At 41.3% G+C, this 72,089-nt stretch overlaps 1 pseudogene; it reads left to right on the top strand.

Moving 5' to 3' along the window:
- The first annotated feature begins 37,346 nt into the window (after nucleotides 1–37,346).
- Nucleotides 37,347–65,232, top strand: LOC141585635 (calponin-2 pseudogene; annotated as a pseudogene).
- The last annotated feature ends 6,857 nt before the right edge of the window (nucleotides 65,233–72,089 follow it).

Raw genomic sequence — 72,089 nt, 5'->3', positions numbered from 1 at the left:
AGAGAGGCTGACTGTAAGGCCTAATCATGCATGTATGATTGCTGCCATCCACACCACGCCTGAACCCTGGCAGATAAGTACAGAGAGGCAGAGTGAGGTGAAACAAACCTCCAGGGACAGCAGACGTAAGAAGGCACGTATTTCTCTACAAACCTAAAACTCCCAAAATCTCTTAGGAATGGGGTTTTAGTGCTCAACAGGCAAGGAGTTAAACTGGGAGTTTCAACCAGAAGTGGCCAATTTACCAAAAAAAAAAAAAAAAAAAAAAAAAAAAAAAAAAAAAAAACCAGTTCCCAAGGTTGTGCTTGATGGCCATCCCGGGCTAGTGATGCACATTCAGTCTGGACGTCTTTTCATCCCCGTGTATGACATTTAAGGTGGCAAAAACTTTCCCTACTGGCTACATTCTTCATCTTATTACACCCATCATTGATTTCATTGACTGGCATTTAAAAGCGGAAGCTTGTTAAACTAAGCTGTTATGCTTGTGGTTTTAGAGGTTGGCACAGCAAACAATTGTAAAAAGGGAAGAAGCCTGCATGGGTGGACAGAAGTATGTCTCTCCTAACAGCATACAGACATACTTCTAGAAAAAAAATTCCCGCTGGCACAAAGCATCTCTTGAGTGCATTTTGCAACTGCAAACTCCTAATCTCACTATCCTTCTGGACTGTAATAAGTGATGTAAAATTATTTCATTGGATGGAGAAGACTGGTGCAAGTTGCTGGGCCCAGCCCCATGATACGCATGGAAGTTAAGAATGTGGTCCAATTTCATTCCTCACAACTTCTGAGTAAATCAGGTCAATTACAGTTCCATCTTCTGCTCCAACATCATGCTCAGCTTGGACAACTCAATAGAGGGAAACCAAGTGCAGGGTAGAAGTTAATTAATACTAGTAATAATGAAGAGAAAATATTAACTGTTCTGCTCCAGGAATGAAACACAGAGCCGTGACTTAAGTCATCTCCAGCTCTTAGAGAACATTTGAAAGGCAAGTGTCATCCTCACTTTTTAAGTGAGATGTCCATTCGCCTGTTTGTTCTACTATCAATTTCCTGCCTGCTCCTTCTCTTGCTGTGTTCTGTAGTTCAGGGAACTACATTTTCTAGGCCTCCTTTGCCAAAAACCCTCCAGGTAGCTTCAGCTGATAGGAAGTACGGCTATGAAATTGGGGGTGAGGACCCAGGCTTTTCTTTCCTAAGCCCTGCCTTTCCTGGGTGGCACCTCTAGTGCAGCAGCATCTCGTTCAGCTCTGTTGGCCGCCTGCAGCTTCCTGGTCCTGATTAGTTACATCACTTCCCCTCATATTCCTCCACCTGCAGCGTGGCAGCTTCCTGCAGCTGTTAATCTCCGTGCTGCCTCACTGTGTTCTGTTTGTCTCCTCAGCTCTTGTAACTCTTGGGTAAACAATTCTCTCGTAAATTTGCCCCCACCTGAGTGGTGCAGACTGTTCTCAGTTTCCTGGCTGGATCCGACTGATACACCGTAGGGAACCAGCCCTACATCACCCATGGGTACCCCGAGTTTGGTGGCAACAAAGGAATAAGAAAAAGACAGATAAAGAAAGACAGTGGGACCAGGGGGCCATGACTCGTTACTGGAAGAGACAATGAAGGCCCTGAGCTCTGAACATCCACACTATTTATTGATTACAATCACTTTGATCTAGGGTTGGGGCGGAGTGAACCAGTGAGCCAGAAGTGGATCAGTGAGCCAGAACTGGTATGTCATTCTAAGGACTGATAACAGTGGTGGTTTGGGAGTTTCACAAAACAAGAACGTGTGGTTATCTTTAGCCTATTATCTATGTGCAGCTGATGGAACATGGACCTTACAAGAAGCCTCCAAGTCTGGCTACATCATAGTGTTATGAAGGGGTTTTACGTCCTTGAGCACAATGTTTACGGTAACAGAGCTTAGGTCACCTTGCACCAGAACATGGGGCATGGAGAGGCCTTCCTCCTCAGAGGCCTCCTGTGGCCTTCCACAGTTTGTTGTTCCTTGTTTATGTTACTCATAACCAAATTTCTGTAGGCACTTTGTACGTCCTTTCTCCTTTGCCACTTTTTCCCATCAATACACCATGGCAGAGGTTAGTGAACTGTTTCTATAAAGGGCCAGATAGTAAATATTTTAGGCTTTTTTTGGGCCAGGAGGCAAAATTGTGGTACTTATTATGAAGGTATTTATATAACAAGAAGGAAAACAAATTTCCGCAAGTTATTTTAGCTCTCAGACCATACAGAGGCAGGTGAGGGCTAGAATCGGCCAGCAGGAAAGGACAAGATGAAGCAGTTAAGAAGCTACTCCAACAACCCAGGCAAGAGTGGGTGGTGACTTGGGCAAGGATGGTGGCCTGAGATGGAGCACGGTGGTTGCACTGGAGTCATGTTCTCAATCTTAGAGCCAGAGGGATTGTCCTGAAATACAAACCTGATCATGTCACTGAGTAAAACCATCCCGAAGTCCTAGATTGTTCACAACGCAGTTGGTAAGCTCCATGGACTCCGTAGCCATCTATTCCACACCCGCGTGGGAGGACAATGACGGGATGAGGAAGAACAAAGGAAAAGAGTGGGAAGTGGTGCAATCTGTGTTTCTGTGTGGCAGCAGGGCAGGGGGATGAGCAATAATTAATTTGATAGATTTGGAGCTGAAAGGAGTTGTTGTCTCCCTATGATGCTCTCCCTTCATTCCAGATTTCAGGATTTAAAGGCCAGCAGGTGGAGGGATTTGCTGCTAGCCCAGTTAGAGTTAAAAGGTGAGTGCATGCTTTCACGTAGAGCTCACTCTGATGGGAGAGGGTCATTGTCATTTTAAATTACCACTTACATCCAGTGCAATGTTGTATCTTTCCAATGAATATGTCACCCTCCAAGTGGTCTGGGCCCCACGAATGGCCGGGGACACCCTTCTCACTCTTGACTCTGCGCAAGGCCCAGGCTCCTGGCACTGCTTTTCCTTAGCATGCTAAGACTTTCCATCCCATGTACCTTTAAAGCTTAACCTAAGGCACATGGAGAAAATTCAGGGATTTTTAAACTTGGATTAAAAAATTATTTATTTTCACTACCATCTAATCAGGATTAAAGAGTTATTTATTTTCACTAACATCTAAATGAAACTTAGCACTCCTTTCTGTGATAAATGTAGGTCAGAAATCCACCACAGCACAGTTCCAGGCCAGGCACAGTGGCTCACGCCTGTAATCCCAGCACTTTGGGAGGCTGAGGTGGTCGGATCACCTAAGGTTCAGGAGTTTGAGACCAGCCTGGCCAACATGATGAAACCCCATCTCTACTAAAAATACAAACAATCAGCCAAGTGTGGGGGCATGTGTGCCTGTAATTCCAGCTACTTGGAAGGCTGAGGCAGGAGAATCACGTAAGCCTGGGAGGTGGAAGTTGCAGTAAGCAGAGATCGCACCACTGCCCTTCCAGCCTAGGCAACAGAGCAAGACTCTATCTTAAAAAAAAAAAAAAAAAGAATTAACAGTTCCAGCAGATATTATGCAGATATTTTCATGTCACACAGCTATTGTAGATATTTTGAAATATTAATTACTTCCGTAATTCTAAGTTATTGCATCCACCACTAGATCTTACTATGTAATCTTTAATAAAGACACACGACTATCAGTACGTCACCATTTTTCTTTTTTTTATCTTGGTAGCTGGATTCTTTTGTTATCCTGAGTATTGACTTTATGCTCTTAAAAACATTGTTCAGGGAAGGTGTTTCTAAGTTTCCCCAGCCTCCCAAATCCTAAAGAAGAGCCCAGTCCCATCCCTCTGTGTTTCCACTCATAAGAAGTATCAGTGGATGGAGTTGATCCCAGCTGGGGACAGGTATACAGCAGAGTTCTTCCTTAATCCCCTTGTGTTTAAGAGGAAGCCAACTGCGCTCCCAGCCTTCTCCAGCACAGAAGCACTTAGCTAATTGTGCTGAACTCAGGGCCAGACCTCAGGGAGGGAGAAGCAGCTTGTCTGGGCCCCTTTGGCAATCAATTATTCCCCCAAGCAGAAGGATTGATAGCTTCTGCATATCTTGGCCTGGCTAATAATATCGCAGATGCTGTTTTAATTCCAAAACACAGAACCATCCCCAGCCTTTCTTTTTAACCTCTCTGCCTAAAATGGGACGTAGTGAAGTGGCTTTCAGAGACAAAGCGACGATGCCACTTTTGGGCCATTTTAATACTGATGCATCATGATTGCATTCATTTCCACAGCTCACCTCCCTTCTGGCTACCAGTTTGGATTTTCTCCCATCCTTTGGTTACAGTTCTCAATTTTAGGCCAAACAATCTTCTTCCCTGCATGTTCCGAAATTGCCCTTTCTCCTACCAGAAACCCCTGGATATTTTCTTGTCCTTCTCTGGACATCTCTGGTCCTCGATCAGGCTTGAGAAAATAGAGGTCTCTGGGTCTGAGCGATGGGCTGGGAGTGGGAAAAGAGGAACTGCTTATTGTGTTCCCCTGCTAGTTGTTCAGAGAAGACCTTTGAACAGGTTTCTCCATGGCATTGCTGAGAACGTATCCCTGAGCATACAGCCATTTCCAAGTTCAGCCTGAAAGCTCAGAAGTTTAAATAACAGTTTCTGGCAGGAACTCTGGGATTCAAAGTGTTGAACTTTCCCACTGTAGTTGCCTAGAACTTAGCTGCCTTCCTCTCACTATTTGCTAATTTACTCTCTCATTCTGTCCTTCTAGTATCTCCAGGGGACTCCTGCCCCTACCTCAGCCCCAGCCAAGAGTCAAATAGAGCAGCGGGCCCCAACCCCTAGGTCATGAACTGTTAGGAACTGGGCTACATAGCAAGAAGTGAGCAGCAGGCCAGCCAGTGAAGCTTCATCTGTATTTACAGCCACACCCCACTGCACACATTACCGCCTGAGCTCCACCTCCCATCAGATCAGAGGCAGCATTAGATTCTCATCGGTGCTCAAACCCTGGTGTGCACTGTGCATGCGAGGGATCCAGGTTTCATGGTCTTTATGAGAATCTAATGCCTGATGATCTGTCACTGTCTCCCATCACCCCCAGATGGGACTGTATAATTGCAGGAAAACAAGCGCAGGGCTCTCACTGATTCTACATTACAGTGAGTTGTACAATTATTTCATTAAACATTACAATGTTATCGTAATAGAAATAAAACACAATAAATGCAATGCACTTGAATCGTCCTGAAACCACCCCCCCTCCACCACCCAATCTGTGGAAAAATTATCTTCTGCGAAACCAGTCCCTGCTGCCAAAATGTTGGGAGCGCTGAGATAAAGCATTACCCCCATGTGGCTCCTACCAGGAGCTTCTCTGAAAGGTCTTATAAGACTTGGGGGACAATTGGCTAGCTCCCATTCTTCTTAATTGAATTCTTTCCTTTTGGTCCCCCACAAACTATAAGGTTTCAGGGTCCTGGAAGGAAGTTGAATTCCACTGAAACAGAAGATGATTTTAAAGTGACACTGTAAGAGGTGTGCATGGGGTTCAGAGGATCCACGGGGATGCCGAGAACCCGGAGACTAGCATCGGAGGAGTCTAGACTGCCCCTAGACCTGAAGGGACAAGGGCAGCAGGCAGTGTTTTGGGAGCCCCAGGAGAAACGGAGCCATAGAAGAGAGGCTGCCCATATCTCACAGGAAGATGTTGCCACCTTCAGAAATGTGGTGCCGAAGGAGGGACGGTTGGTTTGGAAAACGTCCTGGCCTCATTCCCTTCTCCTGTCCTCGCATTTCCTTTTAGTAGTCCCCCTTAGTTGGTCCCTGTCAGAAGCCAGAGAGCAAGGAGCCTTCTGTGGCCATCTGGGGTGCAGAGTGGAGAAAGGCAGAGGGCAGGCCTGGGTGGGGGTAGGCTCTGGAGACTATGGCGGCGGATGGGATGAGCAGCAGTGCTGTTTCCTGGGCTGGGCCGGGCGTCTGCCTGAGCCCCAAGCCCTCCAGTGTGTGGTGCTGTTCTTCACTTTTCACAGAAAGGTCCTGACACACTGAAAGATGAGTAAGCAGGCACATTTTATTAAAGACAATCTAGGAGCGGCAGAGGTGGGCTTCTTCCCACATCCCATGACAGCCGGTGCAGTGTTCCTTGTTTCCAATGAGTATGTCATCCCCCAAGTGTCCTGGGCCCCACAGATGGCCTGAGACACCCTTCTCACTCCCAAATCCACATGAGGCCCAGGCTCCGGGCACCTCTCTTCCTTAGTATGCAAAAACGTCCCATCCCTGTCACCTTTAAAGCTCTCCTCTCTTAATCAGAGCAATCTATGTATCGGCTTGTCTAGATTTCTATTCACATCTGAACTTTCTGTAAGTGAGAACCATCTTCCTTAGAAAGCAGTTGGGAAGATAGTTTTTATTTTGGTTTTCCCGTTTTTTTGTTTTGTTTTGTTATTGAAGAACAGAAAACCGAGAAACCCTGAGTTCTTTGCTCTTTGGGCTGCAGAAAAAATAGACAGGACAAGGGAACCTGTTGAAGTGTTGGACAATATCAGATTTTTAAAATAAAGAGATGTTCTTTCAGTGTTTAACTGTGGTAATAAACATGTAACATAAATTTATCCTTGTAACCATTTTTAATTGTATAGGTTAGCAGTGTTAATTGCATATTGTGCAAGGGATCCTGAGACTTTTTCATCTTGCAAAATCGAAACTCCATTCTCGTTGAACAACCATTCTCCCATCGCCGCTTTCCCTAGCCTCTAGTAACCACCTTTCTGCTTTCCGTGTCTATGAGTTTTGCTAATTTAGATACCTTATATGAGTGGAATCACACAGTATTTGTCTTTTTGTGACTGGCTTATTTCATCAATATAATATCCTTAAGCTTCATCCATGCTGTGCTGTGAGGCAGGATTTTCTTCTTTTTAAAGGCTGAATACTATTGCATTGCACATAGATACCACATTTTCTTATCTACTCATTTATCAGCGGACACTGGTTTGCTTCCACTTCTTGGCTATTGTGAATTAGGCTGTGATGAAGATAGGTGCGAATATCTCTCCAAGATCCTGCTTTGAATTCTTTTGGATATATACCCAGTAGAACTGTCGAGTTTCATGGTAATTCCATGTTTAATATTTTGAGGAGCCTCCATACTGTTTTCCACGGTGTCCACAACATTTTGCATTCCTACCAATGGTGTCCAAGTGTTCTGATTTCTCCACCTCCTCACCAACACTTGTCATTTCCCGTTATTTTTTTTACTTTTTCTTTTGGACAGGAGCTGTTGGAATAGATGTGAGGCAGTATCTCCTATCTTTGTGATTTCAGTTTGATTTCTTTAATGATTAATAATGTTAAGCATCTTTTCATATATTTGTTGCCCATTTGTATAATTTCTTTGGAGAAATGTCTATTCAAGTCCTTTGTCCTTTTTTTGTTGTTATGGTTGAATCGTAATTCTTTATATATTTCAGATATTAACCCCTTATCGGATTTATGATTTGCAAATATTTTCATGCATTCCATAGTTTGTCTTCTCACTTTATTGATTATTACTTTTGAAGATAACGTCAGGTTTTGCCTAACTTCTCCAACCATAACAATCTTCCCAACTCATTTGACTAGAAATTCGGATTCAGGAGCTATCCGTCAGGGCCCACGCACATACGTTTTCAACCAGGGCTTTCAAGAGATTCCATCAAATACATTTGCAATACTTTGGATTCCACTGTAATTGTGTTTCTCAACTCTGGGGTTGCACAATGGAACCACATAAAAAATATTAATGTTTGGTCCTACTCCCAGAGTTTCTGAATTATTTTAGAAGAATCAATTGTTAATAAATTGAAACCTACGCGTTGGGATTTTAATAAGCCCGAGGGGACACTATTAACCAGCCAGGCTTAAGAACCACTGCTCTGTCTTCCCTTTCAGGGTAGAGACCCCACTCCTGGCATGGTGCCTGGCTCCATTTGTATGTGTTGTACTCCACGCCTTGCTTTCTTATTTTGAAAGTGATTCTTATATTTATTATATTTGAAAGTGATTCTTGTCTGGTGGTGTTGGGAGCTTTATACATGAATCTGACATCTATGGTCAAAAGTCTCCATGTTGTGGTCAGAAGTTGAAGAAAAATCCTGACTGTCACTTTGTGTCACTGATGACCCAGTGAAGGTTTGCTCCTTTGTGGTGAGATCTGAATGCTTCCTTCTGCAGGGGTAACAGGCACCGATTAAAGAAGCTGGCTGCCTCAACTACTCAAAATAATGCACCCTTTATCACTGGATTATCTACCACGGTTAAGTCCACAGCTGCTTGCAATTACCCTGGACCCTGTGAACTCATATCTTTATTCATGGCAAATTATTCTTCTCAAAGACTAATATACGATTCTTTAAAAATTATTTCTACACCACCCTGTGTAATGTGGATGTGAGGTTTTGTGGCTTTAAACACCAATATGGAGCAAAAAAAGCTAGCTGGAGAATTTATAAATTACCTTCCATTTATCCTTTAGACAAACAAGCTAACTATTTATTAGTAGGGGAGTGTGATAAGAGAAAAGAATGAGGAATTGAGATTCCAGACCTGATTCTTTTGCTATTTATGGGCTCGTGGGGCATGACATCTAACCTCTCTTGGTCTCAGCTGTTTATTTGTAAAATGGAGTTAATAATAATACTCCCTTGGGGTGCAGGAGGACCCAATGAAAAAGACATAAAAGTGATTTATTAACCTTGGTATGCAAATAAATGTTACACCCTTAATAAGTGGAAGTTGACCCTGTTGCTGCTGTTGTTATGAGCTGTTATGTCTATCGGTGAATGTGGCTTTTACAAATCTCTTCTAGATGAAAGAGGCAAACTCTTTATCTCTTCATAGTTCTTGCAAGACCTCAGAGCACACAGCCACAAGGACATGAAATGTTTTTGAGCATGTTTCCTATCTGTACATGTTTGCCAAATTATTCCAAAATATGACCAGCCTCCTATAGGACGAACACAACTGTAAGCCATAGCACTGTTTTCTTCTTTAGCGTTTTCAGATGGCCAGCCTCTTTCAGCTTACGCACCAGCCATAACCAAATCAAATGGCCGGAGAAATTGCCCGTAACTAGAACTCATTCATGCCTAAGTGTTGACATGCCTATTCCCAGATGCATTTTAAATCTGTTTATTTCTACTTGTGGACCAAAGCCATCTGTCATGTTATACACAAAAAAGTTTTGCATAAATTTTTCTTCAGCTGATAAGAGGTGATTTTTTTGAAAGCATGAATAAATTTAAGATTTCCGCATGGGACAGTGTGATTTGGCAAATGAAAGTAGTTACTTTTGGGGGAAGGATACGGATCATGAAAAAATAACTCATGGGGAGAGGATTAGGAACCTCTCATTAAGGCATGTGAAAGTAATGTTGATATGAAAGACAGGAAGAAGACCTTTACTGAGCACCTGCTACATACTAACAGTGTATTAGCTACTGCATTTCAGTTTCTTGTTTGATTCTTATAGCCACCCTGCTGGAGAGGCACTCCTTTCTATTTTACACAAGAGGTCCAGAGATGTCATGTGGTTTGATGAAGATCACACAGTGTGAGTGATTTGTTTGATTCCAAAGCCCATATGTGTTCTTCTTTACCCGTCTGACTCTGGAGAAACCAACCACAGTGACAATAAGTAGAGACCGATACTTGAAAATTATCAAAGAGATGGATATTTGAAGACACAAAAATTGTTGTTTGATATATAAAGCACAGCTAGCAAGAGTCATTTATGTCCCACTTATGCCTAATTACCACATAACACAATAATGATTATGATGAAATGTCTGACAGATGAGTTGGCTGTGATTTTACTTGATCCAAACAGAAAGTACAGCACATATGGGCTCTTCATCATTTCTTGCCCACACAGCATGGTCATTTCTTTGGTCAGAAGTTTCAGGCCACCACCTGTAGTCTAGCCATAAAACAAGGTAGAGCCACATACAGTGTTTACATTATTATTGACAAGAGAATAATCCATTGATTTGCTAACTGTCCCTTCCTTCTGTGGACAGGTCTCATTAGGAAAAACATGTATTTAGGCTTCAGTGACTACAGGTTCCTGCTTTGGTTATGGCATTTAGTGATACTTGTTTTTAAATTTTGTGATTAGATGAATGTCTAGGCCCACAGTGAGTGAGGAAATTAACTGATTCTTTCTTGGAGAGAGAAAGGAGTTGGCTTAAAATGGCAAGGATGGGGATATGGATGGCAGTGAGATGCAGCTGTAATGAAGCAGGAAGTGGTGGATTAGGATTCAGAAAACCTGGTTTTGCTATTATTTGCGATGTATCTGTAACCTATGCATATTAATTTTTAAATCCCTAAAGTGAGAATAATAATAATATCTATCTTATTTGGCATGTTTTAGTCCCTTAATGCAAACCCTGAGAAAAGAATTTTGAGTGAAGATTCTTTACTTTCGAGCTGATCCATGGAAGCAGGTAACCGATGAGCAAGGGGGAGCTATGGGCAACTGGGGGTCAATACCATGAGGATGCTGTATTGTTATCTACTGCTATTTAACCCAAAATTTAGTGGTTTAAAACAACAAATATTTACTGCATTCGTATTTTTTTACAACTCAAATTTGGAATGGCTAATCCAGGTGGTTTTGGCTCAGGATTGATCTCACGTGAAGTTACATATAGTCAAGATATTTGTCAAAGCTGCAATAATCTGAAGGCACGAGTGGGGTTGGATGATCCATTTCCAAGGTGGCTCAGCCATGTAGCTTGTGAACTGGTGATGGTCATTGGCAGGAGACCTCAGTTCCTATCTGCAGCAAGCAACTTCTCCCCAAGCTGCTAGAGTGTTCCCATGATGTGAAGGCTGGCTTTTCCCGGTAGAAGTGATGCTGAAGAGAAGTAGCCTTCTTATGACCTAGGTTTGGTCATTAGTGATGCTATGATGACATAGCATCACTGTCATTTTCCGGTCAATCACAGTGAGTCACTTAGTATAGCCCAGATTCAAGGGGAGGAAACTCAGTCTCTTGAAGAAAGAAGGTTTGAAGAATTTGTTAACGTGTTTTAGAACTACCACACACCATATGTGGTATACACTTCAGAATTTTTATTTTCCCTGAGAGTAAAAGAAACTGTGTTATTGATTGGTTGAAGATACTGAGTGGTGTACTGCAGACGGAATTGAGTGAAACTGAGAGAGAGAGAGAGATCTTCTCCTGTTCGGAAGGAGATATAGGAGGTTAAGAAATACTCTCTGAGGTTCTAGGGTTGCTGAAGAGCACTGATGATAAGCTGTACTGACACAGACTGATTCCTGTCTGCAAGAACCAATGGTGCCCACTTAACTGAAGGCCAGTAGAGATGTCTGAGCTCAATTTGCCTAGCTTTTAACAATCTCCATTTATCATGACCAGAAGAACCTGCCTTTCTTACCTTTGTATTCTTCAGCTGAACATGGGACTAAGGATTTGGTTCTATTTCCTAAGACCCCCTTGCTTGGACTAGCAGATTATTTCCAAATGTTATATAAATGGGAGGTATTTATAAACACATACACATACATTTCTATCCACAAAGACAAATTGCACCCCTCTCTGCTTTGCCATTTCTGGTGCTAACCTTCATTTATAATGCCATGTTTATGTAATTACACTACTGCAGCAGCGGATCATGATTTCAAAATACAATCATAATCACCGTCAGAAGAAAGTCAAGAGATGAAAAACAAACGCAAAGCAATTAAAAAGGATTTTTCCCACTGCCTCCTCCTATGCTTGGGCCTTGGGATGCTCTGCCTCTAGCCATGTGTATGTGTGTGGGGGTATGTGTGGGGGTCTGTGTATGTGTGTGTGACTGCATATGTGTGTATTGACTTTTTTGCCCTTATTATGAATCTGGGCCTGGGACTAGAGTGTGTATACTCACTGAAGTGGCTTATTACTTGGAGAATACCATCCTTCTGCTTGATTGGATTTTTCTGTTTAAGCCTCTGTGGTTTTAGTGGTCAGAGGGTCTTGGCCACAAAGTTTATTTTATGACCCATGTACCACCCTTCACATCTCCCCCTATGAGGACACTTTTAGTATGCGACTTCCCCGATAGTATTTTTTTTAAGGTTTTCTATGTTTGAAAAATAATTTTCCACTTCCAGAATTTACCTGCCCCTCCCATCTCTGCTTTCCCAATTCTGCTCCTTCTATTATCTTTTTGCAACACCCCTCCACCTCCATCACTACCAAGATGCCTGAAAATTCAGTAACATCCTGTTATCTCTGCTGGGCAACTTGCCAGTAGAACCTCAGAGGTCTGGGTCACTTTGTGTCTGGGACACTGCCTTTCTTGCTTGCTGCCTTCTTGCAAACCTGTGGAAACACTGAGTCCCTTTGCATTTCCTGGAAAGCCATTCTTAGTACTGATTCTTTTAATTTTTCCTTTTTCCATTTCTGGCTTGGGGGTACAATGAAGGGACAATATATTTCACCAAATCTTAAAACCTTAAAGCAATCTGTGCATCCAATTTGGGGGATGTCTTTTTCTTCCAGAAAGTTCCCTGAGGCTATCTCACATAAAATCTTACTTTGAATAAGGGATTTGGACACATTGATGAAAACATTCCTTTAGTGCATTGCTGTTTGCCAGATCAAGGAAAAAGACATCAGGAGAAAGGGACGGGATATTTTAACTTTGTTTTTGGCTGTGACTTCAAGCAGTGATAATCACCCATTACTTTGGATCAAAATCTTCCAATGACTCAAGAGCACGTGTTTTTATCATCTACTTTCTATGCTCTCATTCTCTTTATCCCATGTTACTCTGTTCCTGTGAGAGTTGGGGAGCAAGGAAAAATGTAAAGAAGGGGTAGTGGTGAGAGAATTTCAGTGGGAAGCCTGGTTCCTTTTTATTTTTTCAGAAAATGCCGCACATACAAGTCTATGAGTATCTCAACAAATCTGTCTCCCACATCCAATGCATCTTTTATAGTGACAAGAAGAGGTGGTTGGAAATGTCATCTGTAGCCGGCCTATATCCTGTCAGTGTGAAGATTTTATTCTCATGACTTTATAGTTCTCAAAATCTTTTTAAGGGTCACTGGAGGGTGTTTGTTTAAGAGATGGGTTAGCAGAGGGAGTGTGTTTGTGCCTCTTGGTCTATAATAATCATGGCTGATGTCACAGTTAGAAAATAGGCTAATTTCAGGAAATCGTTTTATTAATTAAATAAGAAATAATAATCATTAGTTTATTTTAAAATAAACTTTAAAAATTAAATATGAATTTTTAATATGGATCCCTTTTACTGATTTAGGGCAAAGAGACCTTTTTTCACTAGGAATTTTTTTCCTCTAACTCAATTCACCTCCTATTGTATCATCTCTGGCTTCTGAAATCTCACTCCTGTTTTAACGGCTGGCTCAGGATTTCCTGTCTACGGTTTCTTCCATCACTGATAGAGTTTCCCCTTAAAATCGGCAGTGACCACACATACTCTGATAAATTAACTGCTGAGGATTGCTGTGTTAGAGGTATGGGGTAGAATCTAGTGAAGTGCAGCAAATTATTTTTCTCTCCTACTCCCTGTTAAGCAGTAGTTGTTATCCCATTATCTGTGTTTTGAGTCTGTTTGATCCTCCAAGTCTAAAAGTAGCTTCTGTGCAGTTCTATGGTGCTATGGCTGTCGCTTGCGGCTATGCATTACTCTGGTTGAGCCACATCTGCTTGCCACATCCTGAAAATACACTCAACTGTATTTTCCCATGCACACCTATATATGGTGGCCTGTAGTGATATTAATTTTTTTTTTTTCTTTTTTGAGATGGAGTTTCACTCTTGTCACTCAGGCTGGAGTTCAGTGTCATGATCTCGGCTCAGTGAAACCTCAGCCTCTTGGGTTCAGGCAATTTCCTGCCTCAGCCTCCTGAGGTGCCATGATGCCTGGCTAATTTTTTGTATTTTTGGTACACAGAGTTTTACCACGTTGGCCAGGCTGGTCTTGAACTCCTGACCTCAGGTGATCTACCTGCCTCGGCCTCCCAAAGTGCTGAGATTACAGGCGTGAGCCACCACACCCGGCCAACATTACTTCTATATACAGTTATTTTTCCTTTCCTCACAAACTCGCCAGTTCTGAATTAACAGCAAGTACAACACTGCCGTTTCTCCCACACCACGCTGACCTTGTTGTTTCTTATTTAGCTAATGATGTGTTACAGTTGGCATTTCACTGGGAGGTTTACGAGAGTCAGTCTCTCTAGCGCTGCAATTAGATTCAACAAGAGAGAAGAGTGCTGTGATGGGAAGACTTTACATTCTCAGACATTATTTCTATCTGGGCATTTTGAAAAGATAAAGGGCTTGTTGTCATTATGCCTCCATCTGACAACTTGGTCAATGTATCCTTCACGAAGCTCAGCTAGAATAGGGAGAAACAAGGGAATTGCGATGGTACATTTCTTCTTCTGATGCCAACACTGTAATCGTTCTGCCTCCTTGTCTTTAGGCAAGGAAGGGAGAAGACAGGAAGAGGAAGAAGAGAGAATGTGAAAGGTAGGCAAAGGGAACGGCTGGTATGTGCCCATACCTGAGGCAGGAACAGGTTGGGGTCAATACAGTGCAATCAGGTTTCTTATGTCTCCTTCCTTCTGTTCTTGCTACTGACTTTGCTTTCTCCGAATTCTGGCTTGCTTGTGATTCCTCATGGCTTCTAAAGGTATTTCTCGGCCTTCTTTGATGTACACTGTCATCATCCTCCTTTCCTGCTTCAAGTATCCAAGGAAGAGAATCTGACTGGCATAACTTGTCTTTTTACCTGTGGCCACTCCAGAGGTCATGGAGAGGCTGTGGTTTGGCTGCTCCCGCCTTAGATTTGCACCCCTGACTGAGACCTGAATCACCAGGCTGCATGACATAAAACATATCCTCCTGGGGCTACATGTTCTGCGGAGGCTGTGGGTAGAACATTCTGGGGTAAGGTAGGTGGCAGCCAATCTTACCTTAGGTTCTCCAACACGGCAGACACACACTATTCATGCTTGTAATTAATTTTGTACCCTAGGTGAACATAAGGCAAAAGAGCCCACAGAGTGATCTAGCACATGGCAGTTGTAGGATGCCGGTTGCTGATACATTTGGTTCAAAACGAAAGCCTTCTGTGTTAAATCCACGGCAGGAAACAACGACTACAAACAAAAAATCCTCCAGAGTGATTTTACTCACGAAAACATAGATAAACAATCATTTATGCCCTCAGAGAACGAATCAAAGATCAAAGTTGGAATAACAGAACACAGAGCCTTTTGTGCCCCCTTTTTCTGCTTGAGCAAAAATCACCCAAGGACTGGAAAGTTCACTATTCTATTGCTTCTTATATGCGAATGCAAACATCCGTAGGCCAAAAGTCAGGTGAGGTTTTTCCTGCCCCTTGATATCTATGTAAATTTTCCTTTAACTCTCGAATTCTATGGTCCAAAGAGCTTTACCTCCAAGATTTCTGTTACTTTCTAGAATGGGCATGGCAGTAGATGAGTGATTGTGTCCTGTTGGCTTTCTATACCACTTGGATTCAGCTACCTCGAGTGTGCCTTTGTTCTGTACTTTGTCCACTCTTCTTACTGCCCTGGTACAGCCAGGAATCAATCATGAGAGCTGAGCTCAGCAAAGAAGACCTTTCTTTGGGCTCTGCAAATCTTAGAGTGACAGACAAACAGAGGATAATTAGAGCTTATTCGTTCCAGAGACAGCCTCCTAGGCTAGACTGTCATGTACCTGATTTTGGTTCTAACTGGTTCCGTTGTTCCCAGGCATGGTTCTTTGGCTTTCTTTTGACTTCCTAGAATGTGTTTTTGTGAAATATAACCAAAGGACCTAAATGAGAACAGATTTCTCTAGTGGCATGTCAAATTCTGGCCATGGCTCTTCATCTTGTTTGCCATTTTAAAAAATATCTGAGATTAAAATGTAGATTATATTAGGGACTCGGATTATTACAACAAATGGGAATGATAAAAATTAGGCAAAATATGACTAATAAAGATGATGGCAGATTGGCATTTTAGATGCCAAAATCTAACTGCACGTGCTGAGTTAGGTAAGTGGTAGAAGCTTACATTACAGAAATAGTAGCAATACTCCCATTTAAGGTCTACACTGGAAAGAATCCTACAAATTGGGACATTGAGGCTGAAGGTGACTCAGCTAACACCTGGTGGTAGCAGAATTCAAACACAGGTTCTGAGTTTTCCCCTGAGGTTATATGTATTAGCCAACGCTGCAATCACAGAGGATTTAGCCAGAGCCAGAACCAGCGAGGGCACTTCTAGGGGCCAAAGGCTGTGGCGAACTCAGGTATGAGCCAGGGGGCATTTTAATCCAGGGACTGAGGCAAAGCAGCCTGCAGGGGAAAGTTAAAATCAAGGTGGTGCTTTATGTATTGCTGAATACAACATAGCAAATGTGTCAGTTCTCCCTGAAACCATCTGTAGGTTTAATGCAAATCTTATCAAAGTCCCAGTATGATTTTTTTTTAATTTTTAAAATTATGGTAAGATACACATAACATAAAATTTACCATCCTGCTTTATATATACACTGAAATGGTACTAAATACATCACAATATGCAACCATTGCCACTATCCATCCCCATAGCTCCTTCGATTTTGTAGAACTGAAACTTTATATCTACTAAAAACAACTTTCTATTCTCACTGTTCCCCAGTCCCTGGCAACCATCATTCTACTCTCTGTTTCTATGAATTTGACAACTCTCAGAACCTGCTATAAATGGAAGCATATAGTATCTGCCGTTTTGTGATTGGCTTACTTAATTCACTTAGCCTATTATCTTAACAGTTCATCCATGTTGTAGCATAAGTCAGAATTTCCTTCCTCTTTAAGGTTGAATGATATTCTATTGCATGTATGTACCACATTTTGCTTATTCATTCATTGGTTGGTGAACACTGGATTGTTTCCACATTTAGCTGCATCAACATGGATGTACAAATGTATTTTGGAGACTCTGCTTTAAATTCTTTTGGGTATGTACTCAGAAGTGGAATTGCTGGGTCATATGCTAATATTTTTTTTATTTTGTTTTTTGAGGAACTGCTGTAATGTTTTCCAGGGGGGCTGTACCATTTTATAGCCCCACCACCAGTGTATAAGGATTCCCGTTTCTCCACCTCTTTGACAGCACTAATTATTTTCTGTGGTTTTTTTTTCCTTTGGGTAGTTGCCATCCTAATGGATGTGAGGTGAGATTTTATTATAGTTTTGATTTGCATTTCCCTAATGATTAGTGACATTGAGCACCTTTTATATGCTTATTGGTCATTTGCATAATCTTCTTTGGAGAAATATCCACTGATGTCCTTTTCCCATCTTAAAAATTAAGGTTTTTTGTTGTTGTGGCTGATTTGGGGAGTTCTGTATATGTTTTGAATATTAATTCCTTATCACATATATGATTTACAAGTATTTTTTTCTCCTTCTGTGAGTTGCCTTTTTTAACCTTGTTGACAGTCTTTCAATGCACAATTAAAAAATAACTTTCATGAACTCCAATTTGTTTATTTTTTCTTTTGTTGCCTGTCTCTTAGATGTCATATCCAAGAAGTTATTGCTAAATCCAATGTCATACAACTTCGTTCTATGCTTTCTTCTAAAAGTTTTATAGATTGAGGTCTTGCATAAGGTATTGATTCATTTTGAATTAATTTTTGTATATGGTGTTAGGAAAGGGTGGAACTTCCATGTGGATATCCAGCCCAGCATAGTTTAAAAACAACTAGCCAAAAGTCTTTATTTCCCACTTTCTAATTCCCCTAGAACCATTCTCGTTAACATCCCTTTTTATTTTATTATTATACTTTAAATTCTGAGATACATGTGCAGAATGTGCAGGTTTGTTACAAAGGTATACATGTGACATGATGGTTTGCTGCACCCATCAACCCATCATCTACGTTAGTATTTCTCCTAATGCTATTTCTTCCCTACCCCCCCATCCTCCACCAGGTCCTGGTGTGTGATGTTCTCCTCCCTGTGTCCGTGTGTTGTTGTTCAACTCCCACTTATGAGTGAGAACACCAGCATAGTTTTTAATAGACATAGGCAAGTTTATTTTAAAATTTATGTGGAAATGCACAGCACCTAGAATAGCTAAAATATTTTTAAAAGAATAACTAATTGGAGACGATTACCTGATGTTAATTCTTACTATCTAGGTATAGTAATTGAGACAATGTAGTGTTTGTAGAGGAACAGACATATAGATCAATGGAACAGAATAGAGAACACAGATACAGACCCATATAGACATGTCTGATTTTTGGATTATTCTCACATTGCTAATAAGACATACCCAAGACTGGGTAATTTATAAGGAAAAAGAGGGTTAATGAACTCACAGTTTCACACGACTGAGGAGGCCTCACAACCATGGCAGAAGGCAAAGGGGGAGCAAAGGCATGTCTTCCATGGGGGCAGGCAAGAGAGCATGTGCAGGGGAACTGCCCTTTATAAAACCATCAGGTCTCATGAGATTTATTCACTATCCTGAGAACAGTGTGGGGAAAACCTGTCCCCATGATTCTACTACCTCCCACTGGGTCCCTCTCGACATGTCGGGATTATAGGAGCTACAATTCAAGATCAGACTTGGATGGGGACACAATCATATCACTGATGGAGGTGCAAAAACAATTCAGTGGGGGAAAGATAGTCTTTTCAACAAATGGTGTTGGAGGAATTGGACATTCTTAGGCAAACAATAGGAGAAAGGAACATCAATCTAAACCTCATACCTTACACAAAAATTAACTCAAAGTAGACCATAGGTTTACTTATAACATGTAAAACTATAAATCTTCTAGAAAAAAAATGAAGGAGAAACTCTGGAAAACCTAAGGCTAGCAAAGCGTTCTTAGACTTGATATCCAAAACATGATGCATTAAAGTAAAAAGTGATAAATAGATCTTCATAAAAACTATAAACTTTTGATCTGCAAAGACTCTGTTAGGAGGATGAAAAAGCAAGCTACAGACTTGTTTTTCAACAAGAAAACCAGAAAATATTTACAAATTACATAGTTTACAAAAGACATACCTAGAACGTATTTTACAAAGAACTCTTAAAACTCAACTATAAAAATTGAACAAACAATCCAATTAGAAAATAGACAAAATACATGAACAGATATTTCACCAAAGAGAATATACAGATGGCAAATAAGTAAGTGAAAAAGATGTTCAGCATTGTTACCTATCCAGGAAATGCAATGCAAATTAAATTCACAATGAGATATAACTATATGTTTATTAGGGAAAGGTATAGAGAAACTCATGTATTACTATGATAATGTAAAATAGTATAGCCACTCTAGAAAATAATTTGGCAGCTTATTATAAAACTAACATAAACCTAACATACAACCCAGAAATTACACTCTTGGATGTTTATCACTGACAAATGCAAAGTTATATTCATCCAAAAATCGACATTAATGTTCATAGCAGCTTTATTTGATATAGCTCAAAACTAGAAAGAACCCAAATATGTGTAAGTGGGTAATTGGTTCAACAAATTGTGGCACATCTATACCATGGAATATTACTGGGCAGTGAAAAGGAGCAAAGTACTGATACATGCAACAACTTGCATAGATCACAAATGAATTATGCAGAGTTGAAAAAGTTAATCTCAAAGGTTACACTATGGGATTTCCTTTACATAACATTTATATAATGACAACAACAATAGAGCTGGAGAACAGGTTCATGGTTGCCATAGAACTGCTTCATATCCTGACTGTGGTGGTGAGCACACAAATCTACATATGTGATAACATTGCATAGAACTAAATACACACACATACACACACAAAGAATACATGTAAAACTGCTGAAATCTAAGTAAGTTTGGTGAATTACATCAATGTCAATGTCCTGGTTGTGATATTGTACTATAGTTATGTAAGAAGTTATCACTGGGGAAAAGTGGGTCAGGAGTGCACAGAATATTTCTTTGTAATTTCTTACCAATAGTTGTGTATCTGCAATTATTCAAAATAAAAACATTTTAAAAATCAAATGAGCAACCTTTGTGATTTGCCAGAAGCTGGTGCAAAGTCGAATGTCACCCATTCACCCATTCCCCAGGGCAGACCAAGACCAGTTCTATCTGTCTCTACGGCCCATGCTCCCCCAGGTGAAGCTGCCACCAGCTAAACTCTACCTCCTCCATCCCAAGGCCTGGACATCATAGTATCTGGCACATGATGGTCACTAAAAGCTCTGCAAATGAATGACATCTTTTTCTCATGTCCACTTTCTACAGAAGTCTCTCCAATAGCTGGGTTTATTTTGTTACAATTCTTTTTCACTGCTACTATATTTCACTGTTAACCTAACATTTTTACATGAGTAAGTGACAAAGCCAGATCACAAAGGAGGAGTGATAAGGTTTGGCCGTGTCCTCACCTAGATCTCATCTTGAATTATAGTTCCCATAATCCCCGTGTGTCATGGGAAGGACCCATGGGAGGTAATTTAATCATGGGGGTGCTTACCCTCAAGCTGTTCTTGTGATAGTGAGATCTGATGGTTTTACAAGGGACTTTCCCCCTTTTGCTTAGCACTCCTCCTTCCTGCCACCATGTGAAAAAGGATGTATTTGCTTCCCCTTCTGTCATGAGCGTAAGTATCCTGAGGCCTCCTCAGCCCTGCAGTACTGTGAGTCAATTACATCTCTTTCCTTTATAAATTACTCAGTCTCAGGCAGTTTTTTATAGCATTGTGAGAAAGAACTAATACAGGGAGAAAAAGCAATGCAACTTGCCAATGAATGAACAGCTGAATTCTTGACTTTTAGCCAATTGTCTAAGACCCCAGACTCAAAGTTGACAGATAGATACAGACAAGAACAACGGTGAAGAATGCAATTACCATATAAAATGGATTGATCTTGTCCCAGAACAGAATACTGAACATCTCTTTAGTGGAAAAGAACAATATCTTGTTTTAGTTTATTTACTTTCCAAAACAGAATGAAGACTTCTGAGGTCAGGATGATATAAATGTAATTCTATGAGTCACTATGATAAAACAAATCTTGGCAATTGTTTTGCTGAAAAGTTCAAGAATTTCTTTTTTTCATTTATTACTCAGAATAGAAGTTAATCATAAAAATAGCTATTTGAGAATAGCACAACTCTAAAACAAGAATTCTTCAGAGTCCTTCCAAGATCTGAGTAGTTCCTAGCTAGTGGGCCAGATTTTTAATTTTATTTTTAAACTAGGCATCCAAAAATTTTTTTTTAACTAGGCATCCAATAAACTAGGTGTCCAATAAATAACAATACATTTCTTTTGTCGTAGCTTTCCTTCTTTACATCTTGTAAGAGCACTGAGTTTGACTGAGTTTGGATGTGTTCCTCTTCAGCATTTAATGGGGTTCACTCATAGGCTAATCTAATTCCTATAACTACAGAGCTATCTACCCAAGACCAAAGAAGAAGAAATGAAGAAGAAAAAAGGAAGCCAAAGATGTACTCACACTGTACATTACATCTGAGGTTAGTGATGAGCACCACTTCCATAATAGCATGTATGCTGCCTCTAACCAGCATCTTCAGGAAGTTGTAGGGATGCTAAAAATCTCTGGAAAGATTATGCCAAGCCATGAGTTACTTCCTAAATGATCCACTCTATCTTATGGGGTTGGGTTAAGTATTAAATAAAGCACAGTTCTTGGTATAGAGAAGCACTTACTAAGTGTTAACTCTTGTTACTGTTATTATTATTATTACTTCGATGATGAAAATTTAAGAGTGACCAAAGCATCATTGCCTCATTGCCTCCCTATTATTCTTGTTCTAGGATGTCAGAGCTGAAATGAGACCTCACAGTGGTAGAGTTTTACCCTTTGAGCTTCTCTCTTGATATATGGAGAAACGAGCATAGATTTCATAATCCCAAACCAGGGGCCAATAAAACATTGTGACTCCTCCTTGCAGAGTCCTATATACTCAGTAGTCCTTGGATACAGTATTATAATGCCTTGTGTCCTAAGTACATTCTGCCATAGTGAAGTGGTGAATGGGATATCCTGACCCTTTGGCATCTCTGAAAATTATTTCTTTATAAAGCTAATATGATAGCTGTGTGACTTATAACAACAAGCCTTGTTTGCTTCACGTCGAACTCTGTGTCAACATTTCTGACTCTCCAATCTGCAGCCGATTGTGCTGACTTTGGCCTGGTAGCCATAGAAATTGCTCTAAACAATTTATACCCAGTCAGAGCAGATGCTATGATTTCATCATTTTGGACCACTATCAGTTCTGCACAGAACCCAGTGCAGCCGCTCTCCCTTGCCAGATTTATCTCCATCTCACAGTGTCAAATTGGAGTGGCAGACACAGCTTTATTGATATTGCCTTCTGGAAATTTCCCACTTACCAATATGTTTGATTCTTGGAAACATGATTTAGTTTATCCCAACAAAAATTCTATAACATCAAATGTGAGCAGAGGGCTTAAGATGAGGCTTTAAATTGCTCATTTCTGGTTCACTTGGCCACTGCTAAATGAATAATTCTGGATAATTAACTATGAAAATCCATCTTGTTTTTTGACAAACTCAGTTGGGTAGTCACACCTACCACATTCCCTGGTCTGTCTTTCCAACACCAGTACCTCAGTGACTACCCCTGTTTATTCCCCAAACTATATCTCAAGCTCAGATTTCAAACTGAACCCAAATCAGAATATGAACTATCATTGAAAGAAGAAGAAATTAAATTTCAGATAAATATGAAGATGCTAATTTCTCTTGGTCGGACAAATGCACAACAAAATGAGATGTGACGTAAAAAAAACGTGTTGGTCAAAAGCCTTGCGGTATGGAAACACAAATTTGCTTTTATGTCCTCTTCTCTCTTTCCATCTTTCAGCATAGACTTAACTCCCTTAAGCCCAGGCATCTGCTGGGACCTGACCCCCAGTCATTGGTTACCAGTGTCAGGCAATCTGGACTTGCCAGTGATGCCACTGAGATGGCACCTGTCAAAAGAGCAGTGATTCCATTTCTAGATTGTGGATCTTCAGATGAATTCTGCCATTTTCATTTCACTTCCTGAAAGTCAGGATCGGCTCATGAAAAGTTGTTAAACAACATGCTAAATGTGAAATGTCAACCCTCACTCTAAACTTTCCCTGTTCAGAGCATCAGATGAAGACTTCATTGGGTTTTATAGTGGCTTTCTGATTTTTGGTAGTCCATCAAAGAAGGGAGTTTGAAAGTTGTTGTATACTGTTAATGATTGTCTGCCCATGTCCTGCCTGAAATACCATGATTGTTTATGGAAAGCATCTTTAATAAAGCTGGATACAGTTTGGCTTGGGAAAAAGAAAATGTGTTGGCTTGATTAAAATTTGTAGAAGGGCCAAGATTAAACCCCCATGCTATTAACCCTTTCCCTAAACAATTTTCTGAGCTTTGCTTTTTGTCTGAAGTAAAGATTTATTCATTTATCTATTTTTTACTTTATCATTGGCAGGGTCTTGTTCTGTCACCCAGACTAGAGTACAGTGGCATGATCATAGATAGCTTGCTATAACATCAAATTTTGGGGTTCAAGTGATCCTTCCACCTTAGCTTCCTGATGCAGCTGGGACTACAGGTGTGCACCCCCACTCCCAGCTAATATTCCTTATTTCTTTTAGTTTTTGTAGAGCCAGGGGTCTTGCTTCGTTGTCCAGGCTGGTATTGAACTCCTGGGCTCAAGCAATCCTCCCACCTCAGCCTCCCAGAGGACGGGGAGTACCGGTGTGAGTCATTGTGGCTGGCCCATAGTGTGGAGTTTTAAAAATTTATCTTTAGCACATACGCTTAGGCCTCTGGAAAGCCATTAATTAAGGCAATTCAAATTCCAGCCCCCAGTAGCCTGTTGTAAATCAGAGCATTTGGATATCGGGTAGATAAGACTTGACAAGGCAAACAATGAAAACCTCCAATATCTTGTTCCTTAGTTGCTGTGGGAGGTTTTAAGCCATGAATTGTACTAGAAGCAATGGAAATACATCCATTTCCTGTTTGTGGACCATGTCCACTGGATAAGCATTGTACTAAAGGGCCAGACAGGAGAGATATGTGATATAGTCCTCTATTTTAAGAGCAGGACCAACTCTTGAAGGTGAAACTTTGCTTTAACTTCTAATACGGAAGTTTCATGAAACAGAGCTAGCATTGCATGGAACAATTAAAGAATGAGGTGCTTTAAGTGGATCTTTTTTCTTTTTCTTTTTGAGACAGTCTCAGTCTGTTGCCCAGGCTGAATTGCAGTGACATGATCACAGCTCACTACAACCTTGACCTCCCTGGAATAAAGCCATCCTCCCATTTTAGCTTCCCAAGTTGTTGGGACTACGGGGATGTGCCACTGTGCCTGGCTGAACTGGATCATGTGTATGTTTACGTAACTTTCAGGGAGCAGAGGTACGGTGTTACAGAAAGGGTGTCTACATTAGCACAAGCAGAGAGGCAGCACTTATTTAGCAAACAGCAGAAACAAAATCTTAATAAACGTGGATGCTTTTGTTGAGAAGAACTAAAAAATAAAGTTATCCAGCGGAGGCTTGATTAGAGATAGAAAGAAAGCGATCAAAAAGCCAGGAAGGTAAATCTGGAATTGAGGCCAAAGGCCAGTGGCAAACATTCGATCTCAGTGAATGTTTATTGAACACTTTCTATGTGTTCTCAGGATTCTGAGGAAACAGAGATGAACTGGAGATGGCCCTGCCCTGAAGGAGTTTGCGGGGTATAGCCGATGATAAATGTGGAAGTGGACTCTTAGGAAGATGAGTTTGACAAGGGTATGTAGAAGAGATGGAAAGTTAAGAAACCCTAAACACAGAAGTTGAGGCAAAATCCGAACTGAAGGCAAGGTGTGCCTAGCGGCTCATTTTAGGGACATTGGTTTGTGTGGCTTTTCCCCCCAGTGTTTTCAGCTTTGGAGCTTCAGTTGAACTTTTGAGACAAGAAGGTAAGTTAAGGTTTCTAGACTTGCAAGAAAAATTTCTTTTAGTGTAAGTGCGTCCTCTGCAATATTCGTTGTTGATGTGAAATTTAATTTGACTGGGCATATGGTATTTTGTGGTGCATTTGCTTAGTCTAGTCATTGTTCTTAAATGTCATTCATTTTCTGCAATTGAGGTACTCGATTGTGTTCTGCGTTTATTTACAGAGGAAAGAAAAGAAGGAAAGTGTCTTCTTCACAATTTTATTATTTTGGTGTCAAAGATTGTCACCAAAGATAGAAAGTTCATGGTCACTTTCTATCTCCCAAATCTGGCAAAACCCACTTACCTCCCCAACTGCTTCCAAAAGCATCAACAAAATAAAATAACACCATCAAAGATTCCAGAAGATTGGGAAAGATGTGGAATTTAGAGATTAAAGTATAGTTGTAAGGGCCCTTTGACATCAATTTTATTCTCTCAGTGGGCTTAAAGTGTTTCTTTTCTGCTTCCTTTACTACAAAGATATTTGACTCAAACCCTATTTTGTTATAGGCTCTTGAAAACTGGGGATATAGTTTCTAGCCTTGTAATTTGTGTAATAAAATGTCAGTCATAAAACCACTGGGAATCTGGGACATTTGTAAGGATTGGGCTGTTGTTAAAATACATGATTGCTCAAAGGTCTCGCTTAACTGAGGAAAACACGAATCATGATAAAAGATCACATGGAAGATGCAGGCATGGGCAGACATCTCTTGGTGGCAAGCAACAGAAATCCCTTAATAAAGCTCCAGTGAAAAGCAGTTTAGTTCAGGGGACTCTAACAGTATTTTAAAGAAGGTGTAACTCCTGGAACTGGAAAGCTTTGAGATACTTTCTCTCTGTCTCTCTCTCTCTCTCTCTCTCTCTCTCTCTCTCCTCTATCTCTAGAGTTTTCTAGAGATAATTTTTTTGGCCTTCTCTCAAAGTTGTGTTGTGTATTGTGTAAGAATGGGAATAGGCAAGAGCAAGTGGAGATGGCCTTTAATAGGCTCCCAGTTACGGTCTTAATTTACACTGGTTATCTATACTGGCCAACACTCCCACATCATTATCTGTGAGAGAGCGGAGAAGAAAAAAATGGCATCCTATTTTATGCACCCTCTTCTCCTTGAGATCTTCCATCTTCACTTAAAATCAATCAGGTGGGCAGGTGAAGGGACTGGGAAAAAAATGACTTTTAATAGCTTTTCAGATCAAGAGTCCATCTTCTTCCTTAAAGGCTGGCTCACACTTCTATGACGTCTGGTGATGTTTTCAGTTCCACCTTGTGTGTTTTAAGAATTACTCTGTTAAAATTAAAAATGCCTTAAGGAAAGATAGCAGGGTATCTAGAGGTGGCACAAATAGGAGATGAATGTCCTTCAAAGTCCACCTGATTTATTCTGTCAGTCAATTGCAATATAGCTGTCTTCCAATACTAGCCTTAGGTCTCAGTCTACACAAGTCTAAGAAAAAGTCGTCTCTGTAGAGAGCACCCCCAGGAAACATGCTCCCCACTTGGCAATGCAGGGTGTTTTTTTGCTTGACTCGACCATGCCCTCCTTCTCTTTCCAGGGGCCTTTGAATAGGCTGACGCTATGGAGTTGGAATCTTAAGCTAGAGGATGAGCCAATCAAAGTCATAAAGGGAAGCCATATGTCACACACTTGGAAGTCCATGTATAAATATCAGGTTGAGAGTGGCAGAGGCAAGGTCAAGACAAAGATCTCGGCACCTAGGTTAGAGTGGCAAAAATCAAGACTCGAGTGAGTGGAAAATATATGGGGAAGTGGCAGGGAATGGTTCCTGAAGAGGTGAGGTGGGAGAGGCCTCGGTATCACTACTGGGTGAACACACTCTAGGCGAGCTGTGCTCAGCTGAAGTGTCCTGGCCATGAGGGCCTCTGATTCCTGGCAGTAAACTGGATGGCAGTTGAGGCTGCTGAGCATGCCCTACAGAGTAGCCAGGACATTTATAGGATCCTCTGTGCAGGGATACAATTACTGTCCTTTACACGGTCCCGCAGCAGTTGGTTTGTAAGAAAACATTTCCCAAAATTTTAAGCCCCGGGTATGCATGGATACCTAGAGCTCTGACGTAAAACCATATGACTCTTCTACAGGAAGATGAGAAATTGGCTGATGATGCCATGGTGGTGGTCACTGGAGGCACCTGTGGTCAAAGGGCATGTGCAAACCTCTGCTTTGACCTTTATTCCTCAGCAGAGCAGAAGACACTTTTGCTCACAAAGCTGTGTGTATCCTGCTTCAACATCACAGCCACAATTTAAGGGAACAAAAATCGTCTAATTTTGTCTGAGTCTTGAGGTGGGACTCTGGGAACTATGGGTGTTTATTAAAATGTTGACTACTAATTTCATGAGTAGGGTGGGGCAGGAGTGATGGCTGACCCAGGCATAGGACAAGCAAGTGACTGGGACCAACAATTGATTTTATGAGACGAGCCCTACTCAAAACAAGGACAGCAAAGCAAGAAGGCAGGTCAAATCAGGAACACCATGGAAGTGCCAAGGGTGACAGCAGGGATATCACACACATACACCAAGTGAAGGGGGCCTGGGGAAGGACTAGGTTAGGAACCAGATCAGTGGCAAAGTCAGTAAGAGACAAGGAAGGAAGGGAGGGAGTCGTATGATGGTATGGGGAGGCAGAGAGATGTGCTATCAATTGCCAGAATAATCTGGAATGCGATTTATTAATTCAGTACATCATTCAGTTATTCAAGAAGTGTTCATTCATTCATTCATTCAAAAATATTTAAATTCCTAAAGTGTTCCCAGTTCTGAGTCCAAATCTTGGGATGCAATACCACCAGGACCCAGACACCACCATGGTGCAGTAGTTCTATGACTTGAAAGAGCATTTTGAGAACTCAGAGGGAGGGACGGAAGGAGAGAAGAGAAACCGTCATGTTGGCAGAGAAAGCTGAGCTGAGTTTCAAGGGCAAGCAGCAGTTAAGTGGAGGACGCTTGTTTGAAGCAAAGGCCAGATGGCAAGCATGCCGACGGTACTTTGGGGGAACCATATGGCGTCAGACTCGTTGGGGCATACAGTGATAGGTGGGGCGATGGCGAGGGATGAAGATTCCAGTAAAAGCAAGGGCTGCAACTTGAGGGGCCTCCTAAGTCATGGTACAGACTTTGGACTTTATTCTAAAAGCCATGGAGAGCTACTAGAAGGGCTTTTAGCAAGAGAAACTCAATTTGAGCTGTGCTGGGAAGGATCACTCAGGCTACAGGTTGCATGATTTAGGGCTGAGACTGGGAGGAGCTGGCCTAGAAGGTGGCCGTTGAAAAATGGATGGACGGGAGAGAGATTTGGTTGTCAAAATGACGGGGCTTGGTTACTGGCCAGAGACTTGGGGAAAACGGAGGAAGCAAAAACAAGTTGTGCGTTTCTGGATCGGATAACTGAGCGGGGATGGTAATTTGTTGGTTTGGGCAACTAAGAGTAGAATTGAGCTTTGGAGCGAGGACAGCGAATTCAGTTTTGGAAATGTCTGGGATTGCGGGTGTCAGGGGGAAGCCCTGCTTTTGCACTAACCCAGTGCCTGTCTGGGTGAGTGGGTGAGGCTGTTTATAGCACCAGGCACAGGCTCATCATCAGTTAACAGCCATGGTTTATTTTTCTCCCGGGCATAGAAGAGGATCTGTACTGTGGATGTAAGGAATTTGAGCTGGAATATGCCAGAGGAGTATACCTTGGTTAGAATTGAGATGTGTGGTAACAAGATTTATCTTCTGAATGCAGAGACAAACACACAAAAATGGAAATATCTGTGTTAAAAAAAAATCATAGAATTTCACTCCCACCAATGGTTTTGTTTTATGAACTCCTTGACATGCGTGTGTAGCAAAGCAATTGCTTGTTGCTGTGTTGAGAGGGAGCTTCCTGCAGGGCACACCTAGCAAATGGTGCTTCTCAAAAGATATGCCATCTCCCTGGGCTCTGATTTTCTTCTCCTGGGGTCAGTATTTCACTCTTGTCAGGATATTGCCTGATGCCTGCCTGTCTCAAGCCCCAGAAGAGAGCCATCTGTTGAGCTGTGGAATGTTTTCAGCCACAAGTCATACATCGTTATTCTAGCCAGGTCATGCTGTTGCTTGTAGAATTTTTATAGATGGAGGCTCAGCTTATGTTCTGAATTAGAGGTTCTCATCTGCCCGTGGCAAATTGCAGCACATGCTACTGGAAATTCCCTCTGGTGTCTGGAAATATTTGGGATATTATTTGTTTAGATATTCTACTACTCCTTTTAAGCAACTCTTTCTCCATTCAATCTTCAAGAGCAGAAGAGAGAAAGAGAGAGAGAGAGAGAGAGAGAGAGAGAGAGAGAGTGAGAGAGAGAGAGTGTGTGTGTGTGTGTGTGTGTGTATTTGTTTGTTTTGGATTATCTCGCACCAAAAGCATTTTCCATTTTCTCATTAGGAACTTTCTCTTTGTCCAAAAGGAGAAAAAAAAACAAAAACAAAAACAAACAAACAAACAAACAAAAAAAACACTTGTGAAGAACACACTTTTAAGCTTTTTTTAAATGACCTGTTTATACTTAAAGGTTGTATTATAGCATGACATATTTGTAATTTTTAATTTTTTAAGAGGGAACAGTTTAAAATTTAGCCTAGTGTTAGTGATGTCGCTAAGAAATACTTCCATTTAATAGCTTTGAGTTAAATAAATGCTCCAGCTTCATGGAAAAACCAGCTGAAGGTAAATGGGGGTGGTTATAGGGAGAAACATATTACAGAGGCAGTTATGCGGCTTCATCTACAGGTGCTGGGCCATTGCCACCTTTATTTCTTGCTCTGGAGTTAAATCAAGTAGCCACTGATGAAAGTCCTTTAAAGGTGCCTCATCATCCTCTGGATAAAGCCCAACCTTCTTAAGATGGCGCATGGAGTTTTCATGATTTGGCCCTGATGATGTTTCCAGCTTATTTTTTTGTCATCCTTAGCCATCTCTAATACCTGGTACCATGTCATTCTTCCCAATATTTGACCTCAGCTTTTCAAATAAAGCATATGGTTGTCAAAGAAAGAAAATAACGAGATAAAAAATATGCTATTCTCTGTATGTCAATTACAAACTCGTTGAAATAAATGAACAAATCTGACGTAAAACCAAATTGCTTTCTCTTGAGGTTGGAAAACATGCCTAAATAAATGACCTTGCTGATTTTTCCAAGGTCATATGGTAGTTTGGCGATGAAGCACACCTCTATTTTATTATTGGTAAAATAGGGATATTACAATTTACTAAATATGGCTGTTGAGAGAATAAAATGACATCATTCTTCTAAAGGACCAGTGATGGTACCTGCTGCATGGTTGGTACTAAATACTAACCACTGTATTGATCTAAAGGACTAGCTCAGCCCCTTTCAATGGGTGATGCTTCTAGAAACAAGCATGAGCCCCCATGCTCTGACTTCCTCATTGTGTTTCTGAATGATTCCTCTGTGTGTGTGTTTATGTGCTCACGCCCATGCCCTCGCTGCATAGCATGGCCTGTACGTCGCACGGAGATTGTTTTCCAAAAGCCTGTTCCATTGTAATCTACATTTCCATCAACCTTCTATTGACTTTGCCACGCAGTTCAGATCATCACTTAGGTATTACTGACACCTTTCAGCACATCTGCTGAGAACTGTGCTTGGAGGGTTGCACATTTTGAGGGTGTGTGCGTAATGATATAAGGTTCTAAATAATAAATTAAAAGATCGTTTAGAGCCCTCATTACAGCCATCTGCGTTAACTTCCCATTACAAATTAAAATATCCATTTTGACACAAGTTTAATTTTTCCAAAACACCTGTTCTAAAAGGCAATGCACTTTTTACATAATGGAAATGGCAATACTTCGAAAATATTACACTTCACTGGAAAGTCAGCTATGTTCCAGAATAAATGTTTTCCATGGTGGGCAGGGTGGGTGGTTCTCATTCGTAATGAGCACGATCAATCACCCAACAAAAACTCCGCATAATGTATACAGAACCCACCCACAGATTTCCTTTTCTTTCTCTGTCCTTAGTACTTTGAAAAATCAGCAATAAGTTCCTTTGGTTTCCTTCTTATATTTTACAAAACTCATTGTAGAAGCAGAGGTGTGATCATTTAACAACTATTGACTTCTGAAAAAAACAACAAAGCTTCCATCTTAAATCATCGCAAAAATTGAAGCAATTTCCACTACAACCTTGTAGATTAGGCAGCTTATGTGTACAATCCATTTTCTTTCACACTGGCTACCCATTGCATAAATATTTCTGCTTGTGTGGTTGCGTAATATACTGGTATTTCACTAATTTTTCTGTTATTTTTCAATATGCTGGTATTGTTTCAATATACTGGCATATTTTTCAATAGGCTGGTATTTCACTAATTTTTCTGTTAATCCAAATGGCATCAGGCACTGAATGATGTAGGTGTTTTTGGAGACTGACTTCAGTACAGGCTAAAATAAGATAATTCTGGTTTACAAGTGCTGTGCTATTTTCTAGGGATTATTTACTATAACCGGGTAGCAAAACAGAAAACCAGCGTTTCCTTAAAATAAGACAATTTGCAAGGCCTGTCACAAGAAGTGAAAAGATTTCTCTTCCTTCTTGGTTTCCTTTTAACTATCTCCATAAAACAAAGGAATTGCCAGAAACCTTTGGATGCTTCCTCTGTCTTCATGAAAAGGACTACTTAATTGAAGTTACCGACCTTCTTTCCTTTTCCATTCAAAGATCACCTCTACCCCCTGGGAGAGATGTCAGGGGAAAGATTTCTGCCTTCCAGGAGCCTTAGAGAATTCTAATCATCTGTCTTCATGTATAATATACTCTCCTTTGAGTACATTAAAAAGCCATAACAGGCAAAACACAGAGTGCATGTTCTTCACTACTTTTCAAAGATAGGTTCTTTGAAGGCATGATGGGTAAGTTCAGGGTGGATGCAGGAGGGCTGGATTTAAATAAATTTCTGAGCAATTCTAAGATTCTGTGATGTTGTCACTTGCATGATCTAGGGTACTGCTCTGAACATCACTTCTGTGGGCTGACTGCCAACTACATTCTTATGTTTATTTCGGCACTGTTCCTTACTCAGGCTGTTTGTCATCCTTGTATGCCCTCCTCCTCAAAAGTGGAAAGGCCTGGAGGGGAGAGGGAGCTTAGCGTTTTGGGAGGAACACAAATAATTGTTTTTGATCTGGATTTCACCTTGTTGAGTGGGGAGGTGTGGGTAAGAAGACACTGGGTATCGTGGAGAGTCATGTCAACTTTGCAACTGAATTTGAACTTGATCCTAAGGACAAGGAGGTACCAATGAGCATTTTACAGACTAGCCATATGGTAAGATTTTAGTTTTAGAAACATCACTGTTAATTCTGGGTAGTGGGAATATGAGTGTTCATTTTAACATTCTTTGTGCTTTTCTGTATTTTCAAAAGTCTGACTCAAATGAACTAGACAAATACAGCTCTTCCTGGCTGCAGAGTAGAGAGCAGATTAGAAGAGATGAGACATATACATCAACTGGAAATTTGTGACAGTAATTTAGACAGGGGGCAGTTATGTGCTAATCAAGGCAGTGCCCCAGTAGGGATGGAGATACACAGTGGATGGAGCCACATGTTGGAGGTAGAAATGGAATTGGACATGCAGGGGAGTGAAAGAGGTGGGCGTCATTATGTTTCTGGAAGGTCGACTGGATGAGTGATAACGGTCCATGCAGGAACACACAGGGAAGATGATTATGTCTGCTTGGGACAGTTGGAAATGCCTGAGAGCCATCTTAGTAGAGATGCCCTACAGGAAGTTAGATGTTTTCATCTAGAGCTTGGGAGACGTTTGGGAGCACAGATTTAGATTTAGGCATTGTCAGTTTGCAGACGCAGTAGAAATAAGTGCGATTACTAAGAGAATATGAAGAGTAAAACCTATATAGGCAGGGTGAGGAATGAAACTCTGAGGAACATCTGCAGGTATTGAAATGTTAGAAGGAGGCTAACAAGTGGATGGAGAATTTGTTTTACAAGGAAAAATGTCACCAATTTTGCCAAAAAGATAAAGTGAGATAATTCTGAAAAATCACTTTTTTTTTTTTTTTTTTTTTTTGAGACGGTCTTGCTCTGTCTCCCAGGCTGGAGTATAATGGTTCAAACTGGGCTCACTGCAACCTCTGGCTCCCTAGTTCAAGTGTTTCCCATGCCTCAGCTTCCCAAGCTAATTTTTTTGGTGTGTTTTTAATAGAGTTGGGGTTTTACCATGCTGCCCAGGCTGGTCTCGAACTACTGAGCTCAGGTGATCCTTCCGTTTTGGCCTTCCAAAGTGCTAGGATTACAGGCATGAGCCAGCACACCCAGTCTGAAAAATCATCTTTGATTGAATTTAGCAAGAATAAAATTTTTGGTAAGAGCAATGCTGGTGGGATGGACAAGGAAGAAACCAGATTACAAAGTTTAAAAAATCAAATAATAATAACAATAGCTACATTTTGATAGCTTATGATGTGCCAGACCCCGTGCTAAGCTCTTTATCAATATTGCCGTATTTTATATTCACAGCAATCCAATAAGTAGAACTTATATTTATTTCACTTTACTTGAGAAAACTGAGATGTAGAGAAATTAAGTACTATGCCCAGAATCACATAAATCAGATAGGGGAAGAATAACTCTGACTCACATCTGCTTTAATCTTTAATTTCTAATTTTATTAGAGAAAAGAGAAGGACAGTGAGTGTCCACCTGCTTTCAATAGTGAGGTCTGAGGTTTCAGAGCAGGCAAGAGAGAACCAGAAGGGCCAGCCCAGGGAGAAGGGGGGTTTTGTCTGTCTGCTCGTTTGTTTTCAAGATGGGATAACTTGAAGTATATTAAGTACTGATGGAGAAAAACTGGCAGAAAAGATGTGGAGAGAGAAGGAAAAACTGACCCCACAGGATAGGTTTCCTGAGGTGGCAGCACAGGATGGAATGGGGTCCTGGGCATCCACTAACATTCTCACCATAGTGATCTTAGCAGCAGGGATCCCACGTTGGGGAACTGGGCAGTAGATGAGTGAGGGAGGTCTTGCCCCATGGCTTCTATTTTCACTGTGAAGGAGGTGAGGTCAGCGGCAGTGGCTCACATCTGTAATCCCAGCACTTTGGGAGGCAGAGGTGGGCAGATCACAAGGTCAGGAGGTCAGGAGATCAAGACCATCCTGGCCAACATGGTGAAACCCCATCTCTACTAAAATACAAAATATTAGCCGGGCATGGTTGGGCGCACCTGTAGTCCCAGCTACATGGGAGGCGGAGGCAGGAGAGACAGAGGTTGCAGTGAGCCAAGATTGTGCCACTGCACTCCAGCCTGGTGACAGAGTGAGATTCCGTCTCAAAAAAAAAAAAAAAAAAAAAATGGTGGGGGTGGTGCCCAGGTGGAAGCTTTGATGAGTATGCAGATTGACAGTTGCTTGTACGGAGGACAGGAGCGTGCTGACCGGAGAAATGCAGAAAGACTCCAAGGAGCGCGTCAGGCCCAGTGGAGGCCAAAGGCCACAACTTTGTAGTGAAACGAATTTGAGACAGAAAGCAGGAGAGAAAGACGCAGTCTGTAGTAGGTGCTCAGGAAGAATGTATAGAACCATGCAAACTCTGATAAAGAAAAGAGGGGCGGGAGGCAAAAGCCAGCGGATGGGGAAAGAGGACGTGGGACTGCCGGAGGGGAGCCCTCACGTGGCTTTGGAGGCCTGGAACACCAGGAGTATTAAGAATTCCAGTGTTCCCTGGACTCGCTGGCATTGCTTTGTCTGGATTTTCATTTTGTGGAAATCCTCCTGGGTCCTAGCCAGTTCACGCAGTGACTTTGTAGTTCACAGCAGTGACTGACAGCTTCGCAAACCAGGCTCGATGTCTGACAGACAGCTACATCGCTGCTGCTAAGTGCTGGATCTGAATTCCTGCACAGCTTTGCAAACCCCAGTGTGGGCGTTCTTCGTAGGACCTTCAATTTTTGCTCAAAACTCTTCCTTCTCTTATCAAATTTCAGGATGGCATTTCAGGTGTCATTTTTCTGACAGGAAGGCTTGAACCCAGTTGAAAATTCAGGTGCAGTCAGGGGCCTTGCTTTGAAGGAGCTGTTTCTAATCAGGCTGGGTGGCTTTGAGGGTAGCAGCCTGGAATCTTCCTTCCATGGGGAGCTGCTTCTCCCCCAGGGAGAAAAGAGTCACTTTGGTGGACAGGGACATACTACTTTTGGTACTTTCAACCTAATAGACCATGTCATCACTCACAATTGACCTTAGATCACGGGGTCTTCAACCAGGCTAGGGAGGAGCTGAAAGATCACTGAAAGAAAGACTTTTAGACAAAACTATTCTAGTTCTTGGTGGATTCTTGTGAATAAATGCTAACGGCATCAATTGAAATTCTGGGACACCATCCCAGCTTTCAGGATATGAACCTTTCTCCTCTATGACTGTTGTAAACAAGTCACACTTCCATTTTATTCATTCATCAAATATTTATTGAGTGCCTACTACGTTCTAGGCATGGTCTGTTGTAATGGTGTCCCCTTCCCCCCGCCCTTTTATGCTTCTGTGGTCAGACCTTTTCTCCTGTGATTGGGACCAAATATTTGGAGGAGGAATTAAAGCTCTTGTTTATTGAGCAGCTTCTACAGCCTGTGCTGCACAATTTCCAGGCCCACCAAGAATGTATCAAGGTGAGAAGTATTATGCCCATTTTATAGATCCAGAAACTAAGATTTAGACATAGATAAACAGCAGGTCTGGGATCTGAACCTTTGTCGATCTGTTTTCAAAGCTCATAATCTTTCTACTTGTTAAGCTGCTAGAGAAGAAAAGCAGAAATCAAGGGGAGACTGAGTTTTCAAGAACGCAATTTCCTCATGTAATTGTATTTTAGTATTGGAAGCAGCCATTTACTCCTTTATGGAAATAAGGATCAATTTCTTATCAGCTCATTTTCTTAGCAGTGAGACTGCATGTGAGGTTATAGACTGGCTGATTTTTTTTAGTTGGGAGGGTAAATGTAAAGACCACATCCACAAGGTAAAGCAGCTGGGTGCGTTGTGAATCCTCATCCATTTTGTTCTCACTCTCCCGTCCACTTGGCACCAGTATAATTAGCTGATGTTAAAGAGATGTCAACTGGAAGAAGAAAGGGGAATTGATCGTGGTTGAATATCCCTGGGGGCACCTGCCTATGTCACCGCATTTAATTGTACACATACCCTGTGAAGTAGGAGAGGCATGTAGGAAGTTGCCCAAGTAAGGATTAGAATTCAGGAGTTGAACTCCAGCATGCCTGGTGCCAGAGTTCTAGCTTTTACCAGTGCTACAATTATAGACAGCACTTCAGGGACTTTTGGGGAACAGGCAGAGGGGAGGGTAGGTGACAGTTAGATGTCAACCCAGGAGGAAGCAGATCAACCTACTCCATCTCCTGGGCTTTTGGTGTTTTCTCTTTAATTGCAAAGAGATCTTTATTTATAACAGCAGAAGCTGACTATGCTACATGCAACCCATGTGATTTTTCCTATTGGGTATTACAAGGCTCTATAGATTTTTCCCCAGAAACTTCTACCTCTGGCAATGTTGTAAAGTAGAAGTCGCACTAGTTTTGGAGTCAGGAGGCTCACCTGGAGCCCTGGTTCTACTGAGGAGCTGTGCATCCTTGGGAAAGACTCAATTCTTTTGGGCAAAATGTTACAACTCTTATTTTCTTTGTATTTTAAATGGAAACAATGATACCTGTGGTATTCAGCCATTTATCATTCATTCATTCATCATTCATTCATTCATTGTTCATGTACTTGTCCCTATGCCAAACACTATGTAGCCATGAGAGTTACGGGGTGAACAACACAGACAGCATGCCTGTTCTGAAGAAACTCATGCTGGTGGGGAGATGGATTGGAAATAATAAGGAAATACATGAACGTGATAGCTTGGGATCGTTTTACATTTCATAGAAGAAAAAAAATAAACATGGCCCTGTGATGGCGCTGGGTGGCATGGATGAGGGAGAACACCCTACACTGGGTGGCTAGAAAAGGCTCCCTGAGGGGTGCCATGTGAACTGGGATCATCATCACAGAGGCAGCCAGTGGAGGGGAGCACACACCAGGGAAAGAAGAGAACAAAGGAAAAAGACGGAAAGGTGCTGGGAGCGTTTGAAAAACAGAAGGGAGCTCTTGGATGACAGACCCCGTGATAGGATATGTGCAAAAATACTTTGCATGTTATGAATCGTTATGTGATTCCAAGATTATTAGTGTCCCCCCCTTACCTCTGCGGTCTGTCTTCCTCCCTCCTCCCCCCCCACCCCCCCCCCACCCCCCCCCGTCCCGTCTTCCTTTCCTCTTTTCAGCTGGTCTCCTGTACCTGAGCTTCTCAAACACTAATTGAAAACAAGCATTAAACCAATAAAAGCCTCGTTTTAAATGTTTGTAGTTCTAATCTGTTGTGGGCTGGTACTTTTGTAAAATGTCTGAGTACTGTCATATAACTGCAGAGATTTCTAAATGCTGATTTTCATGTCTGTACCTCCCTCCTGGTAGGCTGATCTCCAATAATTGGTGGACCACACCTTGACCGGCACTTTCCCAGATAACGGGGCTCTTCTGCCCCAACCCTGCACTCACAGACATAGTTATTGGAGTTCGCTGACTACTTAACAAACTCTAATAAGCCAATGTTTTGATTTTATTTAACACTTTATTTAAATGGGGCCTAGAGTCCAGAAGCACACCCCAGACATCCATGTAAGCAAATCATATCATAGGCCTCTGTGTGTTGCTCTCTGATTTCTGCAGGTCCTCCAGACTCTCAAGGGTCTGGAGGCTGGTGTAAAGAAGTGCTCTAGGCTGGGCACGGTGGCTCATGCCTGTAATCCCAGCACTTTGGGAGGCCAAGGTGGGCGGATCACAAGGTCAAGAGATGGAGACTATCCTGGCCAACATGGTGAAACCCAGTCTCTACTAAAAATACAAAAATTAACTGGGTGTGGTGGCGTGTGCCTGTAGTCCCAGCTACTCAGGAGGCTGAGGCAGGAGACTCACTTGAACCCTGGAGGCGGAGGTTGCAGTGAGCTGAGATCACACCACTGCACTCCAACCTGGGTGACAGAGCAAGGCTCTGTCTCAAAATAAAATTGCCGTTAGTTTTTCCTGATTCTGTTGTATAATAAAACAGCCTAATTAGCCTAGAGTCAGGGCAGCCCTGTGTGAGATTTCATACACAATCTAGAAGGAAAACAGCTACAGGTGGGCCTTTCCCGCTAGGTCTCAATTCCTTTTACTAAGTTTGAAAAGCCAGGGGGAAGTGTCCAACAAGGATAGGATTCTTGCCAAGTTGAATTTCCAGCTGGCTTGAAAAGGCTTGAGCAATAATGGCTGATTCTTAAACGGGGAATGGACAAGGTTATTAAAACTATCAGAGTACGCCTTGGGGCATTTGTAGCAGCCAGGGCGAGCTGAGAAGCCATGTGGTGGAGAGGTGAGGACCCCATGCCAGCTCTGGGTGAGGAATAAAGATAAGGATGCCAGGTTCCTCGGGGAAATGTCGATATTCAAGGGTGACACAGAATTTCTCTCATACCTTAAGCAGTGCACAGAATTTTTAGCCACTGGAGAGGTTTCAGTACTGATTAAAAAAAAAAAAAATCAGAGACTATTGGCTTCTGCAGACAGGAAATAGTCTTCTCATTTTGTCTTAATTTTCTAAACAACTAAAAATTGAGCAGAAATTGTTTTAGAAGACTTCCCCAATGAAGTGTTCCTCTAGGCAAGGAGATGGAGCTGCTCCGGAGTTTTTGAATAGGCACACATAAGCCCATTATCCTTTTCTTGGATATTTTTCTCTCCCTGTGATTAAAAAAAAATTCCTGGAAATTTAAACATTTGAAGAGAGCTTAGAAGTCAATGAAAGGAACCATATCTTATCATTCAGTTGGACTCTCCATGAGTGCAGGTGTTTGCAACAACTTGAAATCTATTTCCAAAAAAGGAATGTCATGTTCATAGCATTTTAAAGGAGAGTAGTTAAAAGCTTTGGACTTTGGAGTCATATAGACTCAGGGTGAATTTTGACCCTGCCTTTTCCTAGCCCAGGTAAATCATTTCACCTCTCTGGATCTCTATCACTCATGTGTAAAGTAGAGTAATGATAATATCGATGACTGGCCCTTGATAAGCATTAAATGAGCTACACCAAGGGAGCCCTCAGCACAGTGCCTGGCACACAGTACAGAATGCTTCCAGTTAATGCCCGATGCTATCATTTTGTTATTCATTATTACTTTCTGGGCCAACTCAAATCCAGGGGACTCCTTACCAGTCCTGTCCTCTGCTGACACCTTGCCTATCTAATAATTAGGCTACTTCCATGCTATCGGTTGCCCTGGTCCATCAGTGTGTGGATTGTTTTTATTTGATTCAGGAATAAGCTTATACTCTTGTGCCAGCTGCTACGGTGGACATAGAAAATGGATTAAGATGGTAGAAGGAAATTGATATTTCTTAAAGACTCACAAAGGACACTACCTATTTCATCTCATTTAATTATCACAACAGCCCTGCAAGGTAGGCATATTACTCCTGTTTCACAAATGGGGAAAGCAGTAGTCTTGAGCTGTTAAGTGACTTGTCTCCGCTCACACGGCAGGCAGGTTGATTTGCACCCAGCTCTTTGTGTCCCCTAAGATGATGTTTGTCTTAATGAACCATGCCACCTTTTTGCCTTTGTTGAACTCACGAGCTAGTTAGGTGAGAGAAAATGCACGTCATGAGGGGGAGAAGATAGACTAATAGAAAGCGGTCACATTCAAGTTGGAAGGGCACTAGCAGAACACACCAGCCAGCTCGCCTGCCTTGTCTGTTCCCATCCCTGAGGTTGTATATTGCCGTGTAATGGTGGAAAACCGGCTGTGCCTAATGGCCAGCACTGTCTAGATCAGTGGTGGACACTTGACCCAACCAGGACAAGATGATTCTCTTTATTCTGTTTATAATTTTTTAAATTATTTATTATTTATTTTTATTAATTTTTTGAGACACAGTCTCACTGTGTCACCCAGGCTGGACTCGAATTCCTGGGCTCAAGTGACCCATCTCAGCCTCATAAGTAGCTGAAGCTACAGACATGCTCCACCACACCAGCTCTGTCTATTCCTCAAGGACATAAAGACTGTACTTGGTTGGTGTTTGAATTGAGAGATTGCATAGACCCAGGAATAATATACTAGTCTTCTTTAATTGTGTAACAAATTATCACAAATTTGGCAGATTAAAAGCGTACCCATATATTAGCGAACACCTGGCCACATGTGGCTGGGTTCTTTGCCCAGGGTCTTAGAAAGCTGAAATCAAGGCATTGGCTGAGCTGTGTTCCTTTACCAGGGCTCTGGGGAAGAATCATTTTCCAAGCGCTCTCAGGTTGTTAGCTGAATTCAGTTTGGACTTTGGAGTCATATAGACTCAGGGTGAATTTTGACGCTGCCTTTTCCTAGCCTGGGTAAATCATTTCACCTTGTGGTTGTAGTTGTTGTAGGGCTGACGTTCTCATTTCCTTGCTGGTTGTTGACTGGTGCTGTTCTTGATTCCTAGAGGCCGCTTGCAAACCTTGTCCTTCCTTTCTGATTCTCCAGCAATGGAGAATCTTCTTCTGTTGAATTCCTCTCATGCCTTTCATCTTTTCCTCAGGGAGAGCCCAGACTCTTTTAAGGTTCACCAGATTAGGTCAGGGCCATCTGCCTAAACCCCTTTCCTTAAGGTGAAAGCACCATACAGTATAACCGAATCATGGCAGGGAAATCCATGGTATTCCTTGCATAGTCCTGGGGGTTATGCAAGGCCCATGCACCAGGGGCTGGGAGTTTTGGGTGTCAGTTTAGAATTCTGCCTAACACAGATGGGGTTGCCATTTGGGGAGCCAGATGCAAGCAGTGTCAGGAGATCTGGAGGGGAGGAAAGAGGAAGAAAAGAGGAGAGAAGTAGAGGGAAAGGAGGAGGGGAGGGTAGAGGAAGAGACACCAGAGAAGCTTCCTTATGGAGGCTCCAAATGAGAATGTTTCCTTCCTTGCCTTTTTCAGCTTTTAGAAGCCATTCAAATTCCTCCCCTCTTGCCCTTTTCCTTCATCTGCAAAGTGCGTCACCCCAGTCTTTGCTTCCATCATCACATTGCCTTTTCTCCTATGTTGACAAATTTCCCTCTGGCTCCCTCTTACAAAGGTAATTGTGATTACATTTGAGACCCATTGGGATAATTCAGTCTCTCACTCTCATCTCAAAACCCTTAACTTAATCACACCTGCAAAGCCCTGCAAGTTAACATTTACAGGTTCTAGGGATTTGAACTGGATATCTCAGCAGGGATAGGGGTGGGGTGTGGAGGTGGGGGAATTATTCAGCTCGCAAGAATACATGTGACCTCTTAAGTCCTATGGCTCAAGTTCAAATCTCAACCCTGCTATTCATTCCCTAGCAACATGACCTCAGACAAGTGATTAATACCTAGCTTTTCTGTGTTTTAGTTTCATATATTATTACAATTATCCCCTTAAGTGGGGATAATTGTAATAATATATGCATTGGTCATTTTTGTAAGGATTTAATGAGGAAATTAGTGAAAAGTGCTCATCCCAGAGCACAACAAACATTTAGTAAATATTGGTGATTATAGTTTCCACTTATGTTATTTAGAGGCTATGCTGTGTATTTGTTGTTTTAGCCTGCCAACATCCATTTTTGTCTTCTGCTGCTAATAGTGCCTGTTTTTCTTGGAGAACTTCCTTTTGCTCTCTCCCAGTTCATATGGTTTAGGTGGGGCTGAATTCAGTACTAGCCCGAGGACTGTGTGTGGGAAGCAGGTCCAAATGCACCAATACAATTTCCTTGCTTTGGTCCCAGGAATTTGTTCAATGATGCACATGGGAGTTAAGCTGGTCCAAGCAGTGTGACTCTCTGTTTTTTCCAGGAGCAACTAGAAAAGGAATATTTGCTGAGAGTAGAGTGTGTGAAGCTATAGCTACTTGCAGCCTTTTCTATCTTCAAAGTTTCGCCATACTGTAGAACTGACCTGGAAGATGGGAAGCAGAATTAAGGGAAGGAGAGAAACCTCTGAAGTTCGAGGTTAAGCTTCAAATAACAGCTGGTCCTGAAATCTGCACTTTTGTGGTCTGTACAGTTACATGAGCCAACAGAGTTTCCTTCTTCAGTAAGAAGGGAACTTTTATCTGAAGGATTTCCAGAGTCATGGGACTGGGAGAGCCTTTCTTTCTCTTTGGGTGGAGACAGAGATGTATTGGTCATCTCTAGGCCACAGCCAACGTTTAAGAACCGAGAAGCCCCAGCCATGTGTGCATAGCCCCAGAAAATTATTACTTGGGTACACCAACGTCCCTGATATTCTCTCTCCCCATTGCACAATAATGGTGATGACAGTAATGATGGTAATCTCTTGGGTACCTCCCGTGTGCCATCATGAGGATTTTTCATCCTTTCTGGTGCTTGCAACAGCACTGCAAGGGAAAGATTACTTTGAAGATGGGAAATGGAAGCTCCGGAAGGTAAAGTACGTTTTCCAAGGCCAAATGGCTAATGCTCAGCAAAAGCAGGGGTCAATCATGGAACTTTCTGGATTCAGAGCCTTTTCCTTTCCTACACTGCTGCAATAACTCCCAAAGGCAATCTGAAAAGTCCCTACAATCAGGAATCAAGTGATTCTGTTTGCAGTAATCACAACCACTAGGCCTTTCTTCTTGGAGGGTGGAGTTCTCTTGTTCTGTGCTTTGCTTCTCAGAAGAAGCTGTAGACACGTCGACTCTAAAAGGCGCCTCTATCCGACTGGGTTCATCGAGCATTCTCTTCTTCCACATTTTCCTGTGGTCTATGTAAACCTCCACATGTGTTGGATTTGTGTCTAGAGGATTTCCTTTAATGTTCAAATTAGGCATTGTATGCTCTTGGGAATTATTTACCCACTAGATTCACCATTCCTTTTATAGGAATACATCTAAATTGATATGTGAGGAACAACATAAAGCAAATAGAAACTAGTTACCACCTTTTGAGCTGTCATATTCCAAAACAGATAATAACAGCAATGGACCGGTGAAACAAGAATGAACACACACACACACACACAAACACACACACACACGTAAGGATAAAATATTGTCTTGTAAGGACAAAGGTTGGACATGAGATATATTTGGATCTGAGCTTTACACGCCCTACTTTCAAACTCTGGGCAAATTACTTCATCATTTACCTCTCAGGCTCCTCAACTAAAAATTGGGATGACAAAAATTGCTCCTAGGGTCACTGCGAGGATTGCAGCTATTATGTGGGAAGATTGTAAGAGCTGAATGGCAATTATAAATGTTAATCATTTAGCCCAGTGCCTGGCTCACAATAACTCAACAATATTACTGATTTTTAATTGCATGTGTCTATGAATAAAAGCAATATATTTCTAATGTATATAAGCCATCTAATATATAGAAGGTACAGAATCAGATTTGCAAAAGGATAATGGAGACTGAATATACATATTTTGTTATTATAGTCAAAGTTTGACTTTAGAGACCAGACAGTTCCCTAGAGGGAAGGCTTTTCATGGGAAAGAATTTATTTTTCATTCAGACCTTTGCCCGGGACCAGGAGCCACAGATTTTGAGACATGGTCTTTGGAATCATGATGCAAAAATGAGTTGCTGGTCTGAATGGGACATATTCTCCAACTCTCAGGGGCATCAACAGGATATTCAGGCCATTCTTGGAAGAGTGAGACTCACAGCTGGTACAAGAATTAGAGCTGAAGTCCAGGTGCCCCCTGGTTTCAGGAGAGAGAATAAGGCAAAAATGCTGTCAAGTGTTTTGACAAATTTCACACCAATCTCATATCCATTCATTTGCCAACTTTTATGGCTCTCTGGAACCTTTATATGGTATCGACACACCCTGATTCTCTTTCTCTGAGAACTACCAGGAAATCAGTGTGTTTTGAAGCCCTGCCTCTACTGAATTGACCCCATTTTCCAGCGATTATTAATTGAACGTTTTGGACCTCTCAGTCCCTATCCCAGGATCTTGGAATTGGGATGCATGGTTACTAGGGACTCTTCTGGACTGAGCAGTTGGAAACTCGGGAGATATGGGACAGCTCTGTAGTGATATACTTGGGAAAGTGAAAAAAGCAAGTCTGGAGAGATGGCTGAGACAGATGCAAAGAGAAATAGAAATGAAAGAAAATGAGAGAAAGAGTCAGAGAGAGTCATAATGAATGCTACCCCTTTGTTTTTTTTGCTAATGCTAGGTTGACATATGTCCTGCTATTTATTAATAAAAGCATCTAAATAGGTAACACCTAACTTTCCAATATCTCCTTTTTGTCCTTATTTTAAAATTTTAATTTATGAATTGAAATATTTCTGTTCAATTAAGGGTATTGTGCACAAAGTTAAAAGACAGCTATGATATTAAAAATATATTTGCCACGTCTAAACTGACAAGGGACTAACATCTAGAATATGTGAGCAACTTTTGTAAATCAACAAGAAAACTCCACATTCTAGTACAAAAAAATAGGCAAAGGTATGAGCTGGCAATTTACAGAACAGAAAAGCCTAAAAGCCTAAGAAGCATGTGAAGACTACTCAAACTCATTATTCATAAAGTAAAAGTAAACAGAGTTACCACTTGACACCTATTAGCGTGGCAAAATATATAAAATTTGAATGGGGAGACATAATGACCACCAAAACTGTGGCTGGGCACACAGACATGCAGCCATTTTGGAAAGTAATCTGCCATTCTTCATCATATGACTTACATGTGTCCTCTCTGCCCCAGCAGTTTGGCTTCTGGGTATATAACCCAAAGAATGCTCACACAGGTCTATAGGGTGATGCATAGGAGTGTGTGGTCACTTCAGCCTTGCTTGCAATGGTGGGGAGTTGGAAGCAATTTCACCCCCAGGGGAAGGCCTTGGTGAAATATAGTTGACACACACAAATACCAGGCAACAATGAGAAGAAATGGACTCAAAGTACACATGGGAATGTGGATAGACATTGAAAAGCTAGTTCTTAGGAGAAATTGGGAGAAACAGAAAAAGATACCTAACAATCCATCTATATATAAAAAGGCTTGCAGAGCAAGCAGCAATATATATTTACACATGAACCTTAACAAACATTAAAATGATTGCTTATGGGAGTGGGGAACAGGAGAGAGAAAGGGAAAGGTGATAAAAGGGAACAGGTAGGCACGTCACACCTGTTAGGATGACTACTATCACCAAGAAATCTAGAAAATTACAGGCCTCAGCAAAGATGTTGAGAAACTGGAGTGCGCGTGCGTTGTTAGTTGGAAAATAAAGTGGTGCAGCCACTATGGAAGACACTGTGGCAGTTCCTCACAAAATGAAGAATAGAAGACTATAAATCCAGCCAATCTACTTCTGGGTATATACACCAAAGAGTTGAAAGCAGAGTCTTGAGCTATTTATACACCCATGTTCATAGCAGCATTATTCACAACAGCTAAAATGTGCAAGCAACCCAAGTGTGTATCAGTGAATGAACAGATAAACCAACTGTGACATACACATACAATGGAATATCGTTCAGCCTTAAAAAAGAAGGACGAATCAATATTGTTAAAATAACCACGGTGGTCCCATCCAGTCTTATCCATCCCGTCCTGCCAGCCATGAGCTCCAAGCAGTTCACCAAGGGCCCCTTGTACTGGCTGTTGGGCGAGGTCAAGAACTGGCTCCTGTCCAAATGTGACCTGCAGAAGGAGGCAGAGATTCATAGCTGGATTGAGGGACTCACCGGCCTCTCCTTCGAACCCGACATCCAGAAGGGCCTGATGGACGGGATCATGTAATGCACACTCACGAATAAGCTACAGCTGGGCACAGTCCCCAAGATCAACCACTCCATGCAGAACTGGTACCAGCTAGAAAACCTCTCCAACTTCATCAGGCCATGGTCAGCTACATCAGGATCCCATGGGCCTGTTCAAGGCCAACAGCCTGTTTGAGAGTGGGAACATGAGGCAGGTACAGGTGTCCCTTCTCGCCCTGGTGGGGAAGACCAAGACTAAGGGGCTGTAGAGCAGGTGGATGTCGGTGTCAAGTACTTGGAGAAGCAGAGCGGAACTTGGAGGATGCCACTGTGAAGGCCGGCCAGGGTGTCATCGGGTTGAAGATGGACACCAGCAAATACACCAACCCGTCGGGCATGACCGCGTACTGTACGAGGAGGCATCTCTATGACCCCAAGAACCACATCCTGCCCTCCATGGACCACTCGGCCATCAGACTCTGGATGGGTACAAACAACTGTGCCAGCCAGTTGGGCACGACAGCTCCCGGGACCTTGCAGCACATCTATGACAAGCTGGGAACAGACACGTGTGACAACTCCTCCATGTCCCTGCAGATGGGCTACACACAGGGTGCCAGCCAGAGCAGCCAGGTCTTGTGACCCCAAGTACTGCCTGCAAGGTGCAGTGGTCAGCGGGGCTCCCTCAGACACTGGCAACTGCTCTGGCCTGGGGGAGGCGCCTGAATATCCCCTTACTACCAGGAGGAGGCCGGCCACTGAGGCACCCAGCATGCTCTCTCCCCACATAGTCTCCCTGTCGGGGTTTGTTTTTTTTTTCTGTGTCTTCATCTTTTTTTTTTTTTTTCTTAATTTGTTCAGTGCTGCCAATAACGGAGGGTCTGTGAGTGGCGGCGTGGGATCAGGGAGCAGGGAGTTTTACCCCTTGCCTTGGTCCTAAGTAGGACTGAGCCGCCACGTTGTGGGGGCAGGGGTCAAGGTCGTATCCCTGTACGTGTCGGGTAAGTGTCCCTGCTGGCACGTCCAGGCTGTGGGCCGAGCTGTGCTGGGGAGAAGAGACCTGGGCTTGGAGGGAACTGGTCCCCGAAGGTTCCCGATTGCCTCGCCTCGTCCCTCTTTTGTCAGCCAATCAGTTTATGGTTTCTGTACCCGCAACGTTTCATGATATAGTAACAAAAGAAAAATACATCTTTTCCCCCCAAGGAATGGGGCGGCGACAGTGGAAACAGTGCTGGGAAATTTGTCCCCTGGGAAAGGGGGCCTGGCCAGTATGCTAAATAGCTCAGACTCCCAAATGGCTGGATTTCCCTTGAACCCTCAAACCAACAGACCTCAGACCCTCAGATCTGCCCTGAGGCCTGGTGGGGAAAGTGAGGCCCTTACAAGGAAGTGGAATTCTGAGTTGCAGGGGCTAAGCCTGACACCCGCCCACCATGGCCTTAGTAGGATTTTTGTTGTTGTTTTTTTGCCCAGGCTGGAATGTAGTGGTGTGATCGTGGCTCGCTGCACCTCCACCTCCAGGGCTCAACGGATTCCCCTGCCTCTGACTCTCAAGTAGCTGGGAGTGCAGCTGCTTCACCATGCATGGATAATTTTTGTATATTTAGTAGAGACCGGGTTTTTTGTTTGTTTGTTTGTTTGTTTTTGGTGAGGGGAAGGGGAATGTAGTCCCACTCTGTTGCCCAGGCTGGAGAGCAGTGGTACAATCTTGGCTCACTGCACCCTCTGCTACCCTGGTTCAAGCAATTCTCCTGCCTCAGCCTCCTGAGTAGCTGAGATTACAGGTGCTGGTTAACCTTGCCTGGCTAATTTTTGTATTTTTAGTAGAGAGGGGGTTTCACTATATTGACCAGGCTAATCTCGACTCCTGACCTTGTGATCCACCTACTTTGGCCTCCCAAAGTGCTGGGATTACAGGCATGAGCCACAGCACCCAGCCTAAAGACGGGGTCTTACCATGTTGGCTAGGCTGGTCTCAAATTCCTGGTCACAGGTGATCTGCCCACTTCTGCCTCCCCAAGTGCTGGGATTACAGGCATGAGCCACCATGCCCAGCCCTTTCAGTAGGTTTTAAGGAGCCCCCGACCCTCCTTGACTCTTTCTGGGCCTGGCCAGCTATACTGCTCCGTCTCCCTCGGCCACATGCCCCACCAAGTACTGCACAAGGACCCCACCCAGGGGCCCTGCTCCATGAGATAATGTGAAACACGTCTGTGGACCAAAAGCAATAAGACCTCTGTTCGTAAGAAGAAGAAGAAGAAAAAAATAGCCATACTGCTCAAAGCAATTTATGGAGTTAACACTCTTCCTATCAAGCTGCTAATGTCATTTTTCAAAGAATTAGAAAAAACTATTGTAAATTTCACATGGAATCAAAAAAGGGCCTGAAGAACCAAAGCAATCCTAAGCAAAAAGAACAAACCTGGAGGTGTCACATTACCCAACTTCAAACTATACTATATGGCTACAGTCATCAAAACAGCATGATACTGGCACGAACCAGACACATAGACCAATAAAACAGAATAGAGAACCCAGGAATAAAGCTGCACACCTACAGCCATCTGATCTTTGACAAAGTCATCAAAAATAAGCAACAAGGAAAGGACTTCCTTTTCAGTAAGCAGAGCCGGGATAGCTGGTTAACTATACGTAGAAGAATAAAACTGGACCCCTACCCTTTCACCATATGCAAAAATTAACTCACGATGGGTTGGATTCAAATGTGAAACCTCAAAATATAAGAATTCTAGAAGGAAATCTAGAGAATATCATTCTGGACATCAGCCATTGGAAAAAATTTATGACCGAGTCCTCAAAAGCAATTGTAACAAAAACAAAAATTGACAAGTGGGACCTAATTAAAGAGCTTCTGCACAGAAAAAGAAACTATCCACAGAGTAATCAGACAAGCTACAGAATGGGAGAAAATATTCACAAACTATGCATCTGACAAAGGTATAGTAACCAGAATCTATAAGGCACTTAAACAATTCCACAACCAAACAACAACTAACCCCATTAGCAAGTGAGTAAAAGGCATGAGCAGACACTTCTTAAAAGAAGACATGCATGCAGCCAGCAAACAAATGGAAAAATGGTCAACATCGCTAATCACTGGAGAAATGCAAATCAAAATTATCAGGAGATACCATCTTACACCGGTCAGAATGGCTTCATTCAAAAGGCAGAAAACCAATAGATGCTATGAGGCTGTGGGAGAAAGGGAATGCTTATACACTGTTGGTGAGAATGGAAATTATTTCAGCCACTGTGGAAACCAGTGGCGATTGCTTTGGTGATTTCTCAAGGAGCTTAAAACAGAAGTACCATTCAACCCAACAATCCAGCTACTGGGTATGTATGCAAAAGAAAATCAGTCTTTCTAAAAAAGACAGGTACTCATTTGTTCATGGCAGCACTATTCCCAATAGCAGATGTGGACTCAGCCTAGGTGCCTATCGATGGTGGATTTGTTAAAGGAAATGTGGTACATACACACGATGAACGATTGGGCAGCCATAAAGAAGAACAAAATCATGTCCTTTGCAGCAGCATGGCTGCAGCTGGAGGCCATTCTCTTAAGTGAATTAATGCAGAGATAGAAAACGAAATGCTGCATGTTCTCACTTAATAAGTAGGAATTAAATATTGACTACTCGTAGACATAAAGATGGCAACAGCTGACACTGGGGACATATAGAAGGGGAGGGAGGGGACATGAGTTCAAAAAGTAATTGTGAGGTATTATGCTCACTGCCTGGGTGATGGGATCATCCCCATCCCAAACCTCAGCATCTTGCAGTATGCCCATGTAACAAACCAGTGCGTGTATCCCCTGAATCTAAAATAAATGCTGACATTTTTAAAAAGAAGGAAATTCTAACACATGCTACCACACAGATAAACTTTGAGGACATTATGCTGAGTGAAATAAGTGAGTCACAAAAAGATAAATACCATATAATTTCACCTATAGGATGTACCTACAGTAGTCAAATTTGTAGATACAGAAAGTAGAAGTGTGGCTGCCAGGAGCTGAGGAGTCAGGGTGGGTTGATGGGAATTGCAATTTTGCAAGATAAAGAGTTCTGGGAATTGATCACACAATGATTCGACTATATTTAACACCACTGACCTGTATTTACAAGTGGTTAAGATGGTAAATTTTAGGCTTTGTATTTTTTTTTAACCACAATTCATTTTTTTTAAAAAAGATTAAGTAAATAAAAGGAGGCCAGGGCCTTATGCAAACTGATAATGTCCCGTGGACCAAGAAATTTGATTAACTCAATCCTTTCTATAACACATTCACATTTTTAAAAATGTAGGGCAATTTTTGTGGCCCTTGCTTTTCCTAAAAGCTTACACTATGAGAGAAAAGGGATAAGTGACCCTGAGGTCAAAGCCTCTTTGTGTCACTTGCAGCCCTGTTTTCTATCCAATGAGCATGGTGGATTCTCATAGATTTGGAGGTTTTATATTCACATTCTTTCTCCCATCCACTGTTTCTCAGCTTTGAATTGGCAAGGTTTATTACAGTTGCAAGGTTCTATCTTCCTCTTTTCTTTGTCCGATTTAATTCTGTTTAATTTAAACCTCACCTTCTCTTGCTGCAGATTGTTTTGGATTCAGACTTGCTGTCAAAGCCCTGCAAGGTCACTTCGCCTTGGCATGGCTCACAGAATTAGGCTTTGCACCATCCCAGTCCCTTTGTGTGGAGATTTTGAGTATGGCACTGTTTCTCAGCTGTCCATAACTATGTCATAAATGGTCTCAGGGCACTACTGCAAGATGGATAGTGTACTTAACATGGAGACAGAAATAGTCATGCAAATCCAAATGCACGCATTGGGTATGAAGCTAGAGATGGTAGTATTGAATACTGGTCCTAGCTTGCGAGCACAGCTGGTCTAATCATTGTTCACGACTCCCAGTCAGGTTGGACAATTCTCTTGGCTAACTATGCACTCAAAGTTCTAGTCTATGTAGTGCTTAAGTTGTTTTGTTCTATGATTTTACAAAGGGAGATGCATTGAAATCTCCTGAAATGGTGAGATGATGTGGTGATACAGTTCCACTGATAGAAATAAGGAACTGTATAAAAACATTGTTGTCTTTTCTGAATTGCTTAACAGAGAGGCTAAAATCTTCCCAAAACAATGACAACAAAAACATGTTAAGATTAATGGTGCCTCTGTTATTGGTATCTATTTAGATGTTGTGACATGAGCAGAAGAATTTTATAGGCTTTGTCTTTGATAGAGTTAGATAATTTATCTGTTCTTGGCTAGCGATGTCCTGATTCTGTACTGCTGTAAAAGTTCAAGAGTTCTCATTTATAAGTTGGAGATTCAATAGGATATGCACACACAATGAAAAGAGAGCATGTGTGCATGAGAGAGAGAATCAAGATCAAAGTAGTCTAAGAAACACTTTATCCATGGCATGGTCAGGGAAATATGTAAGGGACACTGTTTTTTCTAAGAAATAATGATGATTTGTGATGGTTCTCCATGATAGCCAAAGATTTAGGTGTTTCTTTGCTGGCCAGTGTAGTAAAGTGGATATGAGAGGTGGAAAATAAAGCCTTTTCTTGCTATAATCAGTATTGCCTTCATTTCTTATAGGCAGCAGTCTCCCTGAGCCTGACTGCTTGAGAAGCTAAAGCTATAAATTGTAAGTAATTGTTTGTTACTGTAAGTTTTATGGAGCAGAAATGGAGCTGGTAAGGAAAAATCATTTTCTTAAAAAACAAAATGGATTGATAAATGCTACAACAAGGATGAATCTCAGAGACATTCTAAGTGGAAGAAGCCAGATGCAAAAGACCACATACTGTATGATTCTATTTATATGAAATATCAAAAAGGGCAATTTATAGAGACAGAAAGTAGATTAACGATTGCCTGTGGCTGGGGGTGAGAACAAGGCATGACTGCAAATGCCTCAAAGAAATCTTTATTGGCATGATGAAAATGTTCTGATATTGAATTCATTCAGGTGATGGTTGCGTAACTGTAAATTTGTTAAAAATCATTAAATTGTACATTTAAAACAGCTGAAATTTCTGATAAAGCTTTACCTCAAAATATAGGTTGAGAAAGAAAGAGAATTATGCCAGATAGAAGCCATAGGTTTTTGTTGTTTGAATGGTACAAGCCGGCCCTATAAACCAACCCTTTCCCTTTTGCCTTCAAACTGGAGGAAAGTGGAATCCCAGTGTCAGGAGGCAATCTATTATAGAAATTGCCTGAAATGCCATTTAGCAACTGTTCACCACTGAAGGAGCTGGATATCCTATCTATCGGCACCACCCTGGTCATAGATGTGCCCGTCCAGTGCTAGATACCAGTTTTGTGACTGTATTACTGCTTCATTGCTGGGCTCCCCATCTTCTCAAGCATGAACTGCTAACCTTGATGATGGTCTCTCCTGGACAATGGGATTATCGCTTCCCACCAGTGTACAGTGCATTTAATAAACTTATCACTCAGCATGTTATAATTAAATGAGGTTTTATTTGTGTCCTGCCCAAAATATAAGCTCTTCCAGGTTGAGAGGCTGTGTTGTGTTCATTTCTATGTGCTCAGGACTTGAAACAGAGTAGATGATCAATAAAAGTTGACTGAGATGACTTTGTTTGCCAAAGAGTTGCTATTGATCTCGTGGAAGGGAATGATAAGAGGTTGAGGAGAACATCAAGTAATAGGTAGACTCATTTTCATTTTGTCAGTTTTCTTTTACCACAACAATGTTGGCTTAAAAACTACCCCAAAACTCAGTTGCTAAAAATGACAGTCTTATCTTTTCACACATACATTCATATACTCGTTGAGGGTTGCCTCATCTAGACTCTGCTCATGTGAGCTTGGCTTGAAGCTATGGGGTGAGTCTAGGTATTCTTCATCGGTCTCTCTCTCTCCTTGGGTGTGTGAGCTGCTGAACCATGCTCTTCTTGATGGCTGAATAGTAAAAGCAGGAAATACGTGATGCCTCTTAAGATTTAGGCTGAGAGAGGTTCAGCACCATTCACATCCCACCGGCTAAAATAAGTCATACGGTTATGGCCAACATCAGTGCCTGGGAAAATGAACCCAACTTTTAATTGGAGAAACTGCAAAATCACAAGGCCAAAAGTAGATGATGAAGAATTGGACATGGCAATGCAATATGCTTAATTTATAAATGGCTTCCCCAACAAAGCCAGCTTGAAATTATGGATCACTGAAAAATTTTAAGGGTGTGTATGGAGACATGGTAAATGTGGAGTGACCAAAGCTCTGTCTGCCCTGGGGTTCCCCATCTGACTGCCTTGTACCTCCCAGTCATGAAAACAGTGCTGTTTCATTTCAGCTGAACATAGCTTGCATAATCTTTTCCTTAGGCACGTAGTAAAGAATGACGAATCAAGAATCAGTGACTCTAATGAGAGGCCATCACAGAGTGTTCGGTGGTTTAAAAATGAAGGGGTGGGTGTAAGTGTAAGAGGGGGACAGTTAAGTCACAATTTGAATTTCAGAATTTGTTACTTGCACCTGCTGTGAAAACTGTGCTCCAAAAGGGACACACTAGAAGGAGATGCAAATTGTCCCCAGTGTTTGTGGAAGCTGCAAAGTTGCTCTACCTGACAGAATAATGATGAGTGTTTGGAAGGGCTTCCACGTACAGAGGATGCCGACGCAGCACAGTCATTTGAATGAAATGTTGTGAGCAGTGTGTTCGCAGGCAGCGCTGTTACTTTGTCTTTCATTAGATTTCTTTCCATGCAGTAAAAGAAGCCTTGGGGAGGCCTTACCAACTACAAAAGCAACTTTGAAACCCTGAGATACGTTACAGAATTGTGCCAATGTACAATCAAACATAGTAAAAAACATTACAAAGGCCCTGTGTTGGGTGCAGAGGACCTCAAATCTGGCCACTTTGCCTTTCTTTCTTACATCAGTTTTAGAAAATAAGTATCTTGCTGCTCCTTTTTTTGTTTAGCTGAACAACACATTTTAAAATAATTTTTTTTTAATCATTAATTCAGTGTTTACTATGCAGTGGCAGCAGGCTTTGTTCTAGCTACAGTGATCCACCATCTCCATTGCTCAGCACTGAAAGGTGTTCCAGGATGTGGGTCTTTAAGGTTTAAAATCAGAACTGTCCTGGGCAAAAAGGACAAGTTGGTCCTTGTTCTGCGGTATGATGGTGAACAAAGCAGACTGCACTTTCATGAAACAAACATTCTAACCAGAAAGGGCAGCTCCCCAAATTACACAGACAAAATTACGCATGTGTTGATAAGTGCCTTGAAGGAAGAAAATACAGGCTTGAGGTAGAAAATACTAGGTGGTAACTCTGAGTGTGGTGACTGAGAAGGAGACATCTAAGCTCAGGTGTAAAGGAGGTGTGGGGCTGGCGAGGTGGAGAGTCGGGGAGAGGGTCTTTAGAGGGAGGAAACAAAATAAGCAAGTCCCCTGAGGTGACAATGAGCTTGGTGTATTTAACATCGTTTCAAAAATTCTGTTTATTCATTTATATTAGAGATGGCGTCTTGCTCTGTTGCCCAGGCTGGGAAACAGTGGCATAATCATGGTCTGCTGCAGTCTTGACCTGCTGGGCTCAAGTAATCCTCCCTCCTCAGCCTCCTGAGTAGACGGGACCCTAGCTGTGCGTCACTACTATGCCCAGCTAATTCTTTAATTGTTTTGTAGAAACAGAGTCCCACTATGTGGTCCAGGGTGATGTCAAGCTCTTGGCCTCAAGTGATCCTCCTGCCTCTGCTTCCCAAAGTGCTGGGATTACAGGCCAGCATGATGTATTTGAGAAGCTAAGAAAATGCACTGGGCAGGCACAAGCATTGCCAGGGGGAAGAGACTCTGGGAGGCTGGAAAGTAGGCAGGACCTGGTAGGCTATTGTTGGATATTTGCCTTTTTTTTTTTAGGTTTATTAAAGTTTAAGACAGATACAGAAAAGTACACGAGCCATAAGCATATTTTTAATAAATGTTCTCATACTCTACATACCTGTGTGACCAACACCCAAATCGGGAAACAGGCACTTTGACATGAGATACAAAGAGTGATTTAAAAAAAAAAAATGAGATACATTTGGTATGTGTCAAGTCTGAGATGTCTCTGGGGCAGCCAAGTGGAGACATCAGGAGGCATCTAGATATAAAAGTTTGGAGCTGGAACTTAGGGCAGGAGTGCGCATGGGGTGGGGGTTAGGAAATCCGAATTCAAAGCCCTTCGAATTCAGAGTTCTTCCTGATGAGTCTAGGAAAATTTGTCACTCCTTCCTTTACCTGCCTCTGTATTCTATAAAGATTTCTGTCATGGTATCAGTAAATCTTTTCTTAAAAACAAATTTGTCTCACTCAGTTAGTCTGGGAACTCATTGAGAACAAGGTACCTGATCATGTCCCTGTGCATTACATGAGTCATTCATTTCTGTTAGCCAGATGAATGGGATTTCTTAAAAAAGAAAAATACGCAACTAAAAAAAACAGGCTTTTGAAAATTAAAACCTGCCGTTCAACTGGAATTCACAAAATGTTCTGCGAATTCCAGTAATAAGTCAATAAGACAAGAAAGAGCTTCAATACTTGAGCAAATAGAACAAAGTTTATTTCCACAATGTTCACGTTGCCTCCTGACAGTGACTCGTTAAATGATTCTGTGCTGCTTCTCGATGCAGAAGAGAGAGCACTGGGCACCATCCTGTGGCGTGATTATTTAAATAGGCTGCTGGTCTGTGTAAGGGTCAGCCGGCAAACTTCCATGACGAGGTGGAGGTAAAACAGAGCAAAACTACTTGTGGCAGAGAAGGGAACTGACACCTCTTTCCAGCTGCCTATTTCCAGTGTCTCAACATCTCTCAAAGTTGGTTCTTTTTGGAAGCAAGAGGAAGAGTTAATGCATTAATTGAAAGCCATGTTTTTTTTCTAGGCCTATTGCCAGGATCAGGGCCAAAATTCTCCTACCTCGCTGCTCTACTGAGGCCCATTTCAGCGCTTCTCAAGAAGCATGAAGCTCGGGGGTCCAGAGGAGGACACAGTTTCAGTAGGGCAAACCTATTTACCCAGAGTTTTGAAATTCTGTATCTCTTTATCTGGACCTGTGGTGTCCATAGATAGGGAATGTGAGCCACCTTAAAATTGGTAGAAAGAAACAGGTGAGATTAATTTTAATAACGTATTTAACCCAATATATTGAAATTGTTATTTCAACATGCAATATAAAAATAACTCATGAGCATCTAATGTCCTTTCTTTGGTATGAAGTCTTTCAAATGTGGTATGTATCACAGTTCTAATAAGCCACATTGTAAGTGCTCGACAGCCACACGTGATGAGTGGGTGCCATGTTAGACTGCTCAGGTCTAGAGTTAAAAACGGATGCAGCTCCTTTGCACACCATGCTTCCTAGAGTTACAGCTTTGGTCTTACTTCCAGACACCTTCTGAGTCCAGTAACATCTTCCTGCATTTGACTTTTGTTCCCACAAACACCTCCAGAGTCTCAGTTTAACTTCCTCTCTACTTACAGCTTGGATTCCTTGGTTTCTGTTAACCCTGAAACTGCTAGTGGGCAGGACTCAGCCCTTCCGCACTGCTCTTCTCCATTTCCTTCATTTGGGGCCACAGGCGCCGGCTATATCGGGCTTTCCTGTTAATATGAGAAAACAGGAGGTGAAGCCACAAAGGTAGGGAAAATACAATGCTGAAAGAAAGCTTTCCAGTCCTTTAAATCTTTTCTTTCACAATGCCTGACTCTTGAGTGAGGTGAAAGCTGAAAGCTTGCCTGTTTTGGTTTTTTTTTTTTTTTCTTTTTCTCTGTGAAGGGCCTTCAGCATTTGTTTGTCAGGATGGGGTTCACCAGCTCTCCTGCCCTTCTGCCACTTCTGCAGCTCCCACTAGGAGAGATGGCCAAGGGTGGCTTTCTCCTGATGACCTGCCTTCCTGGTTGTCGGCCCAGAAAGCAGCAAGGCTGACATTGAAGAGCAGACCATCTCTGCAGGGGTCTGAACTCACTGACATCACTCACTGAATCTCCCTCTCCATTGGGAATTACCAGACACCTTTGGGTATGTCCTCCTACAGGACAAACTAAACCTAGATGATTGCATAGCTTGAAAAGGGGAATGAGGTTATGAGAAAATGTAGAGTGGGTGTTAATGAACTTGGATGGGGGTGGCAAAATGGATTGGCTCCATTAGCTTGTTAGAATGTAAAGAACTTTCAAAGAAGGAAATAAAAAGTGAAACCAATTTATTTCCATGCCAACAAAGATAAAAGAGCACCTGCTAAAGGCAAATTCCATCACCTCGTGCCTCTCACCTACCACTGGCAGCATCAGCAGCTGGGCTCAAGTACATGCTGACATGACTGTGGTGACAGCTCCATGTCCTAAACACTCACTCTTCTTCCGTCCCCCATCTGCAGTGAAATAGTGAAATATTTGACAGACCCAGCCCAGGGAGAACTTTTTCTTTGCGACCTTCTCAGAGGGGTCTCACTTCTGGAAAAAAATCTTGGTGAACTGTGCAGTTGCCTGGGATTTAGGACAAGTTAAGTAAGCAAATGGCAGCTAAGGTTCCAGGCTGAGTCAGAAGGTCTGCCTGAAGTAGCTCCTGGCTGTCAACGAGAGGGTTGTCAAGGAAACTTGCGTCTTTTCATTACACATTCAAACAAAGTAAGAATATACTCTAGATTTTGTCTCCAGAGACCCTTTGTGGCCTAAGTTATCAGTCGTTACCTGTCTTATCCATTTAGATGGTCTGGATATTAATAAATGACTTTCAGGCAGCCATTCTATGCCTGTGTTATGTGTCTTAATGTGGCTGTGTAGAGGGATGATTAGGTAGCGTAGACACGAGCTATTGTGTGGCAAATCTACTCCTGACTTTTCCTGACATGTGTCTGAGCACTCAGATCAATGAAGAGAAAGGGCAATGTGAATACCCAATCATTATGAAAAATGCTATTCCTATTGTGGGCAATTAAGATGTATTAAGCCCATTTAATGTAAGAAATATGCAGATCAGATTCATGGTAGGTTAATCACAAAGTTGAATGCTAAAACTTTTTCATTTTTCCTGAGCAAAGATGAACGTTTCCAAATTCAGAGAATGATGAATCTAGTCCAGGATTTACATAAAGATGTTCACTGCCAACCCAATGGTAGATGTTCTCATTGCCTCATTCCCAAATTATTAGAGAAGGCTTTTCTGTTCAAGACTGTTGACTCATCCCCGGCAGCCATTTTTCCAGCTTCCTCCATAACAAAACTCCAATTTTGTTTTAGTACTTACTGTTTTATTATTGTTATTATTATACTTTATGTTCTGGGGCACATGTGTAGAGTGTGCAGGTTTGTTACATAGGTATACACGTGCCATGGTGGTTTGCTGCATCCGTCAACCCATCATCTACATTAGGTATTTCTCCTAATGTTATCCCTCCCCTATGTGCCCAACCCCTCTATCCCTCCCCTAGTCCCCCACCCCCTGACAGGCCCCGATATGTGACATTTCCCTCCCCATGTGTTCTCATTGTTCAACACCCACTTATGAGTGAGAACATGCAGTGTTTAGTTTTCTGTTCTTGTGTCAGTTTGCTGAGAATGACGGTTCCCAGCTTTATCCATGTTCCTGCAAAGGACATGAACTCATTCTTTTTTATGGCTGCATAGTATTCCATGGTGTATATGTGCCACATTTTCTTTATCTAGTCTATCATTGATGAACATATAGGTTAGTTCCAAGTCTTTGCTTTTGTGAACAGTGTCGCAATAAACCTAGGTGTGCATGTGTCTTTATAATAGAATGATTTATACTCCTTTGGGTATATACCCAGTAATGAGATTGCTGGGTCAAATGGCATTTCTAGTTCTAGATCCTTGAGGAATCACCACACTGTCTTACACAATGGTTGAAATAATTTACATTCTCACCAACAGTTTAAAAGCCTTCCTGTTTCTCCACATCCTCTCCAGCATCTGCTGTCGCCGGCGTTTTTAATGGTCGCCATTCTAACCGGTGTGAGGTGGTATTTCAATGTGGTTTTGATTTGCATTTCTCTAATGACCAGTGATGAAGAGCATTTTTTCATGTTTGTTGGCTGCATAAATGTCTTCTTTTAAGAAGCATCTGTTCATGTCCTTTGCCCACTTCTTGATGGAGGTGTTTGGTTTTTTTCTTGTGAATTTATTTAAGTTCTTTGTAGATTCTAGATATTAGCCCTTTGTCAGAAGGGCAGATTGCAAACATTTTTTCACATTCTATTGGTAGCTGATTAAATCTAATGATAGTTTCTTTTGATGTGCAGAAGCTCTTTAGTTTAATTAGATCCCATTTGTCTATTTTGGCTTTTATTGCCATTGCTTTTGGTGTTTTAGTCATGAAGTCTTTGCCCATGCCTATGTCCCAAATGATATTGCCTAGGTTTTCTTCTAGGGTTTTTATGGTTAGGTCTTATGTTTAAATAATTAATTTATCTTCAGTTAATTTTTGTGTAAGGAAGGGATCCAGTTTCAGCTTTCTGCAGATGACTAGCCAGTTTTCCCAACACCATTTATTAAATAAGGAATCCTTTCCCCATTGCTTATTTTTGTCAGTCAAAGATCACATGGTTGTACATGTGTGGCATTATTTTTGAGGCCCCTGTTCTGTTCCATTGGTCTATATCTCTGTTTTGGTACTACTTACTGTTAATGTATGAAGTCCAACCCATTTCTCTTTGTGACTTGTTTGTGGTTAGCATGGACATGTGACGCCTTGTCACCAGTAATATGAAGGGAGAGGATGTCATGGGCCTTCTGGGAAATATTTTCTTCTCTGATGGAATGAGAAGAATGTCTGGAACGTCTGTCATATAGGATAGACTTTAAGCTGAAAATCTACACACTTTGTCTTAGGCTGGCCTTTCCAAGAAGCCAAGCCTGAGAAAAATATTTAAATTCACGAAGTTTATTTGGGCAGTGACCTTGGGAAACAGAAATAGGGAAGTGGGGAAGTGATGGGAAAAGACAGGAGGTCAATGGAATGTGTTTGATGATACGTTTTTGCTGTGGGCAACTGAGCCCCAGTCTTGCTGGGGACAGATAGATACAATTTGAGTATATATCTACCGGTTCTCAGGAGGTGGTGTTTGAACACTGTTCTGAGGGTGTGTTCTTAGCACTTCCTGCCTGCCCTACATATGGGATGAGAATATCACTGTGGCTAGAGAAAGCCTGCAGACAGAGAGTCATCAGTGCTGGCCAGCAGAGTTTTTTGGGCCTGGGTGCATCGGAAGGGTGAGTTCTGAGGGATATGAGTGGGCCCTGACAGTTAAGTGGTAAAATTAACCACCTCTGGGACCATCTTCCTCCAGATTTACTTCCATGTGTGTAAACAAATCCCTATTATTTAAGCTATCTTTAGAAAGGTGCTCTCTCAGAACAGGATGGCTATTTGGCTTCTGTGTGCTGGGCTAGCAATATGCACTGTTTATAACCAGCAACCAGTTTGATGACTCAGTCACGTTTTAATTGCTCAGTGATGGTGCTGTGCCATTTAAAACATATTTCAAATATCATCCTGTTTCTAGAAGAAGTGTCTAATTGATAGAGTTCCTATCCAGTCTGTTTCAGCTAGCCTTTTCGATTCCCTAATTTATCTGCTGAGTAATGACTGACCTGGGAATCTTCCCAGAACATCTTTTTCATCACATCACTCTAATTTGAAGAGCCCATAGTTTAAAGATGAAATTTCTCAACCTGACCTTCAAGGTCTTCCCCGTTCTGACCCCATCCTACCTGTCTGATCTTCTTACACTCATACGTAAACGTTTACTATTACTGCTACTAACACCACCTACTATTTATTGAATGCATGTTCTGTCCCATAGACTGTGCTAAGCGGTTTACATACATCACCTTATATAATTTACAGAACAATCCCAAAGTGTACATAGGAACATTAAAACCATTTTGTAGATGAGGAATCTGAAGTTTCCGAAAGTCACATATGAACAGGAAGCAGATTCCAGACCTTCCTAAATAGGAATACCATGTTATAATTTATTATATAATTTATTGCCATGTGGACTCTATGCTTCTAAAGGGCATATGCATGTATTTTAAAACGTGGCCAGTGCATTGCACAGTTTTTGCATGTATGGTAAATGTCTGAAAAAGTATTTGCTGAGTAAACGTTCCCCAAGCTCAGTATGAGAGACTGTCTGACATCATGACTTTTCCTTTTGAACCTCTCTCTGCCCATGTCTTCTTCCATGGCACCACTTAGTAAAAAAGGGGAAAATTACGCCAAGACTGATAAGAAAAATATTATAAATCAGAATTAACTGATTTAAATATTTATTGAGGGCATGTGGAGAAAAAGGGAGTTTCATGCATTGCTAGTAGAAATATGAGGTGTTTCTGCCTTTTCAGAAAGCACTTTGCCAGTTTCCATTAAGACGACAAAATGTATATTTCCTTGGACCCAGCAATTACCAATTGTAGAAATATATCCTGTAGAAAGAAAAACACTGATACATAAAACATATGCAAAAATGTGTTTTTGCAACATTGTGGCAGAAAACTGGAGAATATTGGGTGTTCATCAATAGTGAGATAGCTGAATAAATTAGGGTATATAATTACACCATGAAATCTTATGTAGACATTAGAAAAGACAAATTAGAGCTATTCAAGATGATTTTGAGGAATTAGCACAAGTAATATGTTTGAGAAATGCTAGAGACAAAAAGGAATGTGTAATATAATCTTTTTTATAAAGTAAATAATGACAAGTGTGCACCTGTGTGCATGTACATGCATGTGTGCATAAATTATGTAAACAAGGAGGAAAACATGAAAGACAAAAAAAAATGTTGTGAGCATGAATTACCTCGGGGAGAGGGCAGGGGCAGCATGGAGTGGCACTTTGGAGATAGGGTGAAACAAACTATTGATATAAAGGAGAAGATAACACTGCAAGAAAAAACTACAGTTATGCATGTTGGAAAAATCAGGTATATGGGTGGCTGTATATGTAAATATACTATATTAGAGGTAATAAAATAGGTGACAAAAAACACTTATTTTGACCCCAATATATACCGTAAACTCATTCTGACATTGTACCTTAAGAGATCACATCCTACTCTTAAGATTTTACTTTCCCCCATAGAAAGGTCCTGTTTTCCCCAGTTTCGGTCTTGTGATCACACCCATCCTACCGTCTTCCTTTGAAGAACATGAACGGGTTTAGTAAGGATCACTTTGCTCTCAGTAGGTTGGATGTCCCGCTCTGTGTTTTTTTAGTAAGATATTGCTTATTTAGGCAGTCAGATATATGGAAACAATTAACATGAATTTTTTTTTGTCCTTTCTGGTTTTCATGTTCCTGGTCCAGTTAGCCTAGGTTACTTTTAGTCACTTTAACAATTTCACACCCACTCACATTCCTAAGTTATCACTGCTTACTCTGAGATTTTTGCTTCGAATACTGCAAAGCCAACATAGCCTAAGAAAATTATCCTAAAGGATACATTCTCCTAAAGGAAAAAGGAGAATGGAAACTACAAATACAAACTCATTTTTTCAGAAAAACTAAATGACAGGAAAAATTCCAAGCTGCAAAATTGCAGGAAGTGTAAAAAAAGCAGTGGAGCCCATGCAAAGGGGTACACAAGAAGCGGAGAGAAACATCATGACCAGAGAGCTTAGAAATGGCCAGAAACCAGTCACCCACGGAAAGTGAGAGCACGCAGTCAGGGGAAGAATATCGAAATCTTCCTGATTGCTGGATCTCCCCAGACCTGTATTCCTTTCAAGAAGCAAAGGAGATGAGGCTCAAGGAACTACATAGGTAAGCCACATTTGCAGGAAGCAAGGTGTTTACATGGCAGTGGAGGAGAAACAAGTCCTTCCATTCCAAAGAAACGTTACAGTTGTCTATCTCCATTAGCCGGGGAGAAGGAAGGGTAAACACATGTGTGTATACACACACACAGAGCAAACAATATTCAAGTACACCTGTAAAAAGAAATCTACACAATAATTGTTACAAAAAATACTCATCAACTTAAATGGTGAGTAATGAAACATGCAGAGTACAGGATCAGTGTAAGAAACCAGAAAAGTGATGAGAAGCAACCGAAAACAGTGGCTGAGAAAGATACGTGTTCAGAGAAAAAAAAGTTACTCTCAAAAAGATGATAACCCCAACCATTTTTCCATTGTGAGTAAATAAACCTAACTATTCTCTCACCTTTGTGGAGCAAGAACAAAAAACAGAAATGTCAGAGCTCAAAATAAAGATAGTGTCTTAGTCCGTTTGGACTGCTCAGACAGAATACCATAGACTGAATGACTAAACAACAGAACTTTATTTCTCATATTTCTGGAGGCTGGGAAGTCTAAGATCAAGGTATCAGCCAGTCTGACCTGGTGAGGGCACTTTTCTTGATTTGGAAATGACCATTTTCTCTGTGTTTGCTCATGTGGTGGAGAGGAAAAGACATTATCTCTCTCCTGCCTCTTCTAAAGGACTCTAAACCCACTCATGAGGGCTTACCCTGATGACCTAACTACCTCCTAAAGTCCCCACTCCCAAATACTGTCACATTGGGTATTTAGGCTTCAACATATGAATTTTGGAGGCACACAAACGTACAGCAGATAGTAAGAATACAAGAAGAAACCAAATATGACCTTAGCAAAAAACACGAAAGAGCATATTAAATAATAACTATTAAAATATCACATAAACATTTCAATGGTATCTATTAAGTAAAATAATTGACTGCAATTGGATAGTAGAGGTGGGGGAAGAAGGGAGAAGAGAAAATGTATTAAATTCATCATTGTTTATCATAAGGAATTAATAGGTAGTGTATAAGTTATAGTTATAAAGATAACCGCTAGCACAACAATATGTATAGTACTAAAGATGAGAAGAAATGCAAAACATAAAGCAAAAGATGACTTCTTAAAATAAGTTGTGAAGCTAGAAAAAGAAAGCGTGACATAAAATAGGATGATAAAAATACTTGTCGTATCCGTACTCATAAATGGGCTAACATCTCCTGTGGAAAGAAAAAGCCTTTCGTATTGACATCACCATGACACCTCCTAGTAAGTTTCCTGGACCTCAGAGATAATGAAAGAAACCCCTGGGGAGTCACGTATTAGGGGAGAAAATCAACTGGATACGGATTTTCCCCAGAAACAGTCAACGCTAAAAGATGAGTAACAGCTACAAAATCCTCAAGGAACTAAATAAGATTCAAAGGTTTGATACCAAGATGAAAGGTGTTTGAGGCTAAATTCCACAGATCAGAACATGAAGCCACACAGGAATTGGTTTTCCTGTAAACCTCTCTTGAGATGTCTACCAGAACGAGCGTTTACAAACTATGGCTCTTGGGCCAAATCCAGCCCACTGCCTGATTTTAAAATAAAGGTTTATTGGAATTCAGCCACACTCATCATTTACATATTGTCTTTGGCTGCTTTCCTGACACAATAGCAAGTTGAGTCCTTGTAACAGAGACCTTATGGTCTGCCCAGCCAAATGTATATACTATCTAGCCCTTTAGAAAAAAGTTCATTGACCCCTGCTGTAGACTGTAAGTTCTTTAAGGGTAGGAGGTCTATTTCAGTTTTCTTTATATCCTTAGCACGTACACGATATAGGAAATGCTCCATAAATATTTGCCAGTGAATAAGTGCCTTAGTTCTCACTCTTTCACCTTGAGCTCACTCACCCCAGCTGCTTCCTGAATCGCCATTCTTTTTCTTCATTCCCTGACTAGACCCTTGGTAATAGGAACACAGGAAAGTTAAACTTTTTAGTAAAAGATGGCAAGAAGCCACAAAGAGTTAACACACTGGCCAAACATTCAGCAGACGAACAGTGAATTAGTCTGTGCAGAATTGCATTGCATTCACTGAATTTCTTACAGCTTCAAATATTGCTAAGAATATCCTACATTTGTGCAATGATCTACACATGACAATTTACTTGCTCTCTTGTCCTTTCTCTGCCTGACTTCCTTTAAAATTTGTTCTGTTCTCTGATAAAAAAAAAAAAAAAAGTTTGAAGGGAAGAATGGCTATATTTAGTAGGCATAGAAATTAAACTATAGGATTGCTTGTTAAATCAACCCTATTTCTCTCTCCTCGAAGCTTTTTTATGTCTCTTTTCCTATCCCTCCCCTTTTATTCATGCTGGGTTAGATTAGACACTTGAGAAGGTTCTGAGCACTGGGGAAAATGGACATTGACCAGAACACTTCTGTTTTCCAAGAGGCAGTAAATTGATGGTTGTGAATGGAGGCCCTAGAGTCAAAGCTCAGTTTTAAATCCTCGCTTCATCTCTTTTTTTTTTTTTTTTAATTGCATTTTAGGTTTTGGTGTACATGTGAAAAACATGCAAGATTGTTGCATAGGTACACACATGGCAGTGTGATTTGCTGCCTTCCTCCCCTTCACCTGTATCTGGCATTTCTCCCCATGCTATCTCTCCCCAACTCCCCAAACCCTGCTGTCCCTCCCCTATGACCCCCCAACAGACGCCTTTGTCTCTTAATAGCTGTGTGGTTTGGATGTGTTATTTAACTCTTCTGTGCCTCAGTGACCTTATCTGTGAAATGCATATCATAATAGCAGCTACTTCACAGTGTTGTGGGAAAAATTAAATGTTTTAGTGTAGAATCAAGCACTTACAAAAGTACTTGGCACATAATAAGCATTCACAAGTGTCAGCTAATGTTATTGTGGCCATCATCATCCACTCTTTGCTGTTAAGGGAACAACTAGCCAGGGATTGGTTTACTCAGTGGTATCTGCAGCAGAGCTGTAAGAAGAGTGTGGGTAAGAGGACTTGGATGTGCATGGCTCTCAGGCTCCTAGAATGAAGTGTTTTCTTTCATCTCTGCAGGGTGGTTAATGTCTGCTCTATGGGCCTCAGTAGCTCCACGTGATGTTGATTTCTGTATCCTGTTGGTTATGGCCAGCGTTTCTTCAGAAATTCCACTTTTAGTTGATTATTCAGTGAAGATGGTAAAGATGATTCCCTGCAGCTCCAGGAAGAAGTAATTTCTGGTTTTTGTTATTTTTGGAAAACTTCTTTGTATGCCTCATTTCTGGTTAAATAGATAAGACTTCTGCTTGCTAGATTTCCATGAATTTGGGATTTTCTAGAAAGCGATACATTATGCTGCTTTAAATATTACGTGTCTCAAAGAATTACTTTAAACTGATTGCCACGAATAGGATTCACTTCATTTCAGAGTTGAAAAAAGCAGTTCATGCTATGACATGCAGTGTCTGAAAGCACAAATCAGGTATTCACCTGATTTTGCCCACCCTAGGACTATAAACAAAAAAACCCGTCAGTTTATCAGGTCCCAATTTTCTACCTATAGCCATTCTGAGATTTTTTTGTTTTTAAAACCTGGGATGTTCTTGGGACAAAAAAAAAAAAAAAAAAAAAAAAAAAAAAAAAAAGATGATTTAAGAATGACCAAATCTACACTCTAAATGTAGTCCTATGTTACACTGACTGTATACCGTATGGGCTTTAAAACTCTGTAACGACACATCACAAAGGTTATGTAGTACCTTGTGATATAAACTTGAAGTCTCCTCTCTAAGGAGGGAGTGATGATTTTCAGACACTGAGCCTAAGCACGTGGCCTTCACACTAGTTCGGTCTGGTTTCTTTCTGGCACTGTCCAGGTTTTGCTGACTTTCCTGAGACTCCCGAGCCTGCTCTGCTGGCATGCGCTTCCTTTTGTCCCAGTTTTTGTTACTAGTTACCACGAATTCTTAGGCTTCGTGATGCACTTGCTTTACATTCCCTTTTAGCACAGCCCCATAATGTATCTCTAGAAGGTTCGGGCCCGCAAAACTCGCCTTTACTACTTTAATGTTTATGTAGATGAATGGCCCTTGTCTGTTTCCTTGGGGTTGGGCTATTTTTAAGAAAATGAAGATTATTTCCTCTATGTTTTTTGCAAGAATTCCTGCTGATGGCAGGAGTGATTATGATCATGGAGATAATGAAGTTGATGTTAACAATGACTGCACTTCCTCACAACAACCCCTAGAAAGAGATTTTTATGTTTAGTTATAACTTATTCATATACATTATTTGCAAATATAATAATTTATTGAAAATATTCTTTATATTATTATACTCCTTTTGCAGACAGGAACATTGAGGCTAAGAGAAGTTAATTAATTTGCCCAAGATTATATCACTAATATATTTTTGAGCTGGAATTGAAACCCAAGTCCAAATGCTTATGGAGTCCCAGGTTTTAACCACTAAGATAATAAAAATATAAACATTTACAAACATAATCTTAAATTAGGAGATCAGATGTGCAAATATAAAGATCGGGTCATGTGCTAATTAGGAATTATAATTGTGTGGAAGTAGTTACAGGCTGGAAAGAACGCTAAGGATTCACTTTGTCCATACCCTGAGCACACTCTCCCCTACTGGGCCATGAATTCTTTAATGACCACTTAGAATTTTTAAATATTTGTAACATTCAAAGATTTTATAGTCTTCAAATATCTTTTGTTCTCCGTTCCGTTTTTCATAATGAAAAACAAAAACTCAGACTTTAACTTTCATGTAACTAAAATAAGGTGTATTATTTGAGGTTCCTCAGACAACCGTCTTAGCTAATGGACAGGAATTGCTGACCCCATTCTTGCATTAGTAGCAAGTAGCGCTTTTATAGGATGCTGGTTTTATATGTCAGCCAGGATGCTGGCTTTGTATGTGAAACCTGGATGAATGAGCAATAAAATGAGATTACCTGAAATGTGCATTTCATGGCTTTGTGTTGCCAACGTTTGGAATGCTGGTTTATTTCCCACAACCCAATTTTAATATATGTTTTATTCTGTGTAGCATTTTGTAAACACCTTAGAGGCCCCACATATGGCCATTTGATTGGCATGGTAGAATCCACTGCCTGTGTCCTGAGGCTTCTGAGCTAGTGTGGAGGGAAGAAGCCTTCGCAACGTGTCTATGATCAAATTAAGTTTTCTCTTTAATTTGTTTACAGCTCAACAGCACCTTGGAAGCAGCTAGGTAATGTAGATGGAAGGCATAATTTTATACTTAAGTTTATATCCAGGGCCAACTATAATAAGAAGGCCTCTATTCCCTCTAACTCATTGTAAAATAAGGAGGTCTTTGGATCCATCTCTTCTTTTTCAGGATCCTCTGCAAAGGTGGTTTCACTGGGGAGGTAGGTACAGCAGCACTTCCTGACTTTGCTATTAAAGTTACAGAAGCGTGAAGAAATTATCTCCCTACCCTAAGACACTTTACTCAAGTCATCTTATTCCTCCGATTTTGATATTTCCTCCTCCACAATTTCGTCAGTATTTGTTTATCATCTTGTAATATTTGGATTTTTCTAAGCTGACTTTTTGGAAATGAGGTGTGATGTAAATAAATGTACAGCTGTATTAATTATATCTTAAAGAAAAATGATTTGTGCTTATCAGCTTTTCTATTTCTATCATCTGGGGACCACCCTGAGACCCACTAAGATAGAGTTGTGTTTGGCTGGGAAGGGTGATGGTAGAAAAGGCAGAATGAACACCAGGGAAGGTGAGAGAAGTCAACAGTGCCTGGAATGAAGTCAAGGAAAGGAAAAGGAAGGGGAAATGGGGAAAAGACAATGAGGAGGATGGGATGTAGAGAAAACCCCATTTGTTTCTACAGGCTCCCCTGCCGTCTCTCCATTCCATATTCACACCCACGGTTTGGTGTGCGCGCGCGCGTGTGTGTGTGTGTGTGTGTGTGTGTGTGTGTAGACTGGAAGGCATGGGGTAATGAAAACATATTGGCTTAGTTCTGTAACTAACAAGAAAAATGGTCAGTGGTTAAATAAGTTAATCTCCTTGGGTTCTGTGTTCTCATTTGTAAAATAAGGAAATAGTTCCTTCTAACTGAACTTTTGACTCTGATGCAATTTCTCACTGTGTTCTCTCACATTCAACAATGAAATGAATCTGAAATTCCTTTAAGTAGTTAAAAATTTGTGGAACTTTTATATATTTGTGTATATATATACACACACACAAACACACACACATATACATGTGCACATACCCATGTAACTGCACCTAGATCAAGATACAGAACATTTACAACACCTGAGCCTTGCCTCTTCCCAGCCTATTCTTTAATGTCATATTCATATTCACAGTCATAATTCATAAATGGAATCCTCATACCTTATGTCCCCTTTTAGGCCTGATCTTTTTTGCTTTTTATCATCCTTATAAAATTTGTCTATATTGTTCTCTTTAGCCATAGTTTATCCTTTTTCTTGCTGAGTAGTATTCTGCTACCCATAATATACCATTGCTAATCCACTTTATTGTTGATGGACAATTGGGTTGTTTTTCAATTTTATTTATTTCGAATGAAGCTTCTATGAACATTCTTGTGAAAGCCTTCTGGTGGACATAGGTACTCATTTCTTTAGGGTATATACTCAGGAGTGGAATTACCAGATCATGGTTTTATGTTTAGTTTTAGGAAGAACTACCAAATAGTTTTCCAATGTGATTGTGCCAGTTGACACTCACTAATGATCAGAGTTCCATTCGTTTCACATTCTCATGAGCACTTGGCATTCTTTTATTAGATGTAAAGACTATTGTTAACTTATTTGGTCCTTCATTCACTCTTATTAAAAAAAAATTGAGTGCTTATAGTATAGCAGGCTCTATGCTATGGAGAGGTTATTGTTCTTACTGTCATAAACCTAACACTTGAGTTAGGGGCTCACAGACTTATCCAACCATACTTGAACAACACACACTTGCGTGATCCATCATGTGCACATGTACAATACAAAGTTCTAAGTGTTTTTAGGTGCTGTATGTTGGAGAGGGAACTTTTGCCTGAATTCTAATTTGGTAATACGCTGCAGGGAGGAGCATCTACCTTTCGGTCCATTTTTCCATTCTGCTTCCTGGCTCCTTTGCAAAGGAGAAGTTGTGGATCTGACAGGTTTAAGCCCAAAGCACTGACCAAGTGGCATCACCGGTGCTATTCCTGGGCTTCAAGTGTCTTGCAGCTCTTCTCTGATATCTTTCCTTCACTGTCTGTCTTATACATAGAAGGTGCAGCAATAGCTTGTGGAAAATCAGAGAAGGCTTATGTGAGGAGGTAAGAATTTAGCTGGGTCTCCAATGATGAGTATGTCCACTGGTGAAGAAATAGGGTTGAGTATTCTGGTTAGAGAGAAAAAAAAAAAGTAAAGACAAAATTGTGACTTCCAGGGACCGTTGGTGATCTGGTTAGGTTGGAATGCAGGATTTGCGACAGATGTAGTGAGAAAGATATGTGGCCACAGAGGTAGAAAATGGATAAGTCTCCAGTAGTCTTTTATGACGTGCAAAGAATGTTCCCTGTGGGTGGTAAGGCTACTGTGGGGATTAACCAAGATAGTGGTATTATGGCATTTTCTATCTTAGAACATTTTTTGTTTCATTAAAATGTGTCCTACATTCTGAAAAATAAAGCTGAAAACGCTAAGTAATATGTGTCCTATTTCTAACAATTGTGGAGTGGATTCGACACTATTCAGTTGTTACACAAAAAGCGCTATTTGAAAATGTTGATTAGTGAGTCCTCTAATTTTCAGGATCCTACTGAGTACTGGCCTTGTAAATACCTCAGGAGTAAGGGCTATGTCTCTAGCCTCTTATGTCTTATCAACTGAAGACATTTCAGAGTAATCTTAAATCCAATGTTCTCATTTTAATTCCAGAGATTGATGTTTATTTATTGTATCTCCAGCATCTCCAGTTCAGACTGCCCAATTCTCTGGATGCACCCTAGGGTTTATGCATCCTGGCATTGTGGCAGGTTGGACTAGATCACAGCAGTTGGATAAAAAAGGTAAGCGTATCTGAAAGTAGACTGAAAAATAACAGACTATCCCAACAGAGGGTCAGTTTAAAATAGCTGTACAGGGAGTCAAGGTCCAGGTCAGAGGTAATGAGACAGAACTAGAGACCTCAAAGCAAGATGAGTAGATCGGAGAGAGGGGCTGATTCTGAGACATTTATGGAGGTATGAAACACTGAAACCAGAGTCTTGTTATAGAGGAACACTGATCATGGTCACGATCACTGATGGGGAGAAAGTCATGAAGTATACTGCATTTTTTTTCTAGGTAAACATTACTTAATTGCCAAGTGGATGGCTAGAGTCTGATCTCGGTATGCAAAAAAATTGCTGGACTGAATTAAATCAGCTGATACACTGTGTTGCAACTGAAACCAATAACTGTAAGGAGGTGCATATGAGTGAGGACATCATGTTGCAAGAAACAGAAAATCTAATTTCAATTGACCTTCTCAGTGAAAGAGATTTATTACTTTATGGACCTGAGCATGCAGAGGCAATAAAGCCTCCATGATTGGTTGATCCAGCAGTTTGAGGGTAGGAGTAAGGACTTAGTTTCTTTCCATCTCTCCGCTGTGGCTCTCATGGTGTCATTCTCTTCCTAAGTCTGGTTGCCCTCATGGCTTTAAGATGGCTGTCATAGGCACTGGGATAATAGGGTTTCTGTTCAACGCTGGTAGGGTACAGAGGGTCTATGGTCCAACATTCAGAGCAAGAGTCCTACAATCAACCTTGATTGGGCTGGACAGATCCCATGCCCACGCTGAACTCAGACTTGATTAAAGCCAACCAGGGACCACTATTAAAGTGACGGGAAGTTTGAGCTTATTCTGTAATAATATGGGACGCATGTAGGGAGGTGGCTATTCAAATAACATCCAGGGGCCACTAAAAGAAAGATTGAAATGTATTGGGTGGGTAATCAACTGTGTCAATTATAAGCAAGATTACTCGACATAAACTTATCTTTTGGACACCACGTGCCCAGAATCTAGACCCCAGCACTAGGGATACTAATTCAGTAGGTCTGCTTTTTAGTCCATTTCCCCCATTTGTCTGACAATAAAATACTTTTGGGAACCACACGAATACATGACTTTAGAAAAATCTTTAAAATTTTCCATGAATTCTTTCCCCTTATAATAATACTATTAGTACACGTGTATAACCTAAAGTTTAGAAAACACAGAAAAATAAAGAAGACACTTTGAAATATTTCTTTTCTTCCATTAGAAATGCCTATATCTCCTAAAGAGGGTTGGTACCGCGTTTAAGTGGAAGTACTGAGC

This window comes from Saimiri boliviensis, chromosome 9 (genome assembly GCF_048565385.1).
Source record: "Saimiri boliviensis isolate mSaiBol1 chromosome 9, mSaiBol1.pri, whole genome shotgun sequence".
In the NCBI taxonomy this organism is placed as follows: Eukaryota; Metazoa; Chordata; class Mammalia; order Primates; family Cebidae; genus Saimiri; species Saimiri boliviensis.
Note: the sequence above shows the minus strand (reverse complement) of the source record. Positions and strands in the feature narration are given on the sequence as shown.